This window comes from Haliotis cracherodii, unplaced genomic scaffold, assembly GCF_022045235.1.
Source record: "Haliotis cracherodii isolate W230 unplaced genomic scaffold, xgHalCrac1.p SCAF_19, whole genome shotgun sequence".
NCBI classification, from domain to species: Eukaryota; Metazoa; Mollusca; class Gastropoda; order Lepetellida; family Haliotidae; genus Haliotis; species Haliotis cracherodii.
The window spans coordinates 14,307,811-14,371,551 of NW_027266274.1; the positions used below are offsets into that span (position 1 = coordinate 14,307,811).

Consider the following 63,741-nt stretch of genomic DNA (forward strand, 5'->3'; position numbering starts at 1 on the left):
TTTCTTGTATCATAAAGTTCAATTCACTGATATTATGTTCATGTGCTTTGTCCTTCACGTTCTGCTTTCTGGTACTTGCGCAAGCTGTCGGTATTGTCTGGTCTGATGTCTTTGTAAAATATGGACAACCGCATCCAAATGTGCCTTGATATTAAATCAACATGAGTTGATAAAAGTTTCAGACCCCAAAGCTTGCCGAGTGTTGACATATTTGATTTTAAAGAAAGCATGAGGGTGAGAGTCAGAGGCGAGTGATATTAAACCTAACACGGGACGCATAAAACCCCATGTACCCCGAGTGATCGGAAAGATTTCCACCCGTATCCCCGTCTAAAAGTTGTATGTGTATGCAGTGTCACAATTTTTTTTAGTGGTATACGGGCAGAAGTCTTAACGAGTCATCCTGCTACCACAAACTTATCTTACCGACACGTTTTAATATGACATTGTAAAAGAATTAATACAAATTATAAATTGATAGAAAACAGCTGTCCGATTGAGCTGAGGTTAGCTTGTGCTTTGTCATGTGCCTTCCATTGACTCAGGGTGGGGGGAAAAACATGTGGCTTTTTGCTTCGTAATGGGGTATAAGGGATTTATTCTGCCTCAGAAATCCACGTGCAGCATGTCTTGCTCATGGTGGGATATAAGGGATTTATTCACTGTTGAGAAATGTATTTCCCTCCAAGTCGGGATACGTAGTATTTTATTAAGATCATAGGATTGGTTGGGGTTTTTTGGGGGGTTTAACGCCGCACTCAGCAATATTCCAGCTACATGACGGCGGTCTGTAAATAATTTAATCTAGACCAGACAATCCAGTGATTAATATCATGAGCATCGATCTGTGCAAATTGGATCGATGACATGCATCAACCAAGTCAGCGAGCCTGACAAGATCACATGAACCAATCAGATCTCATCATTCTGACATGGAGGTACGACAATGAGTAACATACCACATCCAAGTATGATTACACGAACAACAAGTCTTGACTACCCGATCCATTTCTTCTCGTACAACAAACATTGGTTATTTGGAATGTTTTGTAACCAGAATATCCATGGCAACAGCTCAAACAACGGTCACTGAGTGCTGGGTACTGCCAAAGACTATCAAGGTTCTCGGGAGTCATGTCTTGAGTAAACAGACGAGACCGAGTTCTTCCATTGCGAGTAAACTTTATTGCAAAAAACTAACAAGTAATCATGAACACATTGATGTGAATCGTGTAAATTAAGTGAACACGTATGAGGCAAATTGTGAACAGTAAACACTCAGGCCACACGTGAACAAGGTCGTCTTATTGCTGTCCACGTAACATCTGGCCCCAAGACGACCTTGCTCAAGTGCCCCTCTGTAGTGTAACAACTTGAATTAGGTGCAATGTTATTTGGTGTAGAAGCACTTTCTTCCCGTGGTGCATTTGGAAAATGATAAAATGTTGCGGCTTTCCAGTATGGAAACCTGTGAAGATTCACAGAAACAATTTTGAAATCTTTTTGAGCATGCATTTTGCGATTATGAAACCGATGGTTTTAATAAAAATCTGAAGAAAGCTAACCAGGTCCCCACTTCAGAAATAAGTCCCAGTACTTCAACTGTCATCGGCAAGTAATGAAAGTCTAGTACTTCGATCACTTTGTGAACTAGACCTTTATAGACTTGCCAGTCACACCAAGGACACCAGGCACCTCTTCAAATCTTTCTTTGTTCACAGACATGAACAGGTGATTTGTAAGACATAGAATGTTCACTACAACATTAAAAGCAAAACATGAATAAAAATTTACCTTTTATATACATTATAAAATGTTAGTCATCCAAATAATATATCATCTTCAAGACTGTCCATTTAATTGGTCCCTTTTCCAATCAACTATTTCATGTTCATGGCCAAACTCTTTCCAAGCCTGGATACCACAATATTCCAATAAACAGACTGTCGTGAGAATGGCTTCCAGTCCATGGTAAATTTGGCATACCGTAATTGTAAAACTGGGTACCATATGCACATGGACTATTTAATACAGGCACTGTTTTCATCATTACTTGGTTTACTGATCATTTGAAATAGAATTTCAAAATATTGTACAAATGTCTCTTATAAACCAACACCTATAAATGTACCTCTATCTGTGTATCAAGGAAGGGAGATAATTCTTCAGCAATATAAAGGAAACTCTCCCAACATTGGAGGGGAGGTAACTCTCCCAACATTGCAAGGGAGGTAACTCTGAAGCTTTGTGTTAAAGGCAACATACTAAAAAGCTCATTTCTTCCATTTTCTTCTTTCCAGTTTTTGCCAAAATACTAAATCAATATTTATTTCAAACACAGAAATAAAATAAAAAACCTGTAAACCAAGTAACTAGAAAAACAATGGCCTTATCACAATTTGAGAAAACTTGAGTACACAGGTCTTTGGTAGTAAACAACAATGAAAGCACATCGTAAACCATTGGAAGCCTTGACTGAACCAGACATGGTGAAGAGTTAGTGCTGAATAATACAAGCTGTAACCGGGGCCAATCTCACAGCCCCCTGGTCATGTTCACCTTGAGGTATCACTCAACTCAGATCTTTATTGGAAACACTGTTATCACAAAAAGGCTGAGTGAGTTCTTAGAATGTTTGTGTTTGCAAATAAGAAAAAGATGCTTAGTCTAAGGATAAGAATTTATGGATGAACAACTTCTTTATTACAATTAAGAGCTGTTATGTTCATCCATAAATTCTTATCCTTACTTAGTACTCCAACTTCTAAATGCCTATCAAAGAAGCTTAGTCGAAGCACAGACCTATATACAAGTCTGGAGAATTAAGTGATCTCAGCACTAAATATATGGGACTAGTCCTTTGATTTGAGTGTTTAATGCCGCACTCCGCAATAGTCCAGCTATAGGACGGTGGTCGGCAAATAATCAAGTCTGGACGAGACAATCCAGTGACTGATATCATGAGCATTGATCTACACAATTGGGAGATTGAGTCCGCCCACCCGATCCCGTTAGTCACCTCTTACGCCATGCTTTTGTTGCTGAAGACCAATATTGGGGAATGAGACGTACAATATCCTGCGCAAGGCAAGTGTACGATATGCAGTGCTCAACTGGTCACACAGTACATACTGATTCCACAAGGGTGACCACGGCCTTCAATTACATCTTGGAATGGAGCCCAGGAATTTTGGAAAAACAAGAAAAATACAACTGTAAAGCCCTAGAAAGTGTACTTCACGCCACTGGAATGTTGCGCTACCCTACATGTCTGGTTGAGACAAGCCCCGCATTGCATGAACACCCTGTTGTGACACAAGACTAACACACATATATCCACACTGAGACAACAACATTACATTCTCCCTGAAACTAATGTTAGTGAGGTATGACGTGACTGGACATTCTCAGCGGACCTGGTCAGTGTGAACCATTGAGGTAGCACCCATTTAGAACTCGGAATATCAATAAATGTGACCAACCTTGAGATAAGGGACCTGATGCATGAACAATCACATTTTGACTTCTTACTCTATCTTAAAACTACAGTAAAACCACAAAAATATATTTGATAAGCTTCAACTCATATTTATTACAGACTTACATGGCATAAAACCACAGGAACTCGTTATTGGTCAGTAAATAAAAATATATATCCCCTATATGTAAGTAGAGAACTTACATATAGGGGGTACATATTTTTATTTACTGACCAATAACGAGTTCCTGTGCATAAAACATTTGGACTCCTTTTCTGCAAATTCCAATTTTCAGGCTTATTAATGTTCATGTAATAATTTAAGTTTTTGCATATAATGTCTGATCAAGTGAAAATAGACATGTATGCTGAAATACTTTGGAATAATATTTTTATTACATTATGATCTTACGAGAGAAAAAAATCATATTTTGCCGATATGAAATAAAGCAAAATAAAATTTAAATGACTTTTCTGATATTTTGTAAATATCGCAAATGAGAAAAGAATAATTAAACATGAAATATCACTCAAATTAGTTTGTGTTGAATAGAGGATTCACTGCGAAATACGTAATCAGTGTTTCACGCAAAGTTTGAAGCAATGCAGACTGACAAGAGTTACGGCCCTTTGATAAAACATATACATGCACTCGTTTTGGTGGGACGATGGAGATGTTACTACAGTCAAGGGGCTTAAATTCATCAAATTCAGGAGTGTGACCACAGTGAAACGTCCACTTGAAGACAAAACATGTTTTCCAACCACCAATATTGTAAGAGCAAATCAACTAAAATAAAATGAATCGCCTTTGGTTCACACTCCTCCCAGCATCCACTGAAAATGACCAAACTCTTGTTAATTAAAAACACATGGCACATGACATTAATACAGGCCTAACACAACACAGAGAACTTCCACAGAGGCAGGATTTACTACAGGAAATCCTCCACCTGCCTGGCACACTTGTGTCCGAGGAAACCTGCCACTACTAGCACACATTCAGAGTACTGACGGTCTGTATAACGTAAGAGCAAAACCCACAGGAGTGAGTGAGTTGGGTTAAACGCTGCTTTTAACAGTATTCCAGTTATATAACGGCGTGTCAGCTTAATGTGGGAGGAAAGCCCCAAGTGATGCAGGTCATAGACGTTTACCACTTCGGTGAAACCCACGTGCACGGGTATGGTGCTGACAAGCCTAGAAACAATCGGGGCGAACCAGATTAGAACCACCAATCCTAGGTTTCTGGCGTGCCCAAGGGACGCAACTCTGCACAGCAAATCGTGGTGCCTCAGACGACTGGGCCATCCGTGCCCCCCAAGACCAACAGGACAACATGTCAGGCATGTACTTTGCGTAACCATGTCCATATGTCACTCACAAAAAGTTAAGGATCACACAATTCTTTCATGTAAACTATAGTAATATGAAAGAATTGTGTAAGCCTTAACTTATTTTAGATTAGTATACATATTATATTCCAATATGCGCACAAATGAAACTTCAAAAATAAACAGAAATATGCCCTCGTTTTGTGCTTGGTTATTAAATATACACTCATGCTAATTATGGGAACAATATTACATGAATAGCATCCAATTAAACACAATAAAGTACAAAATGAATCCTTGCATTTGAGACTTGACATACAGTGAAACCTGGTTAATAAAGACCCTGTTAGAAGGGACCTCTACTTTCTGGAGGAGAAGTGTTGGGATGGGCTATATTTAACTAGGATAATCTTCAGGGGCGAAGTTGGAGGGGGGGTTGGGGGATGTAACAGACTTGAAAGTAACAATATTTAGGTCGAAAAAATAATATGAATTGTACACAATATTTTTAATTATCTTAAAGTTTGATTAGGATTAATAAAGTGATAAAAATAAAGAAATAATGATTGTTGGAACAAATTCTGTTTCAGTCATATAAAAATCCCATGGACAGTTTTTGTTGTCAAAGAAAAGAAAAAAATTTCTTCGTCCAAATTTTCAATTTTTGAGGTCAGTGGATCCGGAAACCAAGCAAAAAAAGAAAGGTACAGACTCAGGATAGATTCTTATAAACCCAGGATTCGTCAATCCGGATAAGCAGTAGTCCAAATTAACAGGGTTTTGCTGTCCGCTGAAAAGTTACCCCAAATATTTGATTCCAAGTCTGACAACATAACTATCATGTGTCCTGAGTCAGGCAGCACTGTCAGAGATTCTGCCTTCTTTGATGCAGTGCCAACGCCCGGAACAACCTGCCCTCCAAGTATGGCACCAACGACACCATTCCATGCTAACTAAATAAATACAATGAAATAATACACATTCTCTGAACACAATAAATACATTAAGTACATCAAGCATTGCCACACCACACAATACACATGTTCTGGGAACAATACCTGTAATATGGTGCTGGGAATTCACTACCTATACATCAATACATCATGTCTGACTATTAACAACATATGACCAAGTACTCTCCTTCTCATGGGCCACAGTAACTTACTCATTCCATTTTCAACCATTTTTTTCAAACATGTTGGGCAGGATTAATTTTTTGATTTTCTTAAAGTATTCCAGGCATCTGTAACCATGATGCAGTTTACATGAAATTTAATGTTTGTTAGAACCGTGCATACCATATTTGTCATAATAAGCACCCTAGAGGCTATGAAAACTGGCAATGGGGAGCTTTTAAACCAGACACAACTTAAATCTGTTTTCAGAGATCGAGCGGTAAGGACAAACTTAGTTTAAACATTGACAAAACTAATTATTTTTTTAAAAGTTACAAGGTTATTATATACCCCAGGTACTGTTTTCTTTAAAAATATGTAAAATACACAAGAAATTTTTTGGTCTTTGTGATAACGCTTGTAAAGAATATTGGTCTAAAGGTGGTCAGGGGGTGCTTCATAGACCAGGGCGCTTAATATGGTAAATGCTGTATGGTGTTTTTCATCAAGTAAAGAAAAAGGTGAGTTGAGATGAAAAGGGGTTAAAAATCGCATTCAAGATAATCGCATTTATGTAGCGAAGTGCGTAAAGAAAGACGGGAATGGATGTACAAATATTCTTCATCTGGGACAATACAATTATGTGAGGTTGGTGGGGATGAAAATTGAATAACTAAATTATTATGGCCTTAGAGATGGTGTATTATTGAAGCAAAGACTATGATAATCACCATACTAACAAAATCAGTAGTCACACAGGTTCGACACAGATTATGGCACAAGTCGCTCTGCTGTGACATACAATAACAATAACAAAGATTCTTCGTAGGCTTGATGGTGATGTAAATTAACAGTTAACAGCATTTAACATTGGAAAAATCGGAAACAGGAATATGGTATTTGGCCAATCAAATTCAAAAACAAATATTGAAACAATCAGCAGAACAGGAGATCACAACCGTTTCTCTTATCTCCACTAAGTGAAGTGGAATTTCGGTTAATACATTTATCAAAGTAAATTCTTTCCAGGTTTGTTTTATATTGGGTTTCGAATACAAAAAAGTTTGATGATATTCATTTTTGGTGTGAGTTTTCTGTTGATCTGATGTTGTTTGAGCTACAGTTAGCAATGTTCAAGCTTAATCATGGTGGTTGACAGCATGACAAGACAAACCAATGGTTGATAGCATGACAGCATGACAAGACAAACCAATGGTTGACAGCATGACAGCATCACAAGACAAACCAATGGTTGACAGCATGACCACACGAACCAATGGTTGACAGCATGACAGCATGACAGCATGACCACATAAACCAATGGTTGATAGCATGACAACACCCAGGATACGTTGACAACTTGTCAGATAACATACGGATCTTGATCTTCGCAAGTCATCACAAGCAATTCCTACAGGGCAGCATAAAATAGCTGCAAAGCCCTAAACACACAGGTAAACAATGACAAGGACAAGCATGGTGATCATCATCTGCAAACCTACATATGATATCTGTTGTCTGCTTAAGGTAAAACTTGCAATAATCTACATACTTTCAACAAGGTACATGTTTTCAATACACATGTTCAATAATGTTACGCAGAGCTCAGCCAATACTGAAAGACATTGTCAAACAAACAAAACATGAAGTCATAACATCTGTAAACTGCCTGGTACTTGGTATTGATGGCAAAACCTTTTCAGAAATACATGAGAAAAAATAATTGGATACAAACCAGAATACTGACGTCTAAAGTCAGGTAGACATTGGCGTAAATGATGAAAAATAAATAAAACATTCCTTACTGCGACACAAACAGTAAGAGTTATGTCACAGTCATATAGGCAGGTTACTGAAACAAACTTTTGGTCGGTTTCAATTCGATTATTTTCTCTTTAAATATTTTGGTATAAGTTTGGTTCTATTGAATCAGGTTAAATCAAATAGCTATAATTTCATCTGATTTAGAAGTAGTTTTAAGGAATCCTTTACACAAGCCCCAATTTCTTTATACTGAACAAACAATATATTTTGAACATGACACATACACTGGTTATCTGAATAAGACGTAACAAAAAACAAATTAGATATTCTTCAAAATGAGACAAATTCTTTGAACACATGTCAACAATATATGTCACAATGGTCACACAACATGAGTGAGTGAATTGGGTTTAACGCCGCTTTTAACATTATTCCAGTTATATCACGGCGTGTCAGCTTAATGTGGGAGGAAAGCCCGAAGTGATGCAGTTCTCAGGCGTTTACCACTTTGGTGAAACCCATGAGCACGGGTATGGTGCTGACAAACCTAGAAACATAATTGGAGCGAACTGGGATTCGAACCCACAATCATAGGTTTCTGGCATGCCCAAGGGACGCAACCCGGCACAGCAAATCGCGGCGCCTTAGACGACTGGGTCACCCGTGCACCCTGGTCACACAACAAAGTTAACATGAAAGATTAGAGAAAGTTGTATAAGCAAATAAGCCATCATTATGCAGGGGAGACAATTCACTTCCAAACTCTGGATTCATAAAGGATATGAGAAACTCCGAGGGACGGCATTAAGGGACCAGTCATTGATATTCTGGGGGAGATGGGGCTGAAATTGTATTGAAAAAAATAAATTGTCCCAGAAAATGCTTGAAAAAATAATTATGCTTCAGACTTTTGAAAAACTAGAACTAAGACGTTGCAAGATGATTTTGACATGTATAATAACAAAGTAATTAGGATCATGGCTTTACTTTAGATCTGATTAGATCCTACACCTCCCCCCTCGAATATCAAATGGTCCGTCCCTAATTAACATATTGCTTCAGGCATTTTAGATTCATGACATTTTCCACTTGGGATTTTCTTAGGATTTGTTTGTTGTTCAACACATAAACAGCAATATTCCAGCTATATGACTGTGGGATTCTTAGGAAATACACCAGTGTTCCATCTACAACTCGTCAATCTGATTTCAAATAAATTTTGATACTCTTCTGTTGTTAACAGATCATATTGAATGAGTGAGTGAGTATGTGTTGTTATGAAAAGAGAAACATTTTAAGTCACAGACAAATGTGATCACATGTGAGTAGGGACCATGAATATTAGTTAATTGCATCTCTGCTTGTTACCATGGTTACAAGGATAAACTCTTATTGAGGATACAGATATAGTGTTTTAAATGGGAATATTATCTGGTAGTTTCGTTACATATAAGTTTGTTATGTCTGTTTCAACTGTGCTATACCGTATCTATCATAATTATAACATGTTGTAAATTAATGAATTAATAGTAGAAATAGTTATGATAGGAAATTATTAATAGTGAAAAAAAGAAAAAAATGAAAAAACAATGGTTGTGAGATAAATGAATGTTAGTAGCATGAATGATTTTGTGATACTGCCCGTGTAGCCCCCATAACGTAGGTAGCAACAGTCAGGTGTGTCAAGTACATGAACACACTGCATCTCTAAACCTTGGCAACTAGACAGTCTTATAAACGTGGTTTACGAAATCCACCAACTCCAAAAAATTAAAATGTGAAGAAATGTTTGAGAAACAGTGGGTTTATTTATTCCACCGACTCAAAAGATATAAAATGTTTACAAAAAAAACTATCACTATCAATATAAATAAATTACTTAAATACTAAAATTAAAACCTGTTGAAAATGTATTTGTAAAAACTCCCTTCTCTATTTTAATTTGCTACATTATTTTCTCCTACTTAACATTTTGAGGAAATAAAAATTCATATTTGAAATTGGAATTTATTAAAATCTTGTTCCTCCTCCTCCTCCTCCTCCTCCTCCTCCTCCTCATCATCATCATCATCACATTCAAAAGTGATGGGGAAATCATATTTTTCTATCACCTGCAGTTTGAATTTTGGGAAATGGGGAACAGAACATATATTTTAAAGCCCAAAAGGTACTTGACAATGGACACAGATCAGAGTGAGGGGCAAGTGTTTGTTTCCTGCATGATGTTATGGTTATACAGCATCAGCACTTCCCGAAGCAAGGGAGTTAACTGACTTAAAAAGTCTACGCATACCACTAGTCCAATTAAAATCGTGTAACGAAATCGACAACCAGTTTGTAAACTGCTGTACAGATTTTGTTCGATTACAGGATTTGCAAAGCATCTATACCGTCAACATGCTTTCAACAGAAATTTTCCAAATCTTTACAAGTTTTTAATCAAGGTGCTCACACGATTTGATGTACTTCGGAAAGTAAGACCCGTTTTGTTACAATATAGATCTTGAATATCATTTTGTTTGAAGCAAATGCAAGTGATTGGTCTATAGGAGGGACATAGAAGGGATGTAGGTCGTAATAGCAACTGGTGGTGCTACAATCGAGCCCAGAAATTGCAGCGTAGTTCGGCAAGGGTGGAAACTGGACTTTACAGTCAGTTAACTCCCTTGCCTCAGGAAGATGCAGCATCAAGGTCGAGCCTATGTTTATGATGACACAGGGCTTTCACATATAGGTCTACTCTAGTATCTACACTAAACTATTCAACGACAGTTACACCCATTCCGATAACAACCAATCATCTTTGACTATATACACAGATACAGCCATTGAAAATAGAACGAACATATAGATTTACCGGGATCACTATTACTTAATTTGACACAATTTCAACAGATTGTTTTTTTCAGTCTAGTATCATAGGATGACTGATCAGCTATAGTAATGTGAAAGAATCAGGTGATGTTGTACTTCTTTGAGGATATTATATAGATTATTATTACTGTGTTATAGGCCTGGGATGGGTAACTCGGGTACTCGGGTGGGTAGGGTAGGTGAGTAGGATCCGGGTACCCACAGGACTACCCGGACCCGTGGTTGATCATGTGATATATTGTTGAATGAAAAGGTATCTAGAACTCTAGAATTTTTGCATTCCTTCTGACTTTATATGTTTGCATAAAGATGAAACTTCAGTCAACTTCAGTGTATGCATGACCAGATCGTTTTACACAAGTATCTAAATACATTTTGCCAGGGCTACGGTCAAACAATTCCCAGACGGACATTTGGACGTATCTCTTGAGACCTACAGCAGGTACCCGGGTACGGTTGGGTAATTGGGGGATGGGTACCTGGGTAGTAAATTTGGACTCGTCCCAGCCCTACTGTGTACCGGTAATAAGTTTCCGATTAGCTGTGACATTGGAGTAATGTTACAGAGTACTATCACAGCTGCTTCACGGACTGAACAGAGGGGACAATGGAAGCAATTATCACCTGCTCACAGATTTGCTAAAATCTATCAACTTATGTAACTGTATACCTTTTTTGTGTATATAACTCTGTCGTCTTTGGGGACCAACTATTTGATATTCTGGGGGGTGGGGAGGGGGGCTGGGAATCTGTATTGAGACCAGATCTTTTATTCAGCTACTGCTGCAAAAACAGATATATGTTATAATTATTACAAAAACTATGAGCCAAAATATTTTTTTCTTAAAAAACACACATGGCAACAATGTAATTTTTGTAGCAGACAATTTGCTATTTTACCATCATTATGTTTTCAAGATTTTCAGTGACAATTAATTTTTTTGTAAAACATCCCAGCCAACCTCCTCCTCCTACTATGTTGTTTTACATGATATATATTTATTTGGGGCTAATCCATTTGAAGTATGTCCAAGGGCTGTAATAATTTACCTGTCTTATGATCACAATAAGTGTAATGTATCGTGAGATCATGTACCTTCACAAAATAATGTAAATGGGAGGGCATGCATTGATCAAATGACGATGAATTGTTAAAATCACTTTCTTAGGGCACTCGGGACCTTAATTAATAACCTGAAGCCCGTGTCAAGCAATATTTAAGATAGTCTAGTGCATTTATTGTTACCCATATGTGCAGGGAATCATAAAGGAAAAATTTGAGGTCAAGGTCAAGGTCAAACGTTTATCATGTAATGTATCCCTCCCCACTTTATGATGTGAACCATCTCTAGTTACCATGGTTACCTCAAGTAACTCCTCTTAAAAGTTGTGCAGGATCTAATCTAATAGTGCCACATGTAACTATGGTAATACTATGGTAACCGGTAGTGCAAGTTACAGATTAACAATAAATAGGATAAATAATGATATTAGTCATTAAGTTGATATATACAAATAATAAAGCCTTATAGCCTAAACAGTATGGCAAGAGAGAACAGTGACCAGCTTCACAAAGATGTCTTAGCTATGTCGAACTAGGTCTTTGTTAACATGGTGTTACAAACACTTTGTCAACAAAGCAGTGATATACAAAATATCCTTTGTCTAAGAGGGTGACTTACGACTGTTGCAAGTCTATGTTAAGGGACAGGGGTTCCATAATTTTAAGATTGCCTTGTCGACAAAAAGAACTTACCACAACTATCCCTCACCCCCACCTCTATCACCTCACCCTCACTTCTATCACCTCACCCTCACTTCTATCACCTCATCCCCATTTCTATCACCTCACCCCCACTTCTATCACCTCACCCCCACTTCTATCACCTCACCCCCACTTCTATCACCTCATCCCCATTTCTATCACCTCACCCCCACTTCTATCACCTCACCCCCACTTCTATCACCTCACCCTCACTTCTATCACCTCACCCCCACTTCTATCACCTCATCCCCATTTCTATCACGTCACCCCCACTTCTATCACCTCACCCTCACTTCTATCACCTCACCCTCACTTCTATCACCTCATCCCCATTTCTATCACCTCACCCCCACTTCTATCACCTCACCCCCACTTCTATCACCTCACCCCCACATCTATCACCTCACCCCCACTTCTATCACCTCACCCTCACTTCTATCACCTCACCCCCACTTCTATCACCTCATCCCCATTTCTATCACCTCACCCCCACTTCTATCACCTCACCTTCACTTCTATCACCTCACCCCACTTCTATCACCTCACCCCCACTTCTATCACCTCACCCTCACTTCTATCACCTCACCCCCACTTCTATAACCTCACCCTCACTTCTATCACCTCACCCTCACCTCACTTCTATCACCTCACCCCCACTTCTATCACCTCACCCTCACCTAACCCTCACTTCTATCACCTCATCCTCACTTCTATCACCTCATCCCCATATCTATCACCTCACCCTCACTTCTATAACCTCACTTCTATCACCTCACCCTCACTTCTATCACCTCACCCTCACTTCTATCACCTCACCCCCACTTCTATCACCTCACCCTCACTTCTATCACCTCACCCCCACTTCTATCACCTCACCCTCACTTCTATCACCTCACCCTTTCCGTAGCTACAATCTAGCCATACTGTTTAAGCCACAGCTGTTTACAACACGAAGCATTTGACTAGAAACAACCGACATGATTCATATGTCTGGGAAACACTTTCTTGCACCAACCTTGAATCACTATTGGCACCCATTACTTACTGCAACGTAGTCCTATCATCAAGGGAACAAATACCATGAAGCATTCATAAAATCACTGGAAACAAACTCATAAAAAGACACAAGATACACCTTGTTCTGTGTGACAATCCCATTGGACGTAACAGCATTTCAACAGCATATTGTTTACAATAACTATCTTCTATAGTACAAATGTGGAAATCTATGGACATTTACTTTTAACAGGGGCTTCCTCTGATAAAATAGCACTTGTTATATGAAGATATTGTTAGGAAGCATGGACGCAAACTTGTCGATATATCAGCCATGGCTAGCTCTGTTCGATCATCTGGCCTGTCAATCTATAGCACTATGTTGACATTCAGACCATCTGACCTTCTTCTTTGATTGTCAGTATCCCTCCTTGCTTTCTTTAATCTTCCGAGCCAGGCAGCAGGCGAATATTATACCAAATATCTGAAACAATTATAAATTGCAAATATGATTTTTTGTTTGTTGTTTAATGCCGCACTCAGCAATAGTGAGTGAGTGAGTTGGGTTTTACGCCGCTTTTAACAATATTCCAGTTATATCGCGGCGGGTCTGCTTAATGTTGGAGGAAAGCCCGTAGTGATGCAGGTCTAAGACGTTTACCACTTCGGTGAAACCCACGAGCACGGGTATGGTGCTGACAAACCTAGAAACATAATGGGGCGAACGAGGATTCGAACCCACAATCATAGGTTTCTGGCGTGCCCAAGGGACGCAACTCTGCACAGCGAATCGCGGCACCTTAGACGACTGGGCCACCCGTGCCCCCCCCCCCACTCAGCAATATTCCAGCTATATGACGGCAGTCTGTAAAATATCGACTTGACTTGACAATCCATTGATTGACATCATGAGCATCGATCCACGCAATTGGGATACGATCATACCAAGTCAGCAAGCCTGACCACTCGATCCCATCAGTCGCCTCTTATGACAAGCAGAGTCGCCTTTTAAGGCAATGCAAATATGAATGCATAACATGCTGATGATGCTGTCAGATGCACAAGTCTTTGAGAACAAGCTTGAAATACTCATATCCCCCGCCAATATCACATGTCCGGTTGTGCACAAGGCAAGATATATCATATAGTTTTTAAGATCTGCTCCGGAAACGAGCACTATCTCCATTTTCAGTCTAAGTCAAAGTAGTTGCTATGGAAACTCAAAAAATAGATTTTAGAAAATCCCAACTATCAAAAGGCTAGTTTACCACTAGACCTATCTATGTGCCAATTTTGGTGAAGAAATACTGTACGGTTTCCAAGATCTGCTCCGGAAACGAGCACTACCGCCATTTTCAGTCAAAGTCGTTGCTATGGAAACTCGAAAAATACATTTTTTTAAAATCCCAAACTATCAAAAGGCCCCAGTTCACCACTAGACCTATCTATGTGCCAAGTTTGGTTGAGATATCTCTCATGGTTTTTGAGTTGAGGTAACTCTCATGCCGGACGCGGACGGAAGGACAGCACCCATTCTTATATCCCCCTTCCACTTCGTGGCAGGGATAATATAGGAACTAAAGTGCCACTGTTTGGATGATGATGTTTGTCTTTTCTGTACAGTAGGAAACTAGAACAAGTTACATGCAGAAACACCAGAAATCATTACATTCCCCCATGGATTTCCTATTCGATACCAGTACCTCTAACTGGGCTCAGTGATGCCCGGACTTAAAGGGGAAGTGTACACGCAAAAATCACTTTCTTTCTTTTTCTAAACAAAACGCAATTTTAGAATTAGTTAGTATCTGTGTTTGAAAATATACACTCATTTTTTTCACAGTGAAAGTAGGAAGCTCACAATTGTGTGAAAGTGATATGCCGTTATGAGGCCTTCGTTTTACGAGCGAAATAGGCCTGAGTTATCCCCCTTAGATTATGACGTAATTGGTGCCAATTCAACTGGGTCCCTGTCTATTCTCAACGCAAAAGATATCAAGGACCAGTTTGCGGTAAAACAACATGGTCTACGACACACTCCGGCGCAGTGGTGACTCAGCATAACACAATTCTGGCTGGCATCTGAGATGCTAGAATCACAAAACTGTACCTACACCGCGTGAAGCGGCTCTAACAAAACATGATGACGTCATAATGTTTATCAATTGGCACCAATGACGTCATATTGCAAGGGGCATAAGCCATGGTGTTTTTGTTATGGAAATAGAACACTTGGTAAATGTGAAAAATATTAATCGTTTTAGTGCAAAAAATATGTTAATTAAATATGATGTTTTTATATTTTTGTCTATGACACTTCTATGTTAACACTTTTAATGTGGAAAAAGTACAAGAAAAAATGGTTCATTTCCGTGTGAACTTGCCCTTTAAGTACCTTGGCTCAAGACGACATGGGGAACCTAAAGGCCTTTCCACACTGATAATATCACTTCATGTTTACTGTCAAGTCAACTTTAAAACAGATAGTCCCATGCCTTGCTACAAAGTTTCTGAGTAATATGCTCAGGCTATCTATAGACTACACACATGGCAAACAGGACGCACCTGTAGCCTTAGATCTTATGAAATGAGAGACATGTATGAGAAAGTTATTATAGTAATCTCTTAATGTAGAAAGATAGCCCTAGACATGAGACATGTATCAGAAAGTTATTGTATTAAACTCGTAACGTGGCCAGCTGTCACGTGATGCGTACCTGTATACAACACAGGCCAAGTCCTATCCCACCAATCAGAATCAGGTGCCTCTTGACAGACTCCTCCAGCCGGGGAGAGCAGCCCTGGAACAGGAAGATGAACCAGGATTACACGGTGAACTTGGACATCAGTATCAGGTCAGTATTGATGAATTACTATTTCCTAAATAAGTCATAAAGCCAAACATTTTTATTTTTAATTTCATGGGCGTGCCACCCCTACTAAGAAGCATCTGGAAAAGAAATAATGAAACATAAGACTTAAAAAAAATAAAAAATTGGTTCTCAGACTCTTGAAAATATCGGGCAGTGTTTTTTTGCGTGTTTTTTTCTGCTTGTTCAAAATAGTATGTACCAAATAAACAGTTGTGTACCATCAACCTGGGAAAGGGCCTCCCTATAAAAACAAGCACACAAACTCCTATTGTCACCATGACCATAACACGAGATGCGCAGTGGAGAAGTGAGTATGTAAAGGGAAGTAACTGTGTGCTATATTGGATCGCATTGTTTTAAGTATCAGGATTTTTTTTTTTAAATATGAAAATGGAGATAAAAACAAAATGTGCGGCAGACTTTATGATGATGTCGGCAGTGCCTTAGAACCAAGACTATTATTTTTTTTAGCTTAATTTGTTTTTGGGTTATTATGTCCCCTGTCAGTAATATGGATCCTCGTATAAAAAATAAAATGTTTTATATCAATTCCATGTCAGCATCACTATCAGTGATTCAAGAAGCCAGCTGCAGTTTTACCCGCAGAATGACTTGCATAAATAAATGATTGACATTGCCATTCCTTTGTGCTTTATTTGGACCGACCTTGTGCGGAAAAGCTGGAACATATCCATGAAAAATAAAATCGAAAAAGTGTGGCCTTATTAAATGTAGAATTGCAGGTGATCAGATATGCAGTTCCAAATTGAATTTAGCGTGGTTAGATCTACAGGTCAGCTGGCCCTCAATGAAAACACAGTATGCTTATCTCCTAATGCGCAGTCTTAAATAAAGATGACCGGCTTCGTGGTTTAGTGGTAGAGAGTCTGGCCGGAAAGAAGAATGAGTGAGTTGGTTTTAACGCCACTTTTAACAGTATTCCATTCATATCGCGGCGTGTCAGCTTAATGTGGGAGGAAAACACAAAGTGATGCAGGTCTTAGATGTTTACCACTTCGGTGAAACCCACGAGCACGGGTATGGTGCTGACAAACCTAGAAACATAATCAGGAAAACCAGGATTCGAACCCACAATCATAGGTTTCTGGCATGCCCAAGGGACGCAACTCTGCACAGGGAATCACAACTGGGCCACCCGTTCTCCCCTGGGAAGAATAAGGTCGGGGATTTGATGCCTTTGGCGCCCCACCAAAAGAAGGTACTTGTTGTTACCCTCCCCAAGAACAGCATAGGATGCTGGTGACCAATTCCAACCCGCATCACCCCCAGAGCTCCCATCAAGGAGTGATCAAGGGGTACCAGGGGCAGGGGGTCCTACCTTCCAGTAGATGTTGGAGGGGGAGTCACTCTTGCCGCACCGCAGCGTGGGGGAGATGCAGCAGCTGTCCGGCACCACGTTCTCCGTGGCCGTGTCCATCTTCAGCCAGCGTGAGTAGTGCCAGTCTTTGTAGGAGCCGGCGCCGCAGCACTGGAACTAGACACACCACCACCATGTACAGCTAGTACTGAGCACAGGTTGTAATGCAGGGAGTAAGACAATCAAGGTACACTGACATATCAGTTACTGGGGACCTCATCTCCCCTGGAATCTCTTTGCCCATCATAGGTTACTGGGGACCTTATCTCCACTGGAATCCCTCTGACCATCATAGGTTACTGGGGACCTTATCTCCACTGGAGTCCCTTTGTCCATCATAGGTTACTGGGGACCTTATCTCCACTGGAATCTCTTTGTCCATCATAGGTTACAGGGGACCTTATCTCCACTGGAATCTCTTTGCCCATCATAGGTTACTGGGGACCTTATCTCCACTGGAATCTCTTTGCCCATCATAGGTTACAGGGGACCTTATCTCCACTGGAATCTCTTTGCCCATCATAGGTTACTGGGACCTTATCTCCACTGGAATCTCTTTGCCACTCATAGGTTACTGGGGACCTCATCTCCACTGGAATATCTTTGCCCATCATAGGTTACTGGGGACCTTATCTCCACTGGAATCTCTTTGCCCATCATAGGTTACTGGGGACCTTATCTCCACTGGAATCTCTTTGCCCATCATAGGTTACTGGGACCTTATCTCCACTGGAATCTCTCTGCCCAGCATAGGTTACTGGGGACCTCATCTCCACTGGAATCCCTCTGCCCAGCATAGGTTACTGGGGACCTTATCTCCCCTGGAATCTCTTTGCCCATCATAGGTTACTGGGGACCTTATCTCCACTGGAATACCTTTGCTCATCACAGGTAACTGGGACCTCATCTCCACTGGAATCTCTTTGCCCATCATAGGTTACAGGGGACCTTATCTCCCCTGGAATCCCTCTGCCCATCATAGGTTAATGGAGACCTAATCTCCACTGGAATCCCTCTGCCCATCATAGGTTACTGGGGTCCTTATCTCTACTGGAATCCCTCTGCCCAGCATAGGTTACTGGGGACCTTATCTCCACTGGAATCCCTCTGCCCAGCATAGGTTACTGGGGACCTTATCTCCACTGGAATCCCTTTGTCCATCATAGGTTACTGGGGACCTTATCTCCACTGGAATCCCTTTGTCCATCATAGGTTACTAGGGACCTTATCTCCACTGGAATCCCTTTGCCCATCATAGGTTACTGGGGACCTTATCTCCACTGGAATCCCTTTGCCCATCATAGGTTACTGGGGACCTTATCTCCCCTGGAATCCCTTTGTCCATCATAGGTTACTGGGGACCTTATCTCCACTGGAGTCCCTTTGTCCATCATAGGTTACTGGGGACCTTATCTCCACTGGAATCTCTTTGCCCATCATAGGTTACAGGGGACCTTATCTCCACTGGAATCTCTTTGCCCATCATAGGTTACTGGGGACCTTATCTCCACTGGAATCTCTTTGCCCATCATAGGTTACTGGGGACCTTATCTCCACTGGAATCTCTTTGCCCATCATAGGTTACTGGGGACCTTATCTCCACTGGAATCCCTTTGCCCATCATAGGTTACTGGGGACCTTATCTCCACTGGAATCCCTTTGCCCATCATAGGTTACTGGGGACCTTATCTCCACTGGAATCCCTTTGTCCATCATAGGTTACTGGGGACCTTATCTCCACTGGAATCCCTTTGTCCATCATAGGTTACAGGGGACCTTATCTCCACTGGAGTCTCTTTGCCCATCATAGGTTACTGGGGACCTTATCTCCACTGGAGTCTCTTTGCCCATCATAGGTTACTGGGGACCTTATCTCCACTGGAATCCCTTTGTCCATCATTGGTTACTGGGGACCTTATCTCCCCTGGAATCCCTTTGACCATCATAGGTTACTGGGGACCTTATCTCCACTGGAATCTCTTTGTCCATCATAGGTTACTGGGGACTTTATCTCCACTGGAACCTCTTTGTCCATCATAGGTTACTGGGGACCTTATCTCCACTAGAATCCCTTTGCCCATCATAGGTTACTGGGGACCTTATCTCCACTGGAATCTCTTTGCCCATCATAGGTTACTGGGGACCTTATCTCCACTGGAATCTCTTTGCCCATCATAGGTTACTGGCCACCTTATCTCCACTGGAATCCCTTTGCCCATCATAGGTTACTGGGGACCTTATCTCCACTGGAATCTCTTTGCCCATCATAGGTTACTGGCCACCTTATCTCCACTGGAATCGGGCAAGTGGGATACTCGGGTCAGGTTGGTCCCGTGGTTAGTCACGTGATATATTGTTATATGACAAAAATTATCCAGAATTCTATGGTTACACTACAAGTCACTAATGTTCACATTTCCTCGTGACTATGTACCCATTCCTTCTGATTTTATATATTTAAATAAAAATAAAACTTCAGTCAGCTTCAGTGTATGCTTGACCTGATCATTTTATACGCGTATCCAAATACATTTTGCCAGGGCTATGCTCCAACTATTCCCAATCAGATATTTTGTACCCAACTCTTGAGACCTGTAGCGGGTACCCGGGTAGGGTTGGGTAATAGCGGGGTGGGTACCCGGGTAGTAAATTTGGACTTGTCCCAACCCTACTGGAATCCCTATGACTATCACAACTTGCTGGGGACTGTTGTAAACCCGAATCCTCACAGGAATATTTCCATTGAAAAAAATATAGCTGTATTGCAATAGAAAGATTATTTTACTGTGTCAAATACCAACATCTGTATTGTGTGTAAGAAATGCTTTTATTATTTTATTCTAAATCATAAGGAATCATAAAGAAAGGAGTCCAAGTTTCATAGCAACAAGAAGGGGAGCAACTCACCTCCTTTTGCATGTCGTTGACTGCGTCTGTGATGCTGTTGTAGAAGTTGTAGTTGTTGATGATGGTGTGATTCAGGTTCCTCGTCAACTCTTCTCGGATCTGCATCAGTACACAATGTGTTCACAATACCCTGGTGCATATACTTCAGGAACAACCTGAGTCAGCATTCTCAAATGAATCAATTTATTTGTAATGTATATTGTCAACCTATCCTGTCCCGCAATCCCTACAGAAAACCCTCGGAGTAGTGTTTAAGACTTAACAGTGCAGTCAGCTACATTCCAGCAACAAAACAGCACAGTGATCCCGTTTACCGGGAATTACCAGTTTTTTACCGGTAAAATTAGGCTTGGACCAGTAATTCATGTGACTGCCAGTCCCTGTGGGCCGGCAAATAAAGTACCTCATAAATCTTTAATGTTGAACAAAACAATGGTGATATTCATAAAAGTATATTTTCCGAACAAATCAAATGTTACAATCAGGGTTTCTCCTTTTTGATTTTTAGAGAAAGGAAATAACATTTTTGCTTTGCTTCAAGGTTAAATATATTTTTGTGGTGACTTCGTCTTCAAATATTCAAAAGAAAGAGAAAATTGTGACTGAACCTTGTGTGAATGATGTGTAGATCTAACTAAGCTACTTCAGAGATGACATCATTGCATTGAACATGATGTTGAAAGAATTATGACCTGGTAATTTTCATACGTTTTTTTATTTGGTGAAGTTGGGACTGACAAAAATTAGGGGGAACTGGTAATTTTTAGAGTTACCAGTCCACTAGGACTGGCAGTTTCAAAAGCCAGCGGGAACACTGCAGCATCTTGTATATAATAGACCATGGATCAGACAAACCCATGATTGATAGCATGAACAATGACCTATGCTGTACGATATCAGATCAAAGGTACGATGACCATGATAACACACAGCCCAATATCCATTGTAACCATCTAATAACAATTTTAGTTATAATATTCTGCCCTTGATTCCCAAAAGAGAGACAAGCCTTGGGTACAGGGAACCCATTCTGCCCTTGAATCCCCAAAGGGAGACAAGCATTGGGTACAGGGAACCCATTCTGCCCTGGAATCCCCAAAGGGAGACAAGCCTTGGGTACAGGGAACCCATTCTGCACTGGAATCCCGATAGGGAGACAAGCATTAGGTAGTGGTGTATACAAAGTGTGAGATCACCTACCGCTCCTTCGTACATGTAGGCCAGCACACCAGCTACAGCCTCCAGCAGGAAGATCACCAGCAGCAGGAACGCGTACTGCCGAGTAGAGAAGACACACATCAAGCCACTTGTTTTACCAAGGAGGGCTACTTACCTAAACAATAGACGGATACTCACTTAAACAATAGTCGGTGTCTTACTTAAACAATAGACAGCTACTTACTTAAACAATAGACGATAACTTAAATACATGATCACCATGGCAACCATGACAACTTTTCTCATTCCAGTATCACCTTTTTGAACTGACCTGTTTGAAACTTGAACTGACAGAATGAGTGAGTGAATTGTAATTAATGCCACTGAATTTGAAATCGAGCGAGTATGTTGAAGTGTAACAAACGTCTCTGAAACCTTCAAGTATGGGTATGGTATTGACCAACCAAGGATCATAATCAGGACAATTATGGGATTCAAACCCAACACCAGGGGATCCTGCATCTAAGGGAGGCAACTCTGCGCAGACAGTTGCGGAGCCTTAGACATGTTACCTACTGTCATTTTGACAAAGGAGCAGAATCCACATTGTTACCGAGACGAGGCAGCATCGGTTGTCTTTGACGGTGCCGAGACATCCGAGGATTCCCACAAAGATGATGATGGTGCCAATGGCGAGGAAGAGGAAGGTGGTGGCAGGGTAGGTGTTGTTGCCAAGGAGACCCACATAACGGTGCTTGTTGATAATTGTCCATATCCCCATTATCAGGAACGCCAGACCAGTCGCCTACAAATCATAAATCATTCCTAAAATTCCAGACCAATGATTAGCACTAGATTCACGCACAGATTTTGTTTGCTGTTGAGCGCCGCACTCAGCTATATTCCAGCTGTATGATGGCAGTCTGTAAATAATCGAGGCCGAACCAGCCAATCCAGTGATTGACATCACTGATCTATGCAATTGGGAAACAATGACATGCATCAACCAAGTTGGCAACCGGACCATTCGATCCCGTTAGTCAGCAGTGTGCATGGTCAGTGGGCATCTTTAGGCTTGTTTGATTTTTGTAGTGACTGATATACATGTATTTAACATTCAAAGACACTCTGGTGATGTATCTGAAGTATGTTTTTACCATCAATCAGTGTCTAACTTGAAATTCTAAAATATTAGAATATAGGTTGTATTTAACAAAAGAAACATAAGTCATATCAGGAAAACAAAATATCATTTACAAATCTGCCTATTAAAAAAACAAGAGAAATTAGTAAAAAAACAGAAATAAGTATAACGTGAAAACCCCAACTCATTTACTCTTGCTATCAATATTCAATACAAATTAATTATTAAAAAAATACTGATGGAAACAGATAAGGGAACAATGACAAACATAGCAATCTCATTAAAATCAGATCTTAGTTCTCGCTATCGCTAAACAAAGATCTGAGGACATCCCATTAGGGGTCACGTCAGAATGACCTTTCATCCAACAAATCAGAGCATTGCTTACAAGATCATGAAAGTGACAGTCGGAATGTGTTTTCTAATCATGCAACCACGATATATTTAACACAGGGTATTCCGAACGACAGTTACAGGTTTTATGATTATATCCATACAATCTGTGCCATCTAAAAGCCATTCCAGAATGTTCTTATCAGTTTTAAAATCTTTAATCGAGAATACGTTAAAATATGTTTCGAAGCGTAGTCGCCAGTTTGAAACTAGTGTCGTAAAGCTAGAGAAAGCTGCCTTCTGATTGGCCAATGTCAATTTCTTGTCAGTCATTTCATTAGTCTGTCAAAATTTGCAAAATGTCGTTCTGACGTGACCCGTAATGGGATGTCCTCAGATCTTTGTTTAGCAGTAGCAAAAACTAAGATCTGATTTTAATGAGATTGCCTCCACGACAGAATGACATTCATATAAATAAATGGATGATGAACATAGCTATTTATTTTTATTTTTATTTCAACCGACCTTGTGTGGAAAAGCTGGAATAAATCCACGAACATAAAATCAAAAATGTGTGGCCTTAGACTAAACATTGCATAGATTCAATAGAGGCATTCATTCCACTCAACACTAGCATAAAACTGGGACCCCAAACAATCAAACAAGTATTTTAAGGCCTAATTGGTACAAAGTCTCCCAAACTCAGCAGCTGTTTCGTGTAAGATTAGGTCCCTTGTGTTACCACATACTCGCACATGAAACAATCTGCTGACGCGGCTGTTTTCTCACACAGAGGTAACTGGAGCCACACTTGAGAGTATTCCAACCCTCATTAATCTCCCCCCAGCAGCAACAGTCTGTACATGGTGGTAAATGCCAGTCTCATAGCTGCTCTCTGTACCGATAAACCCACTACACCTCCAGATAGACTCACTTTACTGCAGGTTTATAGCATTGTAAAGATGTAGTATGATAATGAGTGTATGAAAGATTGTGTCATAGATGCATATTTTGCGATAGTAATGTCTTTAGGCATATTGCATTAAACTATTTTGATGATGGAAAAACTGTTTATCATAAAGACGATAAAGATGAAATTAACTAAATTTGAAATTGTTTTCTGTTTCAAATGAAAGTTTATGTGCTGTTTCAAATTTAAATATGTCAGAGTAGGCTCATGAGAAAGGCAAGAATTGGTCAACCCAAAGGTATCTTATTCCTGGTCCAGTTCCACAAAGCCATCTTAGTGCTAAGATGATTGTAACTCCCATACTTTAACACTGGCTTACGATGGTCGTAGCGCTAAGATCGCTTTGTGGAACGGTGCTCTGGAACATAATTACCGTAATATACTACTCAAACAAGTTATTTGTTTGTTTGTTGTTTAATGCCAACTCAGCAATATTCAACTATATGACGGAGGTCTGTAAATAATCAAGTTTGGACCAGACAATCCAGTGATTGATATCACAAGCATCGATCTATGCTTCTGGGATACGATGACATGCATCAACCAAGTCAGCGAGCCTGACCACTCAATCCCGTATATCGCCTCTTATGACAAGCATAGTCGCCTGTTACAGCAAGCATGGGTTGCTGAAGACCTATTCTACCCAGGATCTTCATGGGCTGAAAATTAAAGAACACCCACAATCGGAAGCCTATGAGCTGCAATACCCAGCAGCCATGACATATTAACATTAGTCACATGAAATTGGGTGCGCTTTTACCTCTTTTGAGTAGCAGACTTAGAGATAAAGATTAACATGCTAAACAAGTGCCTAAAATAAATCAATAGTAAATTATGTTAGGTTAATCAGGATGCTGGAGGTGAGGTGAAATTGGGTTTAACGTCGTGTCCAAGATTATTGCACTTATTTAGCGACGTGCATGCACGTGTGTGTGTTTGTCTGGCTGCTTGTACTAGTCCGGACTGATGCCGATTTATAGTGCTAGCTCACTGAGATACCATGCCGCAGTTTAACATGAATACCCCACTCAGACACAGTATACTGACTCCGAGCCAACAAGTCCTTGTTTTAGCCCCTTAATGCCGAGCGCCAGACAGGGTAACAACAAGTACCATCTTTTATCGTCTTTCGGTATGATTGGGTTGGGGATCGAACCCTGGACATTCCTCTCTCTGGGCGGACGCTTTACCACTTGACCACGGAGGCGGTCACTCAAGATGCTAGAAACTGTGGTATGTGTGGCATCTATATCAGACTCAAAGTAAGTACTGTGTATTTAGTGTCATCCACACCTTTCACCCCCAAATATACATCTAAGCTCCCCCGAAACACTTCAAAACCACCCAATCAATTCCAAATAACTCTATCTGAGCTCAGTGGAACTATGCCAGCACTGGCATACATGCTCATACTTCCGGGGTCATTGAAACTTGCCCCAAATTCAGACGGCAAGTTGAGAATAGTTTCTTTCAAGTTAATCATGGTTATTAATATGTCAATGTTTTTATATAATAGTGAGGAGGCCCAATTTGTTGTATCAAAAACACATTTTTATGTTATGACAATTACATTTGATTTCTCGATATTTCAATACACACTCTCTGCAAGATTTGTTTTCCTACAAGGCAAGGCATACTTATATATATTTATATAGTATTTTGACTAATGAAAAATACAGACAGACAGTTTTTATCCAGCATTTAAAGTTAACCTGCCCAAAATATAAATGAAATAAATAAAATTGAAGCACACATAAAACAAATTGCATTATGAGATTTAAAATGTAAAACTTCCATTTTAGACATAGGTTTGTTCTGAATTTTTATTTCTGTTATATTATGTTTATACATAAGAGGTAATAACCCGGGTAATATATTTATTACCAATGCAAGTGAATTTATATAGCAAGGCATATAAACAGAGTATCGTAAATGGGAATTTTGTAAAATCTAATGAAAAACGGCCACCACAACTTTAACCTTCCAAACTATGAAACAGAAAATTGAAAGTTGGCAGCAAAGTTAAGCTATTTAGGTTTCTATTTCCTAAAACGGAATGAGAAGTGAGACGCGAAACAGCTTTCCATCTTTCCATTGTGGTGTACGGAAGTAAGAAGTTAAAAGTGGTGTTAGGCTTTCAAGTTCCCATCGAAAGTGAGAAGTAGGAACCGTTGTCAAGCTTTCAATCTATCAAAAATAAAGTTTGAAAGACAAATTGTCAAGTGTTGCCCGGCCCCTTTGAGGCCTGTTGTTGTTGTTGCAATTTTTTCTAGTAAATGTTTTTGTGTAACAGAGTAAAGTAAAGCAAGGCTCAATTTAAGAAACTTGATTTTACTTGCACCAGGCGCATGTTGACATGAAAACCCAGTTGCACCAGACACAACTAGGTTGCACCAGACACAACTAGGTTGCACCAAACACAACTAGGTTGCACCAAACACAACTAGGCACAACTAGGTTGCACCAAACACAACTAGGTTGCACCAGACACAGCTAGGTTGCACCAGACACAACTAGGTTGCACCAGACACAACTAGGTTGCACCAGACACAACTAGGTTGCACCAGACACAACTAGGTTGCACCAGACATAACTAGGTTGCACCAGACACAACTAGGTTGCACCCAGTTCCTACAAACTGATTAACCCTTTCGCCCCGACTGCCCGATTTATCGGGCAGCATAAACCGTGTCCCAGTACCCGGCTGCCCGAAAAATCGGGCGAGAACTGTCCAAGCCCCACACACGGCTGCCCGATAAATCGGGAGGCGCGAGCGTGTTTACAAAATCGCTCTTTCTACTTCCTTTCTCGTGTGTAATCTCGTTCTAAATATGGAAACGAGATCTACACGTGATTGACACGTCATTCTATGGAATTTCCCCGTCTTTTTGGCGCGAAAATCGCGGATGTCACCTGTTTTCGCGACAGGTATTTTTCTCGCTTGAATCGTAAATCAAGCGTAATGGCGGCCAACTACGATTTCGGATAGCGATCAGATGATTAACAACGACTATCGGGAATAATAATGTGTTTGAATTGAATAATTTAAGCGAAGGGGAGAGGGAATTTCGCGAATATTTTGGTGAAGATTTTGACGGTTTCGACGAGGTGTCCCCCCCCGCCAACTTTCAAGAATGGGAGTGGCAGAGGGACCACAACAGTGGAGACATGAGGGATTTTGAAGAGGCGACCGGACTCAAGAATATATATATTGACAAGTACGGTGAGTGAAGAGTCATGCTATTGATTTTTTCCAACTGTTTTACAATGATTCTGTGTTTGAACAGATTATCAGTGCGACGAATGAGAATGCAGCCTACACGTGAACGAGCGATCACAACAACAACAAAGGTGAGTGGCATGACGTATTTGTTTCTTTTTTTTTTTAATTTATTTTTCTGATCGCAGTCCGAATTGTAGTATGCCGGTTTGTCGTATGTCCTTATATTTCGCTCAATTTGAATAAAATTTATTTCTATAATCATGTTTGTTCCCTTGTTTTTTACATCTTAATTTAAATTTTAGTAACTGTATAAATTATTTATTTATTAATTGATTTAATAAAGTACTGATTTAATTTATTATGCAGTTGTAAATAGCAGTGTATTGTAAATATGTTATCACAACTTCTATATTTGCAGAACTTGAATTTACGATCTTTCTGTCCTTTTACAATCTTTCCCTCTTCAGATCAATCTGTGATATCTTCCCTGTGATGTCATTCTTATAGTAGCTGTGGTTCAATGTTCATGTAATGTGATAAATTACTTTTTAAAAACTTAAATACTTAATTTTTGTTTCAAATCCTGAAAAAGAACAAAATAAATCAAATATTTGTTTTTACCTGTGTTAACGAGTTTACCTGTGTTAACAAGTTTACCTGTGTTAACGATTTTACCTAAGAGGCTGTAGGTGTATCATAAGTAATATGTGACATCAGTATAGAAAACAAAGTCAGTACCAAGAGTTGTAAACTTGTTTATTTGTTTACAGATGTGCATGAAGAGAATTTACCTGTAACACCTGCGATTACCTGTGCCGTCCAAGATGACAAGACCACTGTGTTATGTTTACCTTGTATCTGTGATTTAGTTTTGTGATTATTAATACAATTTGAGCCAAAATTCATTGTCTGTTTTCATTTTTTCAGTGTTTTCAAGTTTTATTTCACTTGTAAACACCTGTAATTAGATAATGACAAAGGTTAGAGACAATAACAACAAAGAATATTAAAGTATACTTAATCCTCTTTACAATGGTATATGATCAATGTATATTAAAAGCAAGTTTCTGGTAGAAAAAGTGCATCAAAAATGATGGTGTGATTTTCCAATAATACTGCCAGGGAGGCCAGTGTACAGGCCTTGTCAGTGTCAGGGACTGCAGGGTTTAAAGGGACATAACTCTGGGGCAGCCAGAGATGAAAGAGTTAAAGGTGAAACATAGGTCAGTCTGCTGCCTAATGATGTATTGCTGTGAAACGTAATAGGAACGTGCACATGATCTTGAAGTACCCCAGTTTGATGATGTCAAGCCCTGAAAACCATGACAAACTACACATAATGCAGAGATGAGGTAGGGTTAAATGGGGTTGAACGTCGCATCCAAGATTATTGCACGTGTGTGTGTGTGTGTGTGTGTGTGTGTGTGTGTGTGTGTGTGTGTGTGTGTGTGTGTGTGTGTGTGTGTGTGTGTGCGTGCGCATTTGTACTGATGCCGATTTATAGTGCTAGCTCACTGAGATACCAAGCCACAGTTTAACATGAACACCCCACTCAGACAAAGCATACTGACTCCGAGCCAACAAGTCCTTGTTTAAGCCCCGTAATGCCGAGCACCAGACAGGGTAACAACAAGTACCATCTTTTAACGTCTTTTGGTATGATGTGGCCGGAGATTGAACCCTGGACATTCTGCTCTCAGGGCGGACACTCTACCACTAGACCACGGAAGCGGTCTAATACAGAGATGAGTGATGTGCTATGGTACATTTTTATGTGGACAAAGAGAGTTAGGCAGACACAAATTTGAAATTTTCTACTTGCACAAATATTAGGGTGCATTTTTCAATAACAGGTTACATTGGTGCATGTTTTATATAGAGAAAATGAGCCCTATTAAAGTGTCATGATATATTTAGTAAGGATACAGAGAAAGAATTCTCCAGATACATGATGACGAGGTACGTCGTAGACACTAGGTACAAACTGTGATAGTATGCAACACACTGGGTCATGCTAGGTCACGCTAGGTCACACTGGGTCATGCTAGGTCACACTAAGTCACGCTAGGTCACGCTAGGTCACACTGGGTCATGCTAGGTCACGCTAGGTCATGCTAGGTCACACTGGGTCAAGCTAGGTCATGCTAGGTCACGCTAGGTCACGCTAGGTCACACTGGGTCACACTGGGTCATGCTAGGTCACGCTAGGTCACACTGGGTCACACTGGGTCACACTAAGTGTACATTGGTACATTTGCCAGCAGCTAGTCATACAGCATTAGAAGGCTTTGTATGTAATGCATGTGAGTCATGGCAATTTAGATTCGCTTGCTTATCACATTGACTGATAAAATGGTCGAGACACAGGAATATAAGGCAAACAAAACCAATAAGTGGTTTCTTTCAAGTTGAAACACACAGTCATGTTTCATACAACACACATCAAACAGATGGACTTCCGGGTAAGAATATAGGTACTTAGACTAACATCTAGTCTCTCAAATGAACATATTTTACAGAAAAAAACAGTTGTTGAATAACAGTTATAAAACATAATAAAAAGGAGCCCAGAGACTTTCTTCATTTTCAGATACGGCAGTAATCTAGACTTGCCGAACATTATAGACTTGCATGGACTGTTTTGGATATATTTGTTTCAGGGTCAGCATGACAGACGAATAGATCCCAAGCAACCTATGCTGGTCGTAAGAGGCGACTAAATGGCCAGGTTTGCTGACTTAGTTGATCACTGTATGCCAATTGATGCTCATGATGTCAATCACTTGTCTGGACCAGACTTGGTTATTTACAGACCTCAATCACAAAGCTGGAATATTGTTGAGTGTGTTGTTAAACAATAAACAATAAACAACCAAATGTTCAAATGTATTTGTTTACATTCTACTGTTTGCTATGGACCCTAAACTATATTTCTGCACTTATGCTTCCTAAGTTTAACACTACATGTTTGAGTAACTGCAAGGTGTAAAATCAGTACTGGACACAAACAGACACTTGACCAACCATGTGAACAGTGTCAGTCACATGACTCCCCCACCCAAACTGATCGTCAACTCACAAGGCCAGCTTGAAACTTAAACACTTTCATCTGTCAATGTCCTTCTATTCATGGTTTTATACTGCTGAACGACGAAGATCACGACAGGGTATTTTTCATGTTTACTGCATATTTAACAGGCCTAATAATACCTTGTGTACCGTATCTTGGATCACATTGTTATTAACACATTTATCCAGCCATGCATCACTGCTGAGCCCGTCTACCTGTGTGTGTGTAAGTCGTCTATAAAGAGACTGCCTTACCTGCATTAACCGTGAACCAGATATCCCTGATGTATCCAATCCATGTAGTTTTCTGATAAGATCATATTACACGAGTATCTTAAATTCTAACGCTAGACTTTAGCATGTGTGTTATATTGAAGAGGGAAGATGTCAGCGTTGATGGAAAAGGTATTAAGGTACATTTGACACACCTTATATTGTGAAGGACATTAATGATACACATTGATACACCTTGATTATATTGTGAAACACATTGATCATATTGATATACATTGACACACCTTGATTGTATTGTGAAACACATTGATCATCTTGACACATCTTGATAATATTGACACACCTTGATCTTATTGTGAAACACCTTGATCACCTTGACACACCTTAATTGTATTATGAAACACCTTGATTATATTGACACACCTTGAGTGTATTGTGAAACACCTTGATTATATATACACCTTGAGTGTTTTGTGAAACACCTTGATTATATTGACACACCTTGAGTGTATTGTGAAACACCTTGATTATATTGACACACCTTGAGTGTATTGTGAAACACCTTGATTATATTGACACACCTTGAGTGTATTGTGAAACACCTTGATTATATTGACACACCTTGAGTGTATTGTGAAACACATTGTTCATATTGATACACAGATACACATTGATTATAGCGTCACACCTGGATCATATTTGGAAACACATTGATCATATTGATATACATTGACACACCTTGATTGTATTGTGAAACACATTGATCATCTTGACACACCTTAATTGTATTGTGAAACACCTTGATTATATTGACACACCTTGAGTTTATTGTGAAACACCTTGATTATATATACACCTTGAGTGTTTTGTGAAACACCTTGATTATATTGACACACCTTGATTATATTGACACACCTTGAGTGTATTGTGAAACACCTTGATTATATTGACACACCTCGAGTGTATTGTGAAACACCTTGATTATATTGACACACCTTGAGTGTATTGTGAAACACATTGTTCATATTGATACACAGATACACATTGATTATAGCGACACACCTGGATCATATTTGGAAACACATTGATCATATTGATATACATTGACACACCTTGATTGTATTGTGAAACACATTGATCATCTTGACACATCTTGATTATATTGACACACCTTGATCTTATTGTGAAACACCTTGATCACCTTGACACACCTTAATTGTATTGTGAAACACCTTGATTATATTGACACACCTTGAGTGTATTGTGAAACACCTTGATTATATATACACCTTGAGTGTTTTGTGAAACACCTTGATTATATTGACACACCTTGAGTGTATTGTGAAACACATTGATAATGTTTGTTTGTTGTTTAATGCCACACTCAGCAATATTCCAGCTATATGACAGCGGTGTGTAAATAATTGAGATTGATAACATGCATCAACTAATTCAGTGATTCTGACCATCCCATCCTGTTAGTCGCCTGTAACAAAATAGTCACCTCTTACGCTAAACATGGGTTGCTGATGACCAATTCTAACCTGGATTTTCATGGGTCGATCATATTGTGAAAAACACCTTGATTAAATTGATACACTTGGATCATGGTGTGACAAAACCTTTATTGTTCTGAAACACATTCCTTATATTGATGTTACCAAGACTGTATCATGCAACATCTGATCTGCATTACATTTGCAAGACACCTGCATTTTATTGTGCGACACATGAATGCCTACTGGAAACACAACTGAAAATGGGTCCTGATAGGACTGACTGCCACACCCCATGCACCCCCTCCCCCGGCTCCCTGTACACCACTAGCCCTAGTGGAGCGCCACCCTGGGGCTTTTAAACACAAAGCTGGCAAGCACCTGCTGTTGGGACTTCTACACAGGTGGACAGTCTCTTGCCCCAGGGCGATAACCAACTGCCCCATCCCTCTTGCTGATACAACTGGAGAAGTGCTACACCAGTCTTTGTTAACAACTATAGCCTCAGGGCCATGTACAATGTCTACAGGGCCATGTACAATGTCTACAGGGCCATGAATTCAGGAAGCATACATGCAGAGTTCAACAACAAACAAAACATTTCATTATCCAGCTAGAAATCCTTGATTTCAAAATCACTGGCCCTGATGTATATTTACTAGCATAGGTCTAGCAGGCCAGTGTATTTGTTAAACATTACAGCAAAACATAATTCCCTCCTATCATTCAATACATCAACTACTAGCATGACTAGCATATAACAGATAAAGAAACAGAAACAAATAACTTTGCTTAGGGATGATTATAGATTATAGATTGACATATTTCACGCCACTGGTGAGCAGTGACACATTTATGCATAGATTACTTTGTGGACATTTGAGATATAACAATAACACTGGCTTTCCGTCTTCAACAATTGACATTATTGGCAATAACAAGTCTGTTTCAGTAAATCTAAACTTTATTTTATCACAATAGTTTATGTAAATTATTATCGATGACAATTACTATCGATAATCGTTAATAGGTCTTCCCATTGACGATAATTCTGATTATCGATCTTTTAAGCCAGCCCTAATGTTACTGTGACCTTAGCTTATATCAGTAAAAGTTCTGACACGTCACAACACATGCAAACAGCATGCACAAAACATAACTTGACTGTACATTTATCTAACTGCATAATGTAGAACTCATGTCATTGGTCGGGTGAGGTCCGTTGGATAAATGTCACGCCAAACCACTGACAGAGTTAATAGTATCTAAACATAGCTTGTTGTGTTTTCCCATCCCAGTATGCTGGATAATGGATATAAACGCTCGTATCAACCAGTGTTTCCAGGCAAGCTGGTTAGCTAATCAACTAATGGAGCACAAAAGATCTGTCAGAAATGAAAATAATTTGGTCAGCAATCATAGTAATTGAGTGCTGTAGACTAGTGACGATCTGGGCCCCGTTCCACAAAGCGATCTTAGGGCTAAGTTGATTGTAACTCACTAAGTATGCTATCTTAAATTTTTGTTACCATCAGCCGCCCGTTCCACAAAGCAATCTTAACTAAGAGAGTTGTAAGTTAAGATCAAAATGCTAAGTTGCTCCGGACCAACTTAGGATTGCTAAAATCGATCTTAAATATTGTACCATAACAACAAAGATGGCGTCTTTTATTATGATGTGCAAGGAAATGCGTCGTCTGCTAAACATGACCAAGGGAGGCCACTCCAAGGGAAAATTTCGTATCTTTATGTCTGAAGATTCTGATCTTTGTTAGGTCGGCTACTTAAGAAGTTGTAAAGTTACAATCACCATAAGATCGCTTTGTGGAACAGTTGTTAACTTTAGCTAAGACAATTTTTGAATCAACCTAAGTCTCTAAGATTGATTGTAGTTACGATCGCTTTGTGGAACGGGGCCCTGGTCATGATTAATACAGCTAACTAGGGGTGTGCAATATGACTGGTATACTGGTATATTGGAATACGGCCAGTAGCAACTAACACTTTTAGTGCTCTAGTCTAGGGCTGGGACGGGTAACTCGGGTACTCGGGTCGGGTGGGTACGGAGTAGGACCCAGGTACCCACAGGACTACCCGGACCCGTGGTTAGTCACCTGATTGTATTGTTTAATGGCAAAAATATCTAGAACTCTATGGTTACACTATAAGTGACAAATGTTCACATTTCTTTCCGACTATGCACACATTCCTTCTAACTTGATATGTTTGCATATAGATAAAACTTCAGCCAACTTCAGTGTATGCATGACCAGATCGTTTTATACCTGTATCTAAATACATTTTGACAGGAGTACTGTCAAACGTTTCCTTATCGGACATTTTGTACCTATCTCTTGAGACCTACAGTGAGTACCCGGGTAGGGTCGGGTAATAGGGGGTGGATACCCGGGAAGTAAATTTGGACTCGTCCCAGCCCTACTCTAGACCTCATAATGATAACATATAACAAAGCCCTTCAAAATGGCCAATTTCTACTTGTCCTTATATTACCTTCATAAACTATCAGGCAGTTTGGCAAGGACTACTGGACTAGTGCCAATTTCTAATGCTCAGCAATACATGTATTGCAATACAATGCTTGCACATTGATATTTTTTGATAGTCACAAAACAATTATATCAAATTATATAAATTATATCTACTATTTTGAGGCATTTGGATGGACTGGGTTCCTATCTAAACCATGTAAACAGCACACACTTCAATCTGTTTACATTAACAATATGTATTGCAATACGTATCGGAATACAATTGTAATACAATTGTGATATAATGCAATATGATTTATGTGCCAGAACGCCTACACTATAATTCATGACATTCAGTGAGTACCAGAATAAACTAGTGTAATGTTATAAGTTCTGGCCAACAGTCCTGAGAGTAGAGACAATCCGGTCATGAATAAAACAATTCATGATATTCAGTGAGTACCAGAATAAACTAGTGTAATGTTATAAGTTCTGGCCAACAGTCCTGAGAGTAGAGACAATCCGGTCATGACTAAAACAATTCATGACATTCAGTGAGTACCAGAATAAACTAGTGTAATGTTATAAGTTCTGGCCAACAGTCCTGAGAGTAGAGACAATCCGGTCATGACTAAAACAATTCATGACATTCAGTGAGTACCAGAATAAACTAGTGTAATGTTATAAGTTCTGGCCAACAGTCCTGAGAGTAGAGACAATCCGGTCATGAATAAAACAATTCATGACATTCAGTGAGTACCAGAATAAACTAGTGTAATGTTATAAGTTCTGGCCAACAGTCCTGAGAGTAGAGACAATCTGGTCATGACTAAAACCATTCATGACATTCAGTGAGTACCAGAATTAACTAGTGTAATGTTATAAGTTCTGGCCAACAGTCCTGAGAGTAGAGACAATCTGGTCATGACTAAAACCATTCATGACATTCAGTGAGTACCAGAATTAACTAGTGTAATGTTATAAGTTCTGGCCAACAGTCGAGAGAGTAGAGACAATCTGGTCATCACTAAAACAATTCATGACATTCAGTGAGCACACACCGTATCCAGAATAAATTAGTGTAATGTTAGATATGGACACTTATAAGTTCTGGCCAATCTGGTCATGACTAAAACAATTCATGACATGCAGTGAGTACCAGAATAAACTAGTGTAATGTTATAAGTTCTGGCCAACAGTCCTGAGAGTAGAGACAATCCGGTCATGACTAAAACAATTCATGACATTCAGTGAGCACACACCGTATCCAGAATAAATTAGTGTAATGTTACACTGGTCTAAACAAGAGTGATAATCTGGTCATGATTCAAAAGGTTCACGACACGAATCCATTGACTACACACACTAACATAGCCAGAACAGTTCAGTGTTATCGATACAGACGGCATCTTGTCTTCTAAAAATGTCCCAATGTGATGATCAACTGACAATCTGGTCATGATTAAAAGCTTTGATATCAATACATATTTCAAAATGGATATGTATTAACAATTCATATTTTATTTTGTCAATATTTAACTGAAAAACTTAAATACACATCTAAAGAATCAAATACAGTACACTTTCAAAGTCACAGAACAAGTTTAATGTCTTCTTAAACACATTCTTGGTGAATCATCCCTTAACCAATTTATTCATTAATTTATTAATTCATTTCCACACACTAACTCAGTATTTTTTAACACCGTTTAACATGATTAAGTCTCCATCACACTCCATCAGTTTTATCTCAAGGATTTAAATTCGGTCCCTGAAATGAAAACATTTTAAGACATATTTTGGGGGAACAAAATGTCTTTTAATAAATAATAGAGCGGAGCCAAGACAATCTCTTCATTTTCCTAAAACTTACAAAACCTTATTGAAAACTTGCCCAAGTATGTAAACTAGCCCAAGTATTGTAAACTTGCCCAAGTATTGTAAACTTGCCCAAGTATTGAAAACTTGCCAAAGTATTGTAAACTTGCCCAAGTATTGTAAACTTTCCTGAGTATTGAAAACTTGCCAAAGTATGTAAACTAGCCCAAGTATTGTAAACTTGCCCAAGTATTGTAAACTTGCCCAAGCATTGAAAACTTGCCAAAGTATGTAAACTTGCCCAAGTATTGTAAACTTTCCTGAGTATTGAAAACTTGCCCAAGTATTGAAAACTTTCCCAAGTAGTGTAAACTTGCCCATGTATTGAAAATTTGTCCAAGAATTGAAAACTTGCCCAAGTATGTAAACTTGCCCAAGTATTGTAAACTTGCCCAAGTATTGTAAATTTGCCCAAGTATTGTAAACTTGCCCAAGTATTGTAAATTTGTCCAATAATTGAAAACTTGCCAAAGTATGTAAACTTGCCCAAGTATTGTGAACATTGCCAAAGTATTGTAAACTTGCCCAAGTATTGTAAACTTGCCCAAGTATTGTAAACTTGCCCAAGTATTGTAAACTTGCTTGGGAGATTCAGATAAATTGTGTCGTGTATCAGAGGCAAGGATTTATGCTACATGAATTTGCTACTGGTTGAAGGGAAATGAAACAAACAGTGAGCTAAAATATGTGTCACAGACAAATCATCTATAATTACTAATTAAAAATTGTAACACACCAGGCACTTCACGGACACCCAGTCTCTTGTTCCCCTGAGTCTCAGTGCACTCCCTGCTGACTGTCTCCCCCCCCCTGGGGGCACCTGTCCTTACAGCATCAGGTACTTAACCTACCCACCAGATGGCAGGATGGAGGAAGTCTGTCCTTCCATTTCATTAGCATGTAATATATATTTCCTTTAGGAGGAAATTCATTAACCAGGAATTCACGGCCTGGATTTACAATATTTGAGCATGGAACTTTTAACACTGTTATTAGAGAAGAGTTTTGTTGCTCTTGAATAATTTTAAATATGGTGAGCAAAAAACAGAATGCTGAACAAAGAAAAACATATTTTCTTAATTTCTATGTCAAAAAGGAAACAATTTATAAATTTTACCCTTTATTTATATATGATTTATGCTGACATGTTTATGTCAATAAATTAAATTTGATTATATACATAAAACTGTTTTTGCATCAATCATGTTTCTTCAATATTTGGGAAGCTATTTAATCAATGTAATCAGTCAGGGTGGTGTCTTGAAAACGTGGATTTTTAATTCCAACAATAAACACGGTTTTCCACATACTTGATCATTGAAGTACAAATTAAATGACTTTGTTTTGTTTTTTCATTGAATTAAATACAATAACCATGAATATACATAATTATTTTTTTTCTTTTTCAAGATGTGTTTGCCCTTAATCATTGTTAATTGATAACAAGAAGGTCATAACATGTTTAAAGACAGGTCTCAAAATGCTCTAATTGAATTACAACACAGAGTAATGAAAAATGATCTCTCAGAAATCGACATGAACAAAAGGTTCCTAGACTAACGCTAAGTCTCTGAAAATATATATTTGATAGAAACAGACATCACCATTTCAAATGAAAAGGAGCCCATGTGAGATGACTTCAAAACAGGAAAAATCTAGACTTGCTTCATTTAGGGCTACAACGTAAGGGCTGGGTGGGAGGGACAATATTGAAGGGACAATAACATGGTTTAGGGACTGAAAAACAGACCAGAGGTCACCTGACAATTAAGGCAGTGGTTACATGAGAAATTTTATGTGTTCCCACCAATAGTGGAGTACTTCCAAGGTATGAATCTGTGACAGTATTCTCCAGCCATGTGTTTTTAAGTGAGTGAGTGAGTGAGTGAGTGAGTGAGTGAGTGAGTGAGTGAGTATGGTTTTAGGCTGCTTTTAGCAATATTCCAGCAATATCACGGCGGGGGACACCAGAAATGGACTTCACACATTGTACCCATGTGAGGAATCGAACCAGGGTCTTTGGCGTGACAAGCAAACGCTTTAACCAGTAGGCTACCCGACCGCCATCATGTGTCCTTGGTCTCTTCAAACATTTCGCTGACGGTCCAGGGCTTTACCTGGATCTTTCTGTTCAAGTCCTCGGGTCTCTCAGTAATACATTTGGGGGTCCAAGACACGAACCTGGGGGTCCCAGGCCGGAAAGATGTTGGCACACTTCCAACAATTCTACAGATGTCATATCGTTGGCTAATGCTAAGGTAAGTCTGAAGCCTGTTGTACACAGGGATTATTCAGTGTTGGATTGAAACGAAGAAAATCAGTCCCTGACACGCTGAACTTTGAGTGTATTTCTTACCGGAATAGCAGTATATGTAAGAAGTAACAGGCAATCTACAATTTTTACAATTCAAATGTCCGTAATTTTATGTACCCTACAGGAATCAGACTGTAAATTATTTGCATCCATTCTCAATTTGGATGCGTGAAGGACGCAATATTTTGTGCGCAGTAAAACCCAGGGGATTATCACGTTTCCTTACCATGCTTACTGTGCATTGTGTTTACCCATTAAGTATGGAAATACACCATCAATAATCATTTTTATTTTTGTTTTATAATCATGTGTTAATCATGTGTTTAATATTTTATTATAATTCTTGCAGTAGAACAGCACAATGATCTAAAAAAATCATCTTAACCGTTACCAGCATAATCTAATTTGTGTTGCATTAATCATTGTCAATGGTGTGAACTTGAAATGAACCCCTTGCTCTGATAACCTCTTGCTTACCAAGCTTCAAATATGTCAAACACAGTACCATATTTGACATATTTAGAACAGCGGGCATATAAAATATTTAGGTTGCTTATGAAACATGTATAAAATATTATACTTCAATTTCAGTGCTTGAGTGAGTGAATGCTGTGATCGAGCCAGGAAAAGCAGTTGTTGATAGAGCGAGCAATGGCCGACGCCAAGAGGGCTCAATATCACAAAAACAGATAGGTCAAACATTTGGATCAACGGATCCTCAGTCATGGGTTTTTACATCAATAATTGGGTAACTCCATTCGGAAACCCCATAGTGTTTAATGAACTGGGTGGTTAATACATCGAATATTGTAAGCTCTGGAGTTTGATGATACAGTTTGGAGTACTGAACTTAAAACTACATTCTTACTCAATGTACAGCCTAAAACAAACAGTTTCGTGATGTTTATAGACACATATTTACTGATCGTGATGATAGTATCTGATAATGGGAATGTTACACCATGTAATATAAAACTGAGTACATTGTCTATATACATAGTTGATAAATGTCCTCTTAAGCTCCTTACACTATCAAAATATTTCATCAAAAACTTGGTCAATGAAAACTTTGAGCAAGATACTTTGGTCAAAGTTGGGCTGTTTACACTCAAAGTTTTTGCAAAGTTTTGGCGGGAATTATTTCGCCAAGATGGATGCTGCTGAGGAAGAATGTTTGCTTTTAAAAGTTTTATGTGTATTTATTGTATTGTCATGTTACGAAGGCAGTGGCAAAGGACTATATATGCTGCGGGAAGGTACCAGCTTAGTGCCTACACTACTCTCCTCCAAGAGTTGGATAGAGAAGATTCCACGCCTATGTCAGCTGTCTGAGAATTAACAAGGAAACATTCAGGTTTTTTCTTTGAAAAAGTGAAGGCTTACATTCAAAGGCAGGACACAATACTGACGGTTTCAACTACTAGATGTTTCTTGCATTCTGATTGGCTAAATTACATAATGGTCCATCAAAGTTCGATGAGAAATAGGATCAGTTTCTATTCCATCAAAGCCCATCAAAAACTTTGACAAAGTTTTTGACGGTATGTTACACCATCAAAAACCTGGTCAAAATATCAAAGTTTTTGATAGTGTAATTGGGGCTTTAGACTTGATATATAGATAGTTGACAAATGTCCTATTAGACAAGATACTTCATGACATGTCACATCATATAATAGTATTCACATACAAGAACCGATTAACATTATCGAGAGCACTTACCCAGAAAAGGACGTTGAAGACAAACAAGACATATCGTAGAAACAGCAGACTGCAACAACCGTTGTCCGCTCGTCTGTTTCGAGGTGCCATCTTGTCAGCTTAAAACTTGCGGCGAAAATGAATCCAGGAGATTTAAGTTCCAAGTCAAACAGACATTGATAGAAATTCCTTAGAATAACCCAGAGGAGATCTTTCCTGCTTTCAAAAACGAGGAAAAACTTCCAAATTTCACAAACACACTTAACTTCACAGAGAAGATGCTGACAACTGCTACTTTTTATCCAAGGTTTTCTTCCGTTGACACAGAATCACTGCAAGAACCCAGGCAGCTGGTCTGTAGCAAAAACCAGCCCAGGATGGTCCCACAGGAAGTTTGCTGATTTAAGACGTGTTATTTTTCCTGGTATCAGTGAATTTTGGTCGGTTCCTGCTAATACATATACTCCTAGATCAGGTGCGACCTCTCCAGCAGCCAGCACACACTAAGCAATGAGACCACACTATCAAGCTCTGCCCAGCGAGCTGTGAGGCCAATCTGATTATTTTGTGTGGGAAGTTTTCAATCTCTTGTTTTTGTTTGGGTCAGTGGCTGTGGCCTGTGGGCTGTGGGCTTGATTGAAGTGCTGGTCCTACTTCGCTGTTGGTTGGCTGTTGATGGGATGGGCGGACACAGCTGGTGTTGAGGTCAGGGGACTCAAACACATCCTCTGTACACTAAGTCATGGGGGTCGCGCTGGACTGGAAAAATAAGCGTGGATGTCAGGACAAATATGTTGTTTATTACCTTAATACTTTTTCAGCATTTTGACACAACAATTAAATGTTTTACAAACATGATGACACATCTGAAAAAAAATATTTATTTGTTTAATGTCCCAATTCTCAATGTCTCAATGACAGCGGCCTGCAAATAAAACGGACCAGAAAATCAGCTGACTATTAATCCGAACAATGACCCACGCAGTCTGCATGACGGGTATATATAAAACAAGGACTGGTCTGCTCGGAGTCACTATAATGTGTCGGAATCGGTATCCATGATAAACTTCAGCAGGGTATCTCAAAGGGATATCACTATAAAACCAGCGTTAACCCATGTCCGTGTTTCATCCTCTCAATGCCAGGTGCCAGGCAGGGAAACAAAAAGTAACCTTTTAACCTTTTTTTGGTAAGACACAACTGGGAATTGAACCATCTGCCTTCTGCTCTCCAGGCAGACACTCAAACCACTATCTCCCAGATCCTAGAGACAAAATTACAAAAGGAGTCAAACTCAAATCTAGAATGATTGGCAAGTCTAGATTGCCTCAGTTCCTGAAATTAAGGATTGTTCTGGACTCCATGATTTTATTTTATTTTATATTTTGTAGATATATATGTTTAGATGAGATAACTTTATTTCTGGGACAAGATGTCAGTCCATAACTACTGAGGCTGTCCAGGAAAGGTGGTAGGTTTCAGGAAATATAAATGTTGGTCAGTTGAGAAATTCTTTAAGTCATCCTTTCTAACTAAACTGAAAGAAGTTAATGACAAAGTTATAAACTATTTGAGCAAACTGAAGCATATGACGAGGCAGATGTGCTGTGAGACTTATCGGGTCGTCGTTAGGGCAGGAAGTAATTTCACACTGCTCTGGATCTCATCAAATGTAGTAGATTAGATACAACTGACTTTACAGTTCTCCTGCTCAGCCCCAGCAGACAGTGTCTGTCAGTAAGTACTCAATTACACTTCCACACCGTTTCCAGCAAGATTAATGTCACGTCTAAATTAAGTAATATATTATGTATGTATTGAAAACAGATACAGACACAGACACAGAACACACGGAGACACACGCACAGACAGGCACACACAGACAGGCAGTCACACACACAGTCACACACATACAGAAAAAACACACACACACCTCACAGACACAAGTCACAGACACAGACGCACACACAACACAGACACACATACACAGAGACAAAAACACACACACACACACACACAAACAAGTTTGGTTGTACACTCAACCTCACTTACTGATTCCCCTGTGTGCCATGCTTGTTGCAAAACAACACTCACTACCCCACTTCAGGGAAGATGTATTTGTCCAATATTTGATAAACATGTCAGTTACGGGATTAGGGCCCATAACACTATATTAGGCATTTATCCAGGAGTCTAAACTAAGTGCCCTTGGCAGGGAAATTGGAATTGTATTTGTTTTCTTTCAAAAGTATTTTTACAATGTGCTTTCATATTCCATTCAATGCAATGATGTTTGTTTGTTGTTTAACGCCTCACTCAGCAATATTCCAGCTATATGACAGCGATCTGTAAATAATCGAGTCTGGACCAGACAATCAGTGATTGACATCATGAGCATTAATCAACTCAATTGGTATACGATGACATGCATCAACCCAGTCAGCAAGCCTGACCACCCAATCCTGTTAGTCGCCTCTTACGACAAGCATTGTTACCTTTTACAGCAAGCATGGGTTCCTGATGACCAATTCTAACCCGGATCTCCACGGGTCAATGCAATGATGTAATTTCAAGCATTAAAGCCTCTTCATTGGTTCTGTTATCAGTGACATACAATCACTTCTACAAAACAACATCAGTTAAACTGTATTAGCACCAAAAAATGATTTATTCCAATTTGGGAATTTTAACTAATATTTGCTGCAGACTTGTTGCCGAATATCGGCCTCTGATCCTGTCTAGACAATCCCTGTGTACCCATTACCCTAGCCTTACTCCAAGGCTGTACTGAATGATGGGTGTATAGAAATTTATCCTTATAATAGGCAAGTCTAGATAAGCAGACCTTATAAGGACTCCAGTCTCTTATACAGACGACTTATTCTTATTATTTATATAATCTGCAAAATTATGATTTAAACTAATATTTTTTGCCTCAGAGACTTTTGCAAGTCTACCATTACCCAGACAATTAGACAATAGGTCAACTCTTCTGATCTGGTAACTCTACACTGTTACGGAAATTACACAGCGTTCATTCATCAGCCACATGAGACCTGGTAAGTAAAATTACCCCAGTAAATTCACTGTATCCATTTGAAATACACACATCACTTGCCTCAATCCTTTGGTCTTCCTTGAATATCCTAACACACCATGTTTGCAAAAGTGATGAACATTTGTTGCCTGAATTTGACCTTTCCGTTTACTTTGCTCACAAATAGGAAAAAATCCACTCATGTTTTGTTGTGCTGTCTGTTTGGTTGTGATTCGAAAAGGAACAAAAAGACTGTACCGCCATGGCCGATTTATTATTGTGTGTGGCAATTTGCATACAAAGACTGGCATACTGGAAAGGTTAATGCTAGCGATGAGGGGACATTTGGTTAAACGTTGCGTTCAAGATTACTGCACTTATATAGTGACTGGGTCACGCACTAACCCACTACTGATAGCACTCAGGCTCCTTGCCAACTAGTCCTTGTTTTATCCCTTTGATTTTGAAGCTGAGCGCCAGGCAGGGTAACAACTAGTATCATCTTTCAATGTCTTTTGGTATGACGTGGCCGAGGATCGAACCACCAACCTTCCATCCTCTAAGTTTGCTTTTGTTAGGGAGCCAATTTAGGTTGCCAACCATAGGTTTAAGTTGTATTTGGCCACCAAAATGATCGCTACTTAGAGGGCTGCCCTCTGGGCAGATGCTCTCTTGGAGGCGGTCACGAATGCTAGAAAACAGTCTTGACTCTGTGGGATATATTTTCAGGCCCTGATGTCAGCCTGGGGTGGACAAGCAGTGGTCGACAGTGCGAGCACCAACTACTGACCATACTAGTGTCGGCTCACACTTTAATCCCAGGCTGTGCAATGAACATGTCAGTCATTTAACTCAAAATTGGCATCATTTTCAAACTAATACATAAATTTGGTTAAGTGTTAACAGATATTACAGATTTTTTAATGAGAAAACAAAAGTTTTCACCAAGAAAGAAAAATAATATTTTTAGACAATGATTAATTTTGGTCTAACTTACAAGGGGTATTCAGTAAATAAATAATTTGTTTCATGAAAATAATGTTTGTTTGTTTGTTGTTTAATGTTACTCAGCAATATGACTGCTGTATGATGATAGTAGGCAAATATTCAAGTCCGGACTAGACAATCCAGTGATTCACATTATGAGCATAAATCTATGCTATTGGGATTCAATGACATGGATCGACCAAGTCAGTGATTCTGACCACTTGATTCTGTTACTTGCCTCGTATGACAAGCATGGGATGCTGAAGACCAATTCTGATCCTGATCTTCACGGGATTGATGAAAGTACTGGTAATAGTAATGAGATACATGTACTTGACTTATTCAGAGTTAAAGATTGCTTCATACTTCAAGTATAGAAATATTCTTTGAAAAACAATGAAATACATATATTTCACAAAAATATCCTGCTTATTAAATTTTGAACTGAAAATCGTGGCATTCAGTATTTCATAGGTTGAGCTTCAGAATTTGGAAAAATCTATAAATGAATTTGAACTCTGCAGAATCCTTTATAGGCTTTGTAATAAGCAACAATGTCACACACAATAAAGTGTTACATTTGGCAGGCAAAGCGTTAAATAACTGCTATTATCATACAGTCTTTTATCTTCAATTAGATATTCACAGCATAAATCAATATGTTCAATGTGCTGAAAATATGGATTGTACATTTCTGTTGAGTTGAAAGCAAAATTATCAATGCTTTCAACAAAAACATCAATAATTTGAACATGTGGCATTTGATAGCAACACTTGGGTTGCTATGAGGTCTATAATCAGGTGCAGCGGTAAACAAAATGAAAGTAAGTTGTGAAGAAAAAAAACAAACCAAATGGTACTATACTTTTCAGCTATGAAAGTTTGATTTCTTCCTAAGATTTATGACTTAAGTCATTCATTATTTTAACTATTACATACTTGTATACATATAATTTTACTTATTTACAAATATAATGGAAATAAAATCATAAAAGAAAAAAGAACACTAGATAAGCCTTTGGTAATTTGGGTATTTTACCCAGGGGTTTCATTTTGATTGGGTATCCGCAATTTTTAGGGGGTATTCAATTTTTTTTACCTACCCAGTATTTTAACTCGAAAACCTGTTTCATAACTATCACTGTAAATCATTTAAAACTAAATGAGTAGTAGTATATAGTAATTAGTTATAATTCATAAAGAGACTAAATCGTGATTACATTTTACCTGTGTCACAGTCCAACATATGTTTTCCAAACAATAAATGCACTGGATAATATTGTAACTCAACATTTGTGACAGAATGAACACTTTATCCTAAAACAAAACGTTATTTTACATGATACATATTGCACGCAGTTTATAGATTTATGTAAAATATATTTTATCATGTTAATTATTTTGCACTGCGCAAAATCCCCAAAACGGCTGATTATATATATTTTAGTTTCAGAGACAATCGTCCCATTGCCGACCGGCGGGACAGTCAAAGAGTCAAATTTCAAGTTCATTCACTACTGTTCGCACAGCCCATGACAATGTCAAGTGCGCTGCACATTTGAGGTTTAACCAGTGCATTAAATCAGCTGTCACTTCCATTGACATGTCATAGCAATTCAAACAGAGTTGATACAGGCATTATGTAATAATCAGAAATCACCTTTATCAGCCAACACACTATATTGTCAAATTCAGTGTGATGTAATTTACATCTGAAAATAACTTACTATTTCAGACAGCTGCTTGTGTGCGACGGCGAATAGGTAATGTGTGACCCTCGTCATTGGTTGGTGTGTAGGCAAGAAATGATGACGTACTTCACAACCATGTGCGCGCAGTTCAGAATTTGAGAAAGACGAAAATGGCTGACGAACAAATGGAGGTAAGCTTACATTCGTGTTTTCTTGTTAAATTGTTCGAAATAACAACGATTAAGAGTTAGACTAACATAGAAAACAACTTTGTTTATGGACGGAACAGATTATAAGGGATGATAGTGCCATTTTAAATGAAATTTCTTTATGATCAATAATGACATGGGATCTGCGTGCTGAACACGTGAATTTGGTTGGCAGCTTTTTAAATGCTGCTTGTTAGGATTGCGTTTGTATATTGAGATGATGTTTCAAAACTGTTCAAATATAGCAAACGTTTCGGCACTAATACATCAATTAACAATATCGGTAACAATGTTTATCTATCAAAATGGCCCCAGACTTCATCGGATGCAGCTATTGACCATTTAACCGGTAGGTACTATAGGATCTTTTGAAAGTTTATTTTCGACACGATCGTGGTTTCAATAAGCATTTGTCATTCACTATGTAGGCAATTATTAGGTTTGATAACTAATTGGAAAGTGGAAGATTATGTTAATAGTTTAAGAAATTAAAACATTGTGCTAATCAGAACACAAAGGGTTAACACATGGCGAAGCCACTGATCAAGCATGGCGTTAGGTAGAGCCCGGGTTTTTCAATTTGTCGTATTTGGACTGTTGAAGTTCTTGGTAGTATTATAAAATGCATTTTGAGGGAAGGTGATAATAACATTTTAGATTTGTTCAGACTTGATCATATAGAATCTACCTATTATACCAGAGATGGATCCTGTTTCAAATTTTGATTGCTTCACTTCAGGGTGGGTGAGGGGTGTTTAAATCAGACCAGCAGGGGTGCTGCGTGGTAAAAACTTAATGTTTGGAGCTGCAACATCATGATAGTGAATGGTTACCATGCTGGTGCTTTAGCACTTGATAACTTCACCATGTCCAAGATTTCAACAATTCAAGCAAAGACAAAATGGATAATAATTCTGTTGCAAAAGCACATGTAATACTTTTTGTCTACATTAGAAATGGACTATAGTAGCACCAAGAATCCAAGAACCATGCACAGATCATGTGGGTCTAATCTAAGTGATTGCCTCTCCAGAGACTGCATATTTATTCTGGCTTGGGCTGGCAGCATTAGAAGTCAGCTGTCCTGTACAATTCAGGAAATACTAGTGCTTGTACTGATACCACTTTCAACATTGAGTAGCTAGTGTATATGTGCAGATCTGTGTAGTTCAAATAATAAATATTTTCTAACCCTCGTCGTCCATACATGGTGGTTATTTTTCTGAGTAAGCATGCCCAGTGCTTCAAATTGGAAGACCTACAAGACCACGGCATGACAGATTAGCTATTATGATATGAAGGAATCAAGGTTTTTTTAATTCTCTTGAGTAGTATATATAGTTTCGTAGAGATAACCTCAGACTAACATTTAGTCCCAGAAATAGTCATTGCTTAAAAATATGTATCTACAAGATATGAAATGAATTCCAAACCCAGAGCTGAGGCGATCACTCTAGACTTTAGTTCGATTCCTTTCTAATTTATTCTCTAGGCTCTGGGAAACAGACTAAGATAATCTGATTTCACTGATAACATGGTCAAAATATATAGGAAGAGATTTTAATCATTGGTTTCATATTTTTGCATTGAATGCAGTATCTAAGTTCAATCCTAGAATACCTCCAATTTTTAGAAAAGTGGAACATTAAAAATATCCAATTTTGAACAAGATAACATTTTTCCACAAAATTTGCCTGTTGGAGACACTTAGCTTTGAACCCTGGATAAATCCACACAACTGGATTTTAACATGAATGATTCCAGGCTACACCCAGCAGCAGCAGCGGCACCACCAATGGCCCAGCCGACCCCGCAGGCCCCGCCCTCCCCGCGGAGGACATGACCTCCAAAGATTACTACTTTGACTCCTACGCACATTTCGGCATCCATGAGGTAAGAGTATTTAGAGGACAGTCTCTTGTTCACATGGATACTTTGTGTTGTCACAAAAAACACAGAGCTCCAGATAACTTTTTGAGCAATATAGTTTTTACTCTGGGGTTTCTATTTTAATTGGATTATTACACTTTTTTCATTGGGTAACCAATATTTTTTCACTCATCTATTCATCACTCTATTGGGTTTTCCCCAAATTAGTTAACATTTTAAGATTTAAAACAAATTAAATAATGTGTTAGATGTATATAACTGTTCTACAATGTTATATAGGCCTGACTCCGAAAGTAAATTAGCTCGTAATTGTGTTTCGGAAATTAGCTCATTTGTACGCATGCTGAAAAAGCTTCAATGGGTAATTACGCATGCTGTTTTTATACATTTGAGTTTTTCATTTAATGCACGTGTTTCTGTATGTAAGTTTATTGAAGTAATTGGGTTTTGAATATTTTTGGGTGTTATTTTACACAAATACGCTGCTTATCTGTAGCTCTGAAAATATATGGTAAGGACTCAAGTGGTCAGACTTGCTGACTTGGTTGACCCTTGTCATGATATCCCCCCATAGTGTGGACCGATGCTCATGGTAACAATCACTGGATTGTCTGGTCCAGGCTCAATTACATACAGGCCAATGTCATATAGCTGGAGCAACTTTGAGTGTGGCGCTGAACGGCAAAAGATTTTGGTTTGTTGTTTAATGCCATACTCAGCAATATTCAAACTTTATGACGGCGGTCTGTAAATAATCGAGCCTGGACTAGACAATCCAGTGATTGACATAACGAGCATCAATCCACGCAATTGGGATCGATGACATTCATCAACCAAGTCATCCTGACCACCCGATCCCGTTAGTCGCCTTTTTTGACAAGCATAGTCGCCTTTTACGGCAAGCATGGGTTGCTGAAGACCTATTCTACCCCTGATCTTCATGGGTCGAACGGCAAAAGAATTGCACAGCTGCCAGGTTTCACGGACATGATGTCGTCCTCCAATGTCAACCCCATCTCTGGGTCCATGTAAATCTGTTACTTCAGGCATTTGTTAAAAAACTGCAAGTGGTTATTTGGAAATTACACTTCTTTTGTTTATCTTGACACTCTACTTTTAACTAAGGCATAACCTATCCGTTTTATGGCACTGTTTTAAAAATTGTCATATTTTAGACAAATGATATAAATATTCTCTTGTTTCAGGAAATGTTGAAAGATGAAGTGCGAACCTTGACGTACAGAAACTCTATGTATTACAACAAGCACCTGTTCAAGGGGAAGACAGTCCTGGATGTTGGATGTGGAACAGGGATCCTCTGTATGTTCGCAGCCAAGGCTGGTGCTGCCAAGGTCATCGGCGTAAGTGGTCACTATTGTATGATGGTAATTTGGAGTACAAATCCAGCTGTTTTCACAGATGACAATAAATGGAAACACATTTGACTGCTTTCTGCACTAAACAAGAGGGTTTAGGGATCATGAATATTTTTGGGGATATTTTTTTATAAAATTGTTGCCCACTGTTCACTACAAGACAATATCCCCAAAATATTCATCCCTAACTTTTTTGTTCAGTATGTACTATGTATTTGGACTGGTTACGACCTTCGAACACACATCTGTGTTAAATTATCAATCAGCGGCATGCAGCATTCTTGTCTGTCTGTTGTGTTTAAAATATCTTTGTGTACAGTTATGTCTGTTTTGTTCCTCACATTTGTCATGGGTGGAAATGAGTGTATGGTAGTAACCATGGTTATTGTTTTTCCAGATTGAGTGCTCAAACATCATTGAGTATGCAGAGAAGATAGTGAAAGCCAATCACCTTGACAACGGTATGTGCAGTGTTCAGTCTTCCCTGTGAGTGAGGCAAGGGTGGTCTACAGTACTTTGCTTGTTGTGAAAAAGCTTTGTGGAGTTTTGTTGTCGCGAAAGGATCACAAACACATCTATCCATGGGGAGATTTGACCTTTGATGACCACTGTTAGAATTGGTCTTCAGCAACCAATACTTGTCGTAAGAGGCAACCAACAGAATCGGGAAGTCTGACTTGCTGACTTGGTTGATGCATGTCATTGAATCCCAATTACGTGGATCGATGCTTACGATTATAATGTCCAGACTCGATTATTAACAGACCGCTGTCATATAGCTGGAATATTGCTGAGTACAGTGTTAAACAACAAACAAACATGGGGAGATTTTCTTTTCTACCAATTTGAATTCCCTCGACAACATCCATGCTTGTAAAGTAGACTGAAAATGCGGATCTCAGGATGTTATCTGCTATCAAGGATTTATCTAATCATGCTGAGAGGCCGATATTAGGCCTCAGGTCTGCAGTTAAGATGGTTAAAATTCCCCCACCTCTCTCCCTCCCCAACCATTTGCTTGCCAAAAAGCACTTGGTTTGCGGTAAGTGTGGATTGTTGCTCATGCTATTGACCTCTGGGAACAGTTTTCACTTGACATACATATACAGAGCGGTTGCCTTATTCATATGAGAAGTTGATAAATAATCTTAAACCTTTCCTATTTGCCTCCCCTAATTTTCAAAATCCATCTTACAAGAACGTGAATGTTTAAACATAAGATTTGAATATGAAGAACATTTGAACGTAAGCGTGACTAGTGACCAGTTCCCAACCATGTGGGTTGTTCAGGGTTACAACTAAAAAGCTTTACTTGCCCGAGTAAAGATAAGATGCCCTTGTAATGGTAGCACAATGGGAAAATTTGTACTAGCCTGCAGGAATTTGTACTAGCCTGCAGGAATTTGTACTAGCCTGCAGGAATTTGTACTAGCCAGCAGGAATTTGTACTAGCCCGTAGGAATTTGTACTCGCCTGCAGGTTTTTGTACTCGCCTGCAGGAATTTGTACTAGCCTGCAGGAATTTGTACTCGCCGACGGCAGACAGGCTGGTGTTAAGTTCTAATCCTGTTGTTGCTTACAATATCAATCACAGGATTGTCTGGTTCAGACTTGATCCTTGCCATCATGTAGCTGGAGTAATGCTGAGTGCAGTTGCATTACGACAACAGAAAGTGCAGGGCTTTGGAATCTTTGCTTAGAGATCATGGTAATATGTGTCTGTTTCAGTTGTCTCCCTTGTACGAGGCAAGGTGGAGGAGGTCGTGCTTCCTGATGGTATAGAAAAGGTGGACATCATCATCAGTGAATGGATGGGCTACTGCCTCTTCTACGAGTCCATGCTCAAGACGGTCATCTTTGCCAGAGACAAGTGGCTGGTAGGTTGTGTTGATCATTGGTATCTGTTTCTTGGGCACAGTTGATACGGAGGATGGTTCCCCAGTTGGGATTCATATAAGAAATGCCATGTTTATTAACGCATGATGAAACATGGATACATATGTCAAAATGTCCATTGTTTCTGGATTATTTTAAGGTTCGACACATGGTTCTCACTGTTTTCAATGTCAATCGGCTAGTCATTCTCTCACATACAAACAAGAGGTTAAAAAAGACTCATACAACAAAAAACAAAAGGAATATTATGGAATGAAACTGGTCTGGGAGATAAATGGAAATGGTCTGTAAATAATCGAGTCTGGACCAGACAATCCAGTGATTGATATCATGAGCTTCAGTTTACACATTTGGGATACGATTACATGCATCAACCAAGTCAGTTAGTCTGACGACCCGATTCCATTGTTGTCGCCTCTTATGGCAAGCATTATTTCCAACTGGAATCATGGAATTTGATTTGTTAAATTAATTGTACTGCTCATTTCCAGGCACCAGGAGGTTTGATCTTCCCTGACAGGGCGACGCTATACATCACAGGAATCGAAGACCGTCAGTACAAGGATGAGAAGATTAACTGTGAGTGGTTCAGCCTGGTCCCGGGGGGAGGGGGTAGTTACTTCCCATCCTTAGGGAGCTGGGCCCTGTTCCATGAAACCATCTTAGCACTAAGGGGATCGTAACACGCACCCATTAATCTAGGCATATGGTGGTTGATTTGTTTAAGGGGCGCTGGTAAATAGGTCAGATAACACAATCTTTCTTGTATTTCAACTCATTTCTTCTGATGAGATATACACAGCCTGAGATTTAAGCCATTTCTGGTCCAGAAAAATTCTGTTAATGTTAAGGTAAGATCTGCCAATGGTGGTCCATATTATAACTCTAAATTTGACTGAAATGATACTGGACCAACTTCCTCCCCCAACCCCGGATTTACCAACGACTCATACCTTTGTTTGTTTGTTTGTTGTTCAACGCCACACTCAGCAGTATTCCAGTTATATGACGGCGGTCTGTAAATAAACGAGTCTGGATCAAACAATCCAGTGATTAGCATCATGAGCATCGATCCACACACTTGGGATTGATGCCATGCATCAACCAAGTCAGCAAGTCTGACCACCTGATCCTCATAGTCGCTTCTTACGACAAGCATAGTCTCCTTTTACGGCAAGTATGGGTTACCGAAGTCCTATTCTATCCCGGATCCTTATAGGTCTCACACTTTGAGGTTGAGTTGTTTGGGATTTTTTAAAAAGCAACCTATGATTTGTCATGAATGAGATTATATTGGGTTCTAAACACTATAACACTTCCATAGTGTCTCCCACTAATCCCCCTTCATCTTGGTTCTGTATTTCCATTGTGTTATGTAGAGATTGTGTTGTTTCAGGGTGGGACAATGTCTATGGATTTGACATGAGTGTCATACGAAGTGTAGCAATCTCAGAACCCCTGGTGGACGTGGTGGATCCAAAACAAGTTGTCTCCAATTCTTGTCTTATAAAGGTAAGCCATGCATTATTGCATCTTCTGCAGAACCTCAAAGTTTTCCGCCACAATTCCAGAATAGTTCCAGAAACTTAAGTTTCAAGGAAGAGGTGACTTCAGTTAGAAAATTAAGAGATGATGTAGCTGACTGCAGTCCAACCGTGCATTATCTGTTAGCATTGGTAATGGGCACTGCAATCCAATGTGCAGTTACATCCCTTAGTCCTTACCAGGAGCAGGTGCCCAATGATGTTCATCTTGACAATGATCCTTGTGGTGTCAGCTTTGCACTTTAAATGTGGCCCAGTGGCCTGAGGCGAAGCATTTCACTGTCCAGAGTTGCTTCCCTTTTGCATGCCAGAAACCTATGACCAAGGGGACCCTGAGGTTGAGTCCCAGATTCCCCCTGATTCTGTTTCTAAGTTTGTAAGCACTATACTCACACTTGTGGGATTCACCAAAGCGGTGGTCCTACATCCTTTTTAGCTTTTCTTGCACATTAAGCTGACATGGAGTGATATAACTGATGTCTTTTCAAAGCATCGTAGCTCCATACCTAAATTTCAGATGGGGAACATTATTTTGAAGTTTTGAAAATTAAAAAATCACTTGCTCCTCACAAATGTCCACTGATGTAATGTAAGGTTTTTAGGTTTTATCACTCTACTGATTGGATGATTTCAGAAGCGGTTGGGTAGCCTATCAGTTAAATCGTTTGCTTGTCGCGCTGAAGGCCTGGGTTTTGATTCCTTATATGGGTACTATGTGTGAAGCCTATTTCTGGTGTCCTCCGCCATGATATTACTTGAATATTGCTAAATTAGGTAAAACCATAATTACTCTCTCTTGATGGTTTCAGGAAGTTGACATCTACACAGTAACAGAGGATGACATGACCTTCACCTCACCGTTCCACTTGCAATGTCGGCGTAACGACTACTGTCATGCATTGGTCACTTTCTTCAACATGGAGTTCACAAAATGCCACAAGCGAACAGGTTTCTCCACAGGTGGGTTCAGGTCTTATGGAACATTTCGGAGTATATGCTTACTCCATCAGATGAATTCACCTGATGAAGGAGTAAGCATTCAAAACGTTGTGTTCCTCATAATAAAGAAGTTGACATCGATAAATTCTCTTCCCTATTTCACAACGCTCCTGGGGGGCACGGGGGACCCAGTCGTCTAAGGCGACGCGATTCGCTGTACTGAGTTGCGTCCCTTTGGCACGCCAGAAACCTATGATTGTGGGTTCGAATCCTGGTTCGCCCCGATTATGTTTCTAGGTTTGTCAGCCCCGTACCCGTGCTCGTGGTTTCACCGAAGTGGTAAACGTCTGAGACCTGCATCACTTCGGGCTTTCCTCCCACGTTAAGCTGACACGCCATGATATGACTGCAATACTGTTAAAAGCTGCGTTAAACCCAACTCACTCACTCACTCACTCACTCACTCACTCACTCACATTGCTGCTTGTTGCTATAATGACTGATCTTTACGTGTACTGTTGAATTGTCAACACCATTGGAACAGTTTGAAGACTCATGTCTGAAGTTGCTTGTATATATGATTAGAGGTGCACTGTATTACCGGTATACAATGATTTGCAATACTGATGAACTTATATCACAAAAGTTAAGAAAATACCTGTATCTATTCGCAATCAGATTTTTGTTACGCATGTGTTGTAACCATAGCAACATCCAACAAAATGGCAGACAACTACTTTGGTGTATGGGTCTGTCAGACTTTAAAGAAATAAAATATGGTTAGAAATTTGAAGATAAATTTAATAATGTATTCAATGTAGTTAGCACCCCGCTCGAATAAGCGCTCGCTGTGGTATTTTCCAAGGATGCACATGGTATTATTTGTGAGACACATAAATCTCTAAGGGGTAAAATACGGACACAGATACTTTTCTGCGTTTGCCAAACTGCGAATTTTATGATCTTTCAATTCTGTTTTTAACCAAAATTGTATTCTAATAAGCGCATTCAATTTTCTAATTTTGAGAGCGTTCTGGGCGCTATTGTGTCGATTACGGTAATGCACAAACAGCGACCATCATCCACTGAAATTGCTCATATGCATATCAAAGTACAAATATAAGAACGCATGTAATATATTGTGGTACATACTGCAATACGTAAAGTTGTATTGTAATAAATTGCAGTCCCAAGCCAGGTCAATACCCATCACTCTATTCAGTGTTGCTTTGTTACAGCACCCGAGGCGCCATATACCCACTGGAAGCAGACCGTTTTCTACCTGGGTGAGAACGACCTCACTATAAAGAAGGGAGAGGAGATCTACGGAACGTTTTCCATGACACCAAACAAAAGCAACAATGTGAGTAGCAAGGTGTTATCTGGAACTGTGTCCTCCAACCGTCCTTTTTACTGGAGGTAACGGTGAATTAGTGGTCTAGACTTGCTTGTTGCTTGTATCCCATCCCGATGGCATGGATCGTTGCTCGTGATATCAGTCACTGGTTTACAGGCTGCTGCTGTGCAGCTGGAATGAGTACAATTTTGAACAGTTAAACAACACTCATGCATGTCCAGTGGGCCTGGTTAGCCCAGTCGTCACTATGCAGAGTTGCGTCCCTTGGGCACGCCTGAAATCTTATTGTGGGTTCAAATTCCGGTTTGCCTTCAGGCTTTCCTCCCACGTTAAGCTGACACCTCGTGATATAACTGAATACTGTTAAAAGTGGTGTTAAACCCAACTCACTCACTCACTCACTTGACACAGAATGGGCTCAAATGCCTGTGGTGTTTGAGTCAGAAAATTCTTTTGCAATGGACATGATGGAAATATCAGCAACTCTTTGTAGTGGTTTGTCAAACGTGCGAGGTAGTTGGGTACCGCAGCACTTAGTGCCTGATCATGTGTGAGTTAGTAAGTTCATCTCAAGCACTTGTCGTAAGAGGCGTCTAACAGAATCTGTAGTCGGGCTCATTGACTTGGTTCGTGTATGTCATTGTGTCCCAATTGTGTGGATCGATGCTCATGATGTCAATCACTAGATTGCCTGGTCAAGACTTGATAATATATAGATCGTTGTCATTTAGCTGGAATATTGCTGAGTGGGAATTTAAACAACAACAAATGTAGTCATTTGTAGCCTGCACATCTAAAAATATTTGTGTTTTTTATGTTTCAGAGAGATCTTGATTTTGTGGTTGACGTAGACTTCAAGGGTGAACTGTCCGAAATGAGCGACACATTAAAATACAAGATGCGCTAGGTATTTTAAGTACATGGTCTGGTTTAGAAGCTGCTGATGCTGCCTGAGAGGAGTGGAGTGGGAGAGGCTATGAAATTGGAACCCTACGATGATGATATAGACTCCGTTATCCGTGTGTTCCTACTGCTCTGGTGCAAACAGTGATGGACGTTGCTTGAGACGTGCCTCCTGATTTTGGAGCTCGGCATCAAGCATTGCATTACTCGACAGATACCTGTGATGTCTTGGAGCGTGATTTTACAGCTATACCTGTCAGAATACTTATTATTTTTGTGTAGGAATTACATTGAAATGTTCGTGAATGTGTCTTGGTGGTATTTGTACTTGAAATCATGCTTCAGCCAAAACTAAAAAACATTGGGAATTGAAATGGTGTCCCATATAATGACATAATCAAATGTGCTTTCAATCATGTTCATTTGGGAGACTCATTGTGTTTTCATATCCTTAAATTCTGGGACTTGAGGGAAACTGCTTGAGTGGCAACATGAGTTGTCGCCATTTTAAAAAGATAGTTTTAACAAAAATAAACTGTTTCTTCAATAAAAGGTCTTTTCTTGTCAGCATTAAGAAACGAAAAATATATCTATTTGTATATGTTTAGTATTTTAAGCATTTATATGTCGCCATCATCTCATTTGATGCTCATTGTCCACACTGTTGCCATGGTAACTCACTGGGGAGAGTATAAATGTTTTAAACTTATTTTCAAGTAAAATATTCATTGGTATTTGGGGTTACAAAATGAAGTCAACATGTGTCTTTCATATTCAGATGTTGACAAACTATGTGTACCTTTTTACTGAATGTTTATTTGGCAATATGGTTATGACACTGTCCCTCTCATATCTTGGCAACAGTATCAAGCATATGTCACTACTTTCCTGATTTCTCAAAATATTTATCACTGTAGGCAACAATAAAGAAATGTCACTTGTTATGCTTAGTAGAATGTTTTATTTGAATTTTTTATGAAATCTGAAAGATCAATGAGACATTTTTAATGGCTGTGGGTTCACCTGCGATATGTGTTACTGTTGGAGCCATGACGAGATGACAGTCTGGACCATGAGCTCAGGCCAAGGAGTGGGCTTGCGGCAACTACGCTGTGGCTGCTGTGGGTCCTGCGATGGAGCTGTGGAAGTCACAGCGTTGTTTTGTAGAACTGAAAGAACAGCACGTTGGTGGTGTGAAATCATTTTGGAGTTTGTAAATGACTGCTAGATCTGTTGCAGACTTTTGCATAAAATCACAAGTAAACAGCCGAAGGAGCTCATATTGGGTGTTGTGTTATCTTGTTCACAGAAATATTGAAGGCTTCCTTCAAAGGAATGGTTTTTATCCCCCGCTGGGTCAGAATGGCCGAAGGGGGATTATGTCGTGGCACAGTCCGTTCGTCCGTCCCACAGAGGGTACTAAGCTTGTGAAATCAACTCCTCCTACAGTTTCCAGAGAATATCCCTGAAACTCTACACACAAGATGTCGACATGTTGATGATACACAAATAGTAGTCCCGTTTCCTTTTGACTAATTCTGACAGAGTTACTGCCCGTTTTACGGAGCTTCTTTTGCCTAATTGTGAGAGAGGGTACTAAGCTTGTGAAATCAACTCCTCCTACAGTTTCCAGAGAATATCCCCGACACTCTACACACAAGATGTCGACATGTTGACGATACACATATTACAGTCCCGTTTCATTTCGACTAATTTTGACAGAGTTACTGCCCATGTTTTACGGAGCTTCAAATGACTGGTTAAAAAAAATTCATGCGGGTGATGTTGTGCTCTCAGAGCACTCTTGTTTTCATACATTTGATCAATGTTTTAGCATTTGAGTGTTTCTGCTGCGAAAGTTGACTTCCCTGATATGATGAATCATTGTTTGGTGTCTGAGTGGCTCGATCTGTTGCTTGCTTGTAACTCATAAGATAATGGTTTGATGGCGTTGGTGGGCATGACCTAGCAAATCAGCATGACCAGGACGCGAGCAGACATTTTCCAAATCTTCTGTTTTAACCAACTCGCCCACATGATTTCATGCACTTCGTGAAATAAGACCTGTTGTATTATAATATAGATCTTGATGATCGATCAGATCGTCTTCACTGGGGCTGCCTTTATGTTTGAAGCAAATGCAAGTGATATGAGAGGTGGAATCTGATTGGTCAGTTGTAGGAGCATAGAAGGGACATGATGCGTAATAGCCACTGGCTGCGCCACGATCAAGCCCAAAAATTCGACAAGGATGGAAACTGGACTAACTCTCTTGCCTGGGGAAGTTGTTTGACATGAAATTGGGAGTTCTTTTATTACCTTTTGGGAAAGTGAAAGGTCAAGGTCACAAGATTTAAAGTATCTCTTAAGATATTTGTTTACACCTTCTCAAACTGTATGTTCCTTCGTTAAATTGGCCCAGCTCTGAAAATGTTTTTGTGTAAGTCAAAGGTCAAAAGCAATTTTCAGGTTGTGAAACATGGTATGTTATTGTCAGTTTCTGAGGCATGAATATATACTCGACAAAAAAAATTTGCAAAGGTGATTTTAGATGTATATTTAACAATAATAATAATAATAACTAATCAAATGTTTAAAACTGGCAAACACATGAACACGCATGGAACAATAGATTTTCAAGATGAAGGCCATCTGTTCTCAATTCTTTTATGGCCACCATGACTGGAATCTTTAGCCCTTGGAGTGAGTTGGTTTTAACGCTGCTTTTAACATTATTCCAGGCATATCACAGCGTGTCAGCTTAATGTGGGAGGAAAGCCCGAAGTGATGCAGGTCTCAGACGTTTACCACTTCGGTGAAACCCACGAGCACGGGTATGGTGCTGACAAACCTACAAACATAAATGGGGCGAACCGGGATTCGAACCCACAAGCATTGGTTTCTGGTGTGCCCAAGGGACGCAACTCAGTACAGCCAAACGCGGCGCCTTAGACGACTGGGCCACCGGTGTCCCCTAGTACTTGGAAGCAATCAGATCCCGAAGTGTGGCCTGTGAATGTTTACTAACTCTACCTGCATTGCTTGTGCCAACTGTCGTTGATGTTTCTGACGTGCCGCAGTCATTGATCCAGTGCATCCCAAAATGCTCGATTGTGTTTAAAACTAGAGATCCAGAGGGACATTGCAGGACCAGGATGTTGTGATTCCTAATAAAGGCTATTGTCAGTCTTTCAGTGTGAAACCGCCTCCTTGGTCTAGTGGTAGAGCGTCCGCCCGGTGAGCGGAAGGTTCGGTGTTCGATCCCCGGTCGCGTCATACCTAAGGACGTTAAAAGATGTTACTTGTTACTCTCTCTGTCGCTCGGCATTACGTTCGCTAGTTGCATGGTAGGAAGGACGTGTGGCCGAAGAATCTCATCCGTGTAACGTTGTCCCGTTAAATGACTTCCCCAGAATGTGCACCAAGTCTGTTCTACCAGTGTAGGAGATTACTTCCCATATCGTCAGGCAACCACCACCAAATCTGTCCACTTCCTGTATGCAGCTTCGTGCATCACATTCCCCGCGACGCCTGTTAATACGATGTCCACCAACCGCCCGGCGAAGCATATAACGTAAGTCATCACTAAAAAAAAACTTGTCTACATCGCGGTCGCAGCCGACGATGCAGGTCCGTCTAAATGACACCTCGAACTTGTCGTCTGGAGCAAATACCATCAGCGCGTAAACAACCGCAGCTCGATCTTAATTCTGTCTCACGACCATTTGTTGCTGAAGTGGTGCTCAGCGCTCGTCACGTGATCGAGAGAAGTTTGTTTATTGTTTAATGCCTTACTCAGCAATATTCAAGCTTTTTGACGGCGGTCTATAAATAATCGAGTCTGGACAAGACAATCCATTGATTGACACCATGAGCATCGATCGACGCAATTAGGATACATGACATGCTATAACTAAATCAGCGAGTCTGACCACCTGATCCCGTTAGTCGCGTCTTACGAAAAGCATGGGTTGCTGAAGACCTAAAAGTACTAGAATCTGTACTTTACTAAAAAAAGTGTTATCCCAAATATAACATTAGTTACGCCGTCATATAGCTGGAATATGGCTGAGTGCGGCGTTAAACAACAAACCAACCAACGTGATATTGCTGGAATATTGCTAAAAACGGCGCAAAACTATACTCACTCACTACCAACCTTTGACTCGGGAAGATGGTTTGCGACCATATCTGTCCAACAATAAGGTGTCATTCGCGTCAAGACTCAGTTGTGGAGGAGAATTAAATGTCTTGTGTAAGATGTGACTCTTGACTAAAGAAAACAGAGAATGATGCAAATGTTCAATATTTTAATTGCATTAATAACAGTTGATACAGTACTGTAATTGATAACCACAAAAACTATAGATCTGAGAGATGAGGTGAAGTGGGGTTTAACGTGGCGTCCAAGATTATTGCACTTACATAGCGACGTGCCTGCACGTGTGTGTGTGGCTGCTTGTACTGGTCTGGACTGGGGCGGTCGGGTAGCCTAGTGGTTAAAGCGTTCGCTCTTCACACCGAAGACCCGGGTGTCCCCTGCTGTGATATTGCTTGAATATTGCTAAAAGCGGTGTAAAACCACACCCACTCACTCACTCACTCACTCACTCACTCACTCAAAAACACATGGCTGGAGAATACTGTCACAGATTCATACCTTGGATGCAGATCTTACTGGAAGTACTCACTCACTCACTCACTCGCTAGTCCGGACTAATGCCGATTTTATAGTGCCAGCCCACTGAGATACCATGCAGCAGTTTAACATGAAGACCCCTCACAGAAACAGTATACTGACTCCGATTCAGAATTCAGAAAATAATTGAGAGTTTTATTTTATTACTGCCGAGACTGAAAACACCAATTAGCACTAATAAATATCACAAACCGTTTTCATGCAAGTCCCGACACAAGATATTTAACTAACCACGACAGCATTTCTTATAATTGTTTAGGATCTTGGCCTATGACCCTGAATTATTATCTATACTTTTTTTTAATACCTACCGACACTATGTTTAAACGAAAGATATATTCGAAAATTGAAAGTTTGTTTTTTTTCGACCACCGGTTTGAAGTTTTGAGAGAAAATTCCAAATATCCGTAACCAACACAGACACACACACACACACACACACACACACAAAGAAAGAAGAAAAGCTGAGAAAAGACTTTTGGAGCAGGACTCGATATCTACTAATGGTGTCTTCACTTTTTCAAAAATCTCCAAAGAGACAACAGTAAAACATTTGAAGCGGAAACTGCAACGAATGTGTGAAAGAAGGTCGATGTCAAGACGCTCCTCAGGGAAAACCCCGAAGACCTGTTTCGCCGTCCGCTTCGTTCACTAGCTTGAGACACGTAGCTCGTTGTCACCGTCAACGCGTCGATCACATCCCTCTGTTCGCTCGTCATCTCCTCCTCAATGAGCTCAAAGTAAAGTCTAACAAACTGCTTGCAATATTCAAGACAGTCAGACGCTAACAGAAGATACGTTTTTTCTGCCAATGTCGCCATGATGACGTCAAGCGAACGCCTTGGAACCGTCAGCGTGCCAATATATAAGCATGTGTCATAGACCGGGGAGCTCAGAACGAGGCTGTCAACCTGAACATAGAAGCGATCTGATTGGGCGTCGTAAACCACGTGGTATCTCCTAATACTGCAGCTTGGTTGTATATATTCTTTTATATCTACATTTGTGACATAACGTTTAGAGACCAGGCCTTCAACATTTTTCAAATATCGGTCCGTGATGGCCCAAACTGCAGCATGGGTGTTGTGGACGACCAGAAAGTATACCCATTCTTCATTAGGTTCATCCTCTAGGTCCGGGTGGTCAAACACACTATGCCGACCTTGCAATATATCCCAAGTGATCTTCATAATATTTCGGTCAAAGTTGCTATGGATTTGGTTACCTTGTCGTAACCCAAGCTTCTCCTCAAGCTGTTTTTTGCGAAGGTTTTGTTTTCCCGCCATGTGAAATGCGTAAACACAGTCGGTTTTCGTCGGCTGTTTCCGTGAAAATTCTTCCCGAGAAATTAATCGACACTAGTAAATTTACAATCGGAGCCTGTAGGTGTGTCAACTGATATCGTGTGTTTGTATCTTGACTCAGACCCGCTGGGGAGCAACTCCTTCTTTCGGTGACTGGCGCAAGGATCACGGATCTGTAATACGAAACCAAATATTTAAATCGTTATGAATGCAGACTGCATGACTAAGGAAGTGTACATGCAGATATACTGACCTAAAAAAGGAATAAACTTTTTTAGTGAATTAGACTGAGCACACAATTTCATATTTCACATCTAAATATATTTAATGATCCCAAGCTGATTTTGTTCAGTATGTAACCTAGCACACACACGCACGCACGCATGCACGCACGCACACACCACACGCACGCACACACACTTGATTTCAACTAAATGGCATGTACGTCCACATAAATGGAATGAGTTACCGTTGTTTTAAGATTTTATAACAATCCATGTATTAATACTGTTGGCAATTTCTTAAATGACCAAAATGACTGTATACCCAGGAATGTAGGTAAGTATGTGAAAGAAGCTCTATTATTACGTACAAAGACCCAATATTATACCCTAAGAATTGTTTTCAATGTAAATTGCCTCAATTGTGTTACTATACCTAACTGAAATGTACATGGGCCTATGGCCTCCTATACATTAATAAAACATATATTTTCGCCGTATTAGACATAAATGGAAATACACATAACTGATACAACTAACCACCGTTGCGAGAGTAAAGGTCTCTCTGTGGTTTTCTGGACCAACTTCCTCCCCCAACCCCGGATTTACCACCGACTCATATCTTTGCTTGTTTGTTTGTTGTTTAACGCCACACTCAGCAGTATTCCAGCTATATGACGGCGGTCTGTAAATAATCGAGTCTGGACCAGACAATCCAGTGATTAACATCATGAGCATCGATCCACGCAATTGGGATATGGTGACATGCAACAACCAAGTCAGCGAGCCTGACCACCCGATCCCGTTAGTCGCCTTTTACGACAAGCGTAGTCGCCTTTTACGGCAAGCATGGGTTGCTGAAGACCTATTCCATTGAGTCATATGTATGATCAATAACACACATCATAGGGGCAGAGCTTATGAATGTGAGCTTGTTGCTATAATGAGGGTGTTTGTTTCCGTTGCAACCTCGTTATTAAATCATGCCATATTAAGGTTGGAAACTCCTGTTTTAAAGGGTATTAATCTATGACACGTTTCTATATGATTATACCAGTGCTAAAAACGCGGTGACCTGTCTTATCAAGGTCAGTGTGACCTATGGCTGCCAGCTGCTCGCATACAAGTCGTAGGGGTGATGTGCGGATGGGTTGAGTAAAAGACATCTTACCTTATTGTAAAAAACTACTTGTCT

General features: G+C 39.7%; 2 protein-coding genes across 2 annotated transcripts; one reads left to right on the forward strand and one right to left on the reverse strand.

The window, feature by feature from the left end:
• Window positions 1-13,191: 13,191 nt before the first annotated feature.
• Window positions 13,192-46,310, reverse strand: LOC139466777 (CD151 antigen-like). Its single transcript, XM_071248453.1, has 8 exons — window positions 46,245-46,310; window positions 40,515-41,252; window positions 22,256-22,447; window positions 21,685-21,759; window positions 20,485-20,583; window positions 17,539-17,694; window positions 16,044-16,127; window positions 13,192-13,810 (listed from the first exon to the last, which is right to left on the reverse strand). Exons 2-8 carry the CDS (start codon window positions 40,602-40,604, stop codon window positions 13,745-13,747), a joined length of 762 nt encoding a protein of 253 aa, XP_071104554.1. The 5' UTR covers window positions 40,605-41,252; window positions 46,245-46,310; the 3' UTR covers window positions 13,192-13,744.
• LOC139466776 (protein arginine N-methyltransferase 1-B-like) lies at window positions 46,302-57,602 on the forward strand. Its single transcript, XM_071248452.1, has 10 exons — window positions 46,302-46,399; window positions 48,182-48,310; window positions 49,513-49,668; window positions 50,081-50,144; window positions 51,412-51,560; window positions 52,071-52,158; window positions 52,976-53,091; window positions 53,933-54,083; window positions 55,301-55,425; window positions 56,243-57,602. The coding sequence occupies exons 1-10, from the start codon at window positions 46,379-46,381 to the stop codon at window positions 56,324-56,326; spliced, it is 1,083 nt and encodes a 360-aa protein (XP_071104553.1). The 5' UTR covers window positions 46,302-46,378; the 3' UTR covers window positions 56,327-57,602.
• Window positions 57,603-63,741: the final 6,139 nt, after the last annotated feature.

Excerpts from the sequence above, each read along its gene's own strand:
- LOC139466776 (XM_071248452.1), top strand. The coding sequence starts at position 46,379 with ATGGCTGACGAACAAATGGAG. Across the intron at positions 48,311-49,512 it reads CACATTTCGGCATCCATGAG|GAAATGTTGAAAGATGAAGT; the intron begins GTAAGAGTATTT and ends CTCTTGTTTCAG. Across the intron at positions 52,159-52,975 it reads CAAGGATGAGAAGATTAACT|GGTGGGACAATGTCTATGGA; the intron begins GTGAGTGGTTCA and ends GTGTTGTTTCAG.
- LOC139466777 (XM_071248453.1), bottom strand. The coding sequence starts at position 40,604 with ATGGCACCTCGAAACAGACGAGCGGACAACGGTTGTTGCAGTCTGCTG. Across the intron at positions 21,760-22,255 it reads ACCGATGCTGCCTCGTCTCG|TACGCGTTCCTGCTGCTGGT; the intron begins GTAACAATGTGG and ends TCTACTCGGCAG. Across the intron at positions 13,811-16,043 it reads TTGGCCTGTGTTGTATACAG|ATATTTGGTATAATATTCGC; the intron begins GTACGCATCACG and ends TAATTGTTTCAG.